The sequence below is a fragment of the Erinaceus europaeus genome, chromosome 3 (assembly GCF_950295315.1).
Source record: "Erinaceus europaeus chromosome 3, mEriEur2.1, whole genome shotgun sequence".
NCBI lineage: Eukaryota > Metazoa > Chordata > Mammalia > Eulipotyphla > Erinaceidae > Erinaceus > Erinaceus europaeus.
The window spans coordinates 132,652,040-132,724,128 of record NC_080164.1 but is presented as its reverse complement, the minus strand read 5'-3'; positions in this window follow the sequence as shown (position 1 = coordinate 132,724,128).

Below are 72,089 nucleotides of genomic sequence, written 5' to 3'. Positions count from 1 at the left end.
CATTCAGTAATTGCAGCCCAGCTCTAGGTTAAATGATCTCTTAAACACCTGAAGACACATGAGATGACAGTCATTATTTCACTACAGTTGCAAATGGTCTTATTACTGTACTGTAAGTAAAGATAATTCCAGAGCAGTTAAAACTACTACTATTTCTTCAGACACTATGCATATATCTACAAAAAGCCAGGCTAAAAATGGCAAATACAGCTACATGTGCCACCACACTTCTCTTTTACTCTGCACTAAGACATTGATAATATATCATGGCATTTGTTTCTTAGGGGTCCTTAGCTATTTTTTAGGGTGACATTATAGCAGTCACAGCCAAATGGCAGGCACTTTACTATTACTTAACACTTAGTTGCCATGCTTGACTTGGATAAATCACATATTTTTCCTATCTGCAACACTTTAGCATTTAGTACTTCTTTCGGTAGGAAAATAAAGTACACGGGCATCTCAAGGATATCTGTGATCACCAGTACTCCTGATTTTATCTGAACCAGCTGGGTTCCAAGAGTGCATCAATAGAGGATTGTTGATCTGCAGTTGTCATATGATTTTAAAAAAATGGGAAAGAGAAAAATAACCCTCATATCTAGCCAGATATCTATTTTCATTCAAAATTGAAGAAGCTCCTGGGAGATAATTCAGACCAAGAGGAAAAGATGTCAAGTGAAAAAACTAGATTAACCCATGAGAAAGGAGGGAAATCTGGTGTCTGTTGCGTATCTGATCCTGGAACAGCCCCCAAAAATCTCTCAGTTTAGGTGCTGATCAGTGAGGTTAAGAGGGTAGGAGTAGAGAAAGGGCCAGGTGTTAAGATAAGCACTAAGAGCCAAGCTCTTCATTAAAACCTATATGAAATAATAAGGTTTGGAAGCATTCATAGCAGTATAATTTGCAATTTTTCCAGGGGCGTCTGAAGTAGCATGAGCATCTTAGAGTCCTTCACACATCAGTCACATCAACATTCTGGTGGGAGAGGTTGCTGCCGCGACTAGAGAAAACCACAGTATTTGCAGCAAAACCCAGAGAGGTGTTCGGCAGGGGCCTAGAGACAGTCAGCCATTCAGAGGACTGATAGTGGCCAGCAACAACAAATGAACCCCAGCAAGCACTGCAACCATAAAGGCCTGGTTATCAGAGAGCATCATTGGTCTCTAAAAGCATTGATGAGAGACTCTTCCCACACACATACACACAAAAAGCAATTGAGGTAGTGAGGAAGCAGAGGGGATGGAGCCAAATATTTGTAGATTCTTGCCAGAAATACAGTATACTGCTATGGGAGCCAGGTAGTGTAACTGGTGAAGTACACACACTACCATTCACAAAGATCCGAGTTTGAGTGCCAGCTCCTCACCTGCAGGGAGGGCACTTCATGAGAGGTAAAGCAGGACTACAGGTGTCTTTCTTTCACTTGCCCTCTCTATCCTCATCTCCCTTCTCAATTTCTATCTGTCCTGAAAGAGAGAAAGAGAGAGAGATGACTATCAAGAGTGGTAGCTTCTTTGTGTAGGCACCAAGCCCTAATGACAACCCCAATGGCAAGTATATGTATATGTGTGTGTGTGTGTGTGTGTGTGTGTGTGTGTGTGTGTGTGTGTGTGTGTGTGTGTGTGTGTGTGTGTGTGAGGGTGTGTGTGTGTGTGTGTGTGTGTGTGTGTGTGTGCATATTATATAGTAGTAACCTGACTGTTAATCTATTTTAAACCTCAGTGTATTCTAAAGTGGTCCAATTCAAATCCTAGTGTACTGTGATTCAGAGATAGCAGCCTCCAGGAATGAAAGTGTAAGGACACTAGCAAATTCTATAGGAGGACTCCTTCACAAACTACCAAATTCTGAATCTCTTTCTTGGTATCATATACACAGGCACAAACTAGTTCAGGGAAATGAGAAATTATTCTAGTAGAAAAAGGACCAAAAGTAATTTGAATCATGATTCAGACAGCCCCAGGGAAAATATTCTTCACAACTCTTAAAGTAAATTTTGTACTAAAAATAACTGGGGGTGACAGTTTGTCTTAAAGTAATTCTCCATTCAGTGTATATGTTATCACAATTAATTAGTCAACTAGAAAGAGACCCACTCCATAAGCAAGTCAGTAAGCTAACCTAGCTTCCTCCATTGGCATGGAAATCAAATGAGAATTTCTAGCTTTTTTAAACAGGAAGAGAAATTATTCCATTTTTATTGTGGTTTTAGTTTTTATTTACTTGTTTACCAGAGCACTATTCAGCAATGGCTTATGAGGTACCTGGAGACTGAACCCAGAATCTTAGAGCCTCAAGTCTGAAAGTTGTTTGCATAACCATTATGCTATGCCTTCACCCACTCTCATTGGTTTTTTTCTAACATTTATTCATCCCAATATCTTCCCTGCATATGTGCTATCTCTCTCTCTCTCCCTCTCATAAATAAAAATTACTGCAACCTCACAACATACAATGAAATAATTATTATAATTACCATCATATTAGACTTCAGGAAAGTGGCATCTAATAATAGAAGTAACTAAATAATACATACAAAACTGGTTAGGAATAAGGTGTCAAGATTTGAAGTCAAGAAGTCAGACCCTGAAGACAAAGATATATTTCATTATAGCACACCAAATTTTCCTCTCTGAAAATCAAGTGAGATAATAGTAATGCTAAGTATGAGATTCTGTGCATAGGAAAAGCATTGCTGTTAAAGTATTATTTCTCCCTGGACTGACCTTAAAATTATGTATGCTGTGCTTCCAAAAAAGAATACATTAACTCCAAAATATAGATCATTCCCATTAACCTCCTTTTTGGTTATTTCTATGCACACAAATGACATGGTATAGGACTAGAAAATCATTTGTAGAGGGGCATACAGAACAATTCAATTAATAATTTCAATTTCATGTGGTACTAAAGGTGTTTTAAAAATAGATATCTTTATCTCAATGAAAGCAAGACCATAAAGGGGGGAGGAAGGTCCCTCTGAAGATTGAGAATTCAATGGCACTAAATTAGTCAATGGATTTAAAATTACACAGACTTAAAGCCCAGAGAAGATTTTACAGGATCTTTTATCCAGTAACTTTGGATAGCAGGCTTTGGGAAAAAGACAAAAATCCATTCTCAAGAGGAGGGAGAAGCTAGAACTTTAAGGAAAAAAAATGTTCTTACAACTGCACAAAGACAGATGACATTGAACAGCATAATATCATTTTTCAAGCTGAGTACATTGAGAACAGAGGGGAACAAAATAAATTTAGATTAAGCCAATCTAAAAGTTAGGTAAACAGAATTTATTAGAATTTAGGAATCTATCTTCTTGTTCTCGTTTCATTCTTAATGACTTCTACTGTTAGTCATACAAGCAAACTTTTAAAGAATGAGCATAATTCTTGTCTCAACAGTTTCCCTTTAATGAAGTCTCTGGTCTAATGTCAGCCAATTGTTTTCAAATGGTGATTAACTTCTGCTCCACTGTGTGAACAGTGACCAAGCTGTGTCTCTATAGCAGCTGCCATTTCATACCTGAGGAGTCAAGAGGAGATGACTGCCTGCTGAATTGGTATAATAATTGAGGAACATAAAAATGAAAATGCCCTTGAAATCTTCAGCAGACAATGTTAATAATTTCTACTTAATCACCCAGATGATGCACCCATCTCTAACAGGAAATGATAAAAGATTATCAATATAATCCTATGCATTCAACTGAACACCTAATATTAAGCAACCAAGGTGATACAAACTACTATACAGACTACTCTTACAACAAACAAAAACAATTCAGTTCATTTCAGATACTTGAGAGTTAAGTGGAGAAATAAAAATTGCCTGAAGTATAAATTTATCATTTATAGTAAGCACCTTCATTTGTCCAAGCACTGGATGAGGACACAGTCCACTCCTACCTACTATACTAATGTACCTTGATGTCAAGTTAACTGTACTGTATGACCCACCAAAAAGTAACAAACCAGAAAGCCACCTATCCCCTAAAATGGATAAAAATGTTGACCCAAACTCATCCATGAATGTCACTTGCAATGCATACATAACCCTTCCTTTTTAGTTTTTCTTGAGCATGAAAGTTATTCCTGACATCTATAATTTCAAAATATTTTAAAGATTACTGAAATCATCTCTTTGACCTTTTAGCAGAAATGACCGAGCAAGATGTATTTATTTATTCTTCTAATTCACTGATTGTACTCAACACTAATAGACTCAGATAAGGTTGGAAAAATAGCTAAATTGTGTTTTTGACTTATCATGCACATGGCCTATGTTCAACCCCCAGCACCACATGGGGAATGCTATGATGACACTAGACAAGCTCCAGTACTGTGGTGTCTCTTCCTATTCTCTCTCTCTCTCCCCCTCTCTCCCTCAGGAATATATTATAGATTATATATATTAGGAATATATATAGAGATAGAGAAGGAGAGAGAGAGAGACAGTCTATATATATATATATATATATATATACATATATATGTATGTATGTGTATGTGTATGTGTATGTGTATGTGTATGTGTATATGTATATGTATATGTATATGTATATGTATATGTATATGTATATGTATATGTATATGGAACAGCTGGGAGTATATGAGGTCTGGCCACATACACACAATTAGCCCATGAATCAAATCAATTACTTGAATGTCAATGGGACAGTATTTCTAGTACCAGGTTGTTTCCAGCTCCCTAGAAGTAGCCAAATGCTGATCACTGAAATATTCAAATGACTGACCAGCTCTCAGCTGTCATTCCAAAATTCTAAGGTAGAAGCTAAATACTAAGAAATACTCCAGGGCAGGCAAAACACTCACCTGCATAATGCACCTGCCTTACTAAGTGTGTAACCCACCTCTATCAACTTCTTATCTTTAATTCTTACTGTTCATTATGGCAAGCATCACTCTCTAGTCCTTTTTCCAACTATGACACCATCTCCCCAGACAATAACCTGGGTCCACCTACATATTAGATGTCAGGCTCAGGCAAAAAATGCTAAGGACCCTTAGAATATGCCTAAAATAGACCTACTAGCTTTTTTCCAAAACAGAGGCCCCAAATCTTCATCTGCAATATTCTTTCCTTTAGAGTCATGATTAGTCGACAATTTGTTCTGCTTTCTGTCTTAACTCCTTTTCATCCACCAGGTTCTAGATGCTACCATGATGCCACTGGACTTCCCTGAGCAGATGACCTCATCAATGTGTCCAGGAGCCTCCCCAGACCCTTGTCCCACTAGGGAAAGAGAGATACTGGGTGGGAATATGGATCGACCTGCCAACACACATATTCAGTGGGAAAGCAATTACAGAAGCCAGACCTTCCACCTTCTGCACCCCATAAGGACCCTAGGTCCATACTCCCAGAGGGATAAAGAATTGGAAGGCTATCAGGGAAGGGGATGGGATACGGAGTTCTGGTGGTGGGAAATGTGTGGAAAAATTACCCCTCTTATCCTATAGTCCTGTCATTATTTCCATTTTATAAATAATTTTTTTAAAAAAATAAATAAATGAGCTCCATACACTTGAACATGAAAAAAAATTATGGTAAGCATCAGCAGCTATAACATACACACTAAAAATGCCTTCTTGAAATAAATCCTCAATGAATTTTTAAATAGCAAATGTAAAGGATTCTGGAACCAAAACAGTTTAAAAATTGTTAATATGAAGAAGTCAAAAAAAAAGAGGTTGATTGAGACAGAGAAGGTAATAAAATAAAATCCCCACTAAGTGCTCAAGTTGAGGGTGAGAGTGCCTTGCAGACACATACCACGGGAAACGAGAAATTATGCCCAAGTGTCAAAAACTGTACTGTAAACCAATAACCCCCTCCCAATAAAGTGATTTGGAAAAAATTAAAATGAGAAGATGATGCTTCTATTTTTCCCCTTTTCCTGTTCCTGTCTCACCAGTATCCTGCTTATTATCTTTCAGTTTAAAAAAAAAAATTTACCTTATATATTCACATGTATATGTACATGAAATAAAGAAAATGAACAAGGCTTCTTTAGTTCCTGAAATCACAAACACATACCTTGCATGATCCAGTACAAAATTTAAAAAGTGATGGACACTCTTATTTAGAAAGCAGAAAAGACAAACTGCTAGTATACTAAAATACAACTTTTTCCTTACTTCGGTGACCTGTTTCTCACCTTATATTATTCTTTACTATGCAATATCATTCTAAAATTTTAATTTTCAATTATTAGCATGATTTTTACAATGCATTTTTACAGTGAAGTATCAGTTTTAAATGTAAATACAAAAGCATTTGACTCACATATAAAACTATACAATGTATTCCATTAATTTGTGCATGAATAAGTATTTCAATCTACCAGAATAGTAGAAAGACTGTCACTATTTCTGTTTCAGTTGCGATACACACACATTCTACCCAACACTACTACCTTTAGTTTATTGATAAGTAAGGAAAGATAAAATAAATGAAACTGTAGGTTTCTTTTTTTTTTAATTAATTCATTTATTTTAAAAAGGAGAAACTGTAGGTTTCTTAGCCTTTTCTTCTGTGGCATCATTTTCAGCATAAGTTGACTAGTACATGAGTACCATGAGTAAGAAGTTATACAACTGGGAATTTGTGTCTCTTAGAAATTCCATTGACTATTTTCTTTATTTGAAAAAAATTCTGGCTCAAGTGGAAAGCATGGCACCCCTTCTTAGTATGGTGGGCTAAGTGATACCCTTCAAGATATCTACCTCCTAGGCCCCAAAATAATGAATACGCTACTTTTTTTAATGTTTTTTTTATTTATTTATTCCCTTTTCTTTCCCTTGTTGTTTTATTGTTGTAGTTATTGATGTCGTCGTTGTTGGATAGGACAGAGAGAAATGGAGAGAGGAGGGGAAGACAGAGAGGGGGAGAGAAAGATAGACACCTGCAGACCTGCTTCACCACCTGTGAAGTGAACCCCCTGCAGGTGGGGAGCTGGGGCTCCAACAAGGATCTTTACCCAGGTCCTTGCGCTTTGCACCATGTGCACTTAACCCACTGCGCTACTGCCCAACTCCCATGAATATGTTACTTAACCTGGCAAAAAAAAAAAAAAAATGTTGCAGAAGTTAAAGAGCTTGCTATGGGGAAATCATCTTGGATTACCTGGGTTAATCTGATGTATATTCTTTCCCCACTAATGCAACTTCACTGTTCCAGGGTGGCTTTTTTCAGATAGAAAAACAGACAGAGATACAGAGAGTAACACTGAAGCTTCCTTCAGTGTGAAGAGGATGTGGCTTCCATAGGGTCATGTGAACAACAAAGCAGCACACTATGCTGGTGAGCTATCTTGCTGATCTCAGTATAATCCTTATACAAGGAAAGCAGGAAAATAAGAATCAGAAAGACAATATGGCAGCTGAAGCAGAGAAAGGGATTAGAAACTGTTACACAGATGACTTTTAAAATAGCAGATAGGACCAGGAGCCAAAGAATGCAGGCAACCTTTAAAATGCTAAAAAGATCAAGGAACTAGATTCTCCCCTACAGCTACTGGAAATGAATGCAGTGTTTCATTTCAGTCTCCTAAAAGAGGTTTCAGTCTTCTGATTCTAAAATGTCAAAAATAATCATTGAGAGAAGAGATATGAAAGGTAGCAAATATTCAGCAAAGAATGGTTAGATCTCAGATATTAACATTGATGAGGATGACAGCTTTCAATTGCTATAAAATGTAAAAATAGTCCTTCTATAAGACCAAGCAAATACCACGCAAAACAAAAGATGAAAGACAGAGATAAAATACTTAAGTATATAACAGAAAGTTCATATTTCCTTATTACATTACATGGATTCTCAGACAGAATTAAAAGATAAAACCAAAACCTGGCTCTTTCTAATAGGCAGTAATCAATCAGTGAGAAGACAGCATAAGGATTGTGCAAAAAAAGACTGCCATTCCTGAGTCTCTGAGGTCCCACGTCCACTCCTACTATATACCAGAGTCAAGTAATGCTCTAAGGTCCCCCTCATTCTGTCCCTTCCTCTCACTTTAAAAAAAATAAAGATATTTTTTTAAGACCATGCTGAAAATAAAGTGGCATTAAAGCATTTTTTAAAATAGGGAAAACTACCTGGAATGAAACATTTAGCAGCAACAAGACTTGACTGTCCTACATTAATATGACTTTTTTTTCCCACTATGTTCCTATGCTCAAGAAAAGAAAACTTCAAACAATGTCACCGTTTGTTTCATAATCTCCTTAAAACTCATATATGCAAATAACAGACATCCCAACCTGTCTCCTCCTTGGGCATTATTATGACTAGCCCCTTCTAAGGAAAGTAAGTTTCTTAAATAGACAACGTTTTCTGCCATCAAACAATGGTTCATTCATCAAGACCTGTTTCATAAATATCACTTTGCTTTGTCTACCAAACAAACCATCTAATCAAAAACTTCACATCATACAACTCAGATCCCTGCACTGGAAACCCCCAATAAACTAAACCATAAAAGCCACCTAATAGCCAACCCAAGAAGGTTTTCTTGCTTAGGATAGCAAGTGTCAAACCCAAACCCATCTTCACTTGAACAGTATATTATTTGAGTACTTTTTTTTAGACCATTTTTATTTGTAATTAATAGTAGTTTATAAAGAATACAGATTATAGTTCCATACTGCAGCCACCACCAGAGTTCTGTGCCCCTACCCCGTCATCTGTAACCAACATAGCTTTGAGCACTTATTTCTGAGTTGACAGTTAACAAAACAATTTCAAAAAAGCTAAAAATCACTTTCCAGATACACTGAATAATAACCAAAACCAAAATTGAACGATGTCATATACCGATAAAAAGAAATAATCCACAACAAAGATATAACAGTTATAAATGTCTAAGTGCTAAATAACATATTATCAAATATAAATACAGTTCAAGCTATTTAAATTTGGGAAACAACTGACAAAAACTAACTGCAGGTAGTGAACTGAAGATTTGACAGATCGAGTAGACAGAAAATAACGGAAAAGTAACATCATACAAATGCAAATAAAAAGAAAGTCAAAGTTCTGGTGGTGAAAATTATGTGGAATTGTAACCTTCTTATCCCATGGTCTTGTTAATATTTCTATTTTATAAATAAACAAAGTCATAAGGATAATTTCAGACAAAATCAGTAAAAGACAAAAAAACTCAGAAGTATCACTTACTAAGAATTAGTATCAATCAACTAATAATTTTAAATCCATAAATATAGATTATATATGTAGCCTACAAAAGAAAATATCTAACTATATTAGGAAAAATTATTTTCAAAGCAAAAATAAACAGAGACCAGACTGTAGCACACCCAGCAGAGTGCACATTACCATGTGTGTGAGAACCCTGGTTCAAACTTCTGGTCCTCATTTGAAAGAGAAAAACTTCACAAGTGATGGAGCAGTGCTACAGGTGACCCTCTTTCTTTCTCTCTCCTCCCTACTTCTATTCTTCTTTGCCTCTACCCACATAAAGGAAAAGAAAAGGGAGAGGAGAGAAAAGGGGGAGGGAGAGGGAGAGGGGAGAGAAGGAAGGAGGGGAGAGAGGGAAGGAGAGGCAGAGAGGAGGGAAATTGAAGGAGTGAGGTAGGAGGGGGAAGGAGAAAGGGAGGAGAGGGGAAGGAAAGGGGAGGGGAGAACATAAAGGGGGAGGAGAGAAGAGGGAGAATAGGGGGAGGAGAGAAGAGGGAGTATAGGGGGAGGAGAGAGAAGGGAGAGGGAAGGGAGGAGAGAAGGGGGAGAAGAGGGAGAGAGGAGAAGAAAGGGAGGGGAGGAAAGGAGAGGGGGGAAGGAAGGAGAGGGGGAGAGGAGGGAAGAAGAAGGGGAGAGGAGGAGAGGGGGAAGGAGAGGGGGAGGGGAGGAGAAGGGGAGGGGAGGAGAAGGGGAGGGGAGGAGAAGGGGAGGGGAGGAGAAGGGGAGGGGAGGAGAAGGGGAGGGGAGGAGAAGGGGAGGGGAGGAGAAGGGGAGGGGAGGAGAAGGGGAGGGGAGAGAGGGAAGGGGAGGAGAGGAGGAGGGGAGAGGGAAGGGAAAGGGCAGGGAAGAGAAAGATGATTGCTGAGAGTAGTGGATTTGTGATGCAGGCATCTAGGCCCAGTAATAACATTGGTAGGGGGAAAAAATAATATATACATATCTCAATAATTGATGACTATCCTCTATCACAGAGAAATTTCAAAGCCTTAAAAGCAAGTGTTATTCACCCCACAATCACTGGTCTCAGTGCCATTAAGCATAAAAATAATTTATTTTAACTAATCAAGAGGAAAATGTAAAAAAAAAAAATGGGGCTAAGCACACACACTATAATAAACAAGGACCAGGGTTCAAGCCCCTGGTCCCCATCTGCCAGGGAAAAGTTTCACAAGTGGTGAAGTAGAGCTGCAGGTGTCTCTCTGTCTCCCTCTCTCTCTCTCCCTCCCCTCTCAATTTCTCACTGTCTCTATCCAATAATAAATAAATAAATAAATAAATAAATAAATTTAGGGAGGGAAAAGGGATTTTTAAAAAAAGAGGAAATTGTAAAACACTTACCTACATAGCTGTTGGTTTAAAGAGCAAATTACATATCATGTAGGGGAAAAAAAGTATAATGAAAGAGCTACTTATCAAAATTGTAACCAAGGCAATGTTCATAATAATATGCAATTTCTTATTTAATTTTAACAACTTTGGGTGAAAAGATCATTATTACCTTTACATACACTCAATCTGAGAGACAGAAAACATAAATCTAGGAAAATAAAATCAGACGCATATTCAGAGATCAGTTGCCACATATAAAGTAGCAAAACTGTATGTGTAACATTTGCGATCATTGCCCCCTCTAAATTCACTTAATAAATTTAACATTCATTCCAGATTGTTCAATTTAAAGCAACTCCATGAAGTAGAAATAGTATTATTAGTCATATGGAATATGATAGCTATCTAAAACCAAGAACAACATCATACTTAGTAGGAAACCTAAGATAACTATTTCCCAAAGTATATTTCATAAAGCAATCTTTTGAAAAATATGAAGAATTCTGCACTCACTAAGTCAGGAAAACTTGAATGCTGTACATCCTCCTTCTGCTTGTCACAATAAATGTTCATATTAAAGGCTGTGGGAATTCCTACAGTTAAAGAAGGGAAAGAAAAACTGTTTAACCTTGTGTTTCTCCAGTTTACTTGACCACAAAACACTTGTCACAAATATCACTTATAAATATTCTGCTGAGTTCTATGGGAAGATATTCCCATTGAAGTAAGAAGCCAACAATGCCTATAATCATCACATTTAATAATTTCTAGATATACAGCCCCCAAAATGAAACAAAATAGAAATGAGTAAAGTCAGGCTCTTTGAGTATTTGAGTATCTTGTTTAATATACAAACAAGTATTACTGGAGGAAAACAGGCCAAAATGATATTAGCAAAGTTATCCCTGTGCAATGTGGTCAAATCACAGATGATCTTATCTCCATATTCTCTAAAAATAATCAGGCATCATTTATAATAAGAGATATCATCTTATTAAGAAATGTTGAGACTTTGTCCAAAGAATTTAGACCGAAATTTTTTTCCAAAACAAATTAGGAGAACTAAAATTAGTTTTAGACTGCAAAATACAAACAAAATCATATCAAAAACATCTAAGGCTCTCAATTAAGACCAAATATATATATTACTGAAAGAAAGAGAGATGAGTGTGAGAGACATCACATCAAAAGTTCCTCCATTGCCATAACAGCTCCAATTTCATGGTTAGGCTCTAATCTGGGCCCTTCAGATTGCAATGAAGGCACCCTATAAAGTAAGCTCCCCAATTTGTCTCCTTTTCTAAGCTCATTATGTGTAAAGATGAGAACAAAGAAACAGCAAAGAAAAGTTAACTCCAGATAGTTGAAAAAAAATAATTTGACACAAATAATTAAAAACCAAGCCAAGTAGACAAAAAAATAATAATAATGTCAGAAGACAATCGACTATTATATTAGCAAAGTACAATTCTAGATTAGTCAAATAATTTGTTTTAAATTTTCCCAATAATGAAATAAAAACAGTACAAAATATTGGCTGAGAAAATAGTTCTGTAATAGAGCACAAGACTTGCACATATATGTTCCAGATTTCATCCTTGGCCCTGCATATGCCAGGAATTCAATGTTCTTTGGTGTGAACAAGAAAGCTATCCTCTTTCATCCTCTATGACAATTTCTGGCTGTCACCTTGCTTATCCACCCAATAAATATTGGATTTGTTTTCTCTCATTGAAGAGCTGATATCATGGATAGTTATCACATATCCATCTAACTGATACAAATGGTCTCTCCCATTGGGAGATGAGAGTATTTTCCCATACAAAATATAAATTTTCTCTGATGTCAGATTGCCTTCATTGACTACTTCTCCATTTACTTATAGTTTTAATAAGACTTGATTATCTTAGTGAAAAGTACCTTATACTACCTTCTTTCTTCATTTCTGTCTCAAGTTATCTTATCTGTAAAGTCACTGCATATCACTCAGAAGAGTATTAATAAAGGTTATCAAAATTCTGGATCAAATAAAAACATCTTATTACCTCTCTTGTTTTATTGTGTTTGATATAAAGGAATAAGTATCTAACAACTTTTACTTCAATTAAGTTTGCCTTGTGGTTCTATTGGTAAAATGAAGAACCAGTGAGAACTGAGGTGAGATCCATTAGAATAATAAATGTAGATTAAGTATATATTTGGTCCACCCCACCCCTCAAAAAAAAGATTGAAATAATACATAGGATTAGTAGTAGTAGTAGTATTGCCACCAAGGTTATCACTGCAGCTCAGTACCTACACTACAAACCCATGACTCCTGGTAGCCATTTTCTCCCTATTTTTCCTTTCTAATTTTATTTTTACTTGACAGAACAGAGACAAATTGAGAGGGGAAAAGGGAGAGAGAAAGACTCCAGCAGACCTGCTTAACCACTCCTAAAGTATCCTTCCTGCAGGTGGGAAGTGGGGTCTCCAAACAGGATCCTTGTGCTTGGTGCTACGTGCACTTAACTCAGGTGTATCACTACCCAACACCGAGTGGGATTTTTTACTGCTGCCTTTTGGGGAGGATTTTGTTATTGTTTTTCATCATGAAATTCTCACAGCCCAAATTTTATCTGCCAAAGCAGAACAGAACTGCCAGAAGAAACCTTTCACAAATAAATTTTGGCGTTACACAGATTATCACATTAAGACAATTGAAGCTTCAGAAACTTCTGTTTGTCCATAAACCTATGGACTGTTCCATTCTTCAAAATAAGTTCAGACAACATGAGTTTGAACCATAAACCATTCCAAAAACATGAACACCACACTTCAAAGGAGTATATGCCGAAGCATGTAAACATTTAGCATATTTTAACAAAACTTCCAACAATATTCCTTGGCAAGAGTTTAGACTACTTTAAAGATTATCTACGTTTTCTAGAACAAATGAAATTTTTGGTTTGTTTGTTTTAAATTTAGTTTTTCCTATTAGTGGAGGTTTTTATAATTATTTTTCTTTATTGGGGGAATTAGTGGTTTATAGTCAACAGTAAAATACAGTAGTTTGTACATGTGTAACATTTCTCAGTTTTCCACATAACAATCTAATCCCTTCTAGGTCCTCCTCTGCCATCATGTTCCAGGACCTGAACGCTCTCCACACTACTCCCCCTGCCCCAAAGTCTTTTACTTTGGTGCAATACACCAGTTCCAGTCCAAGTTCTGCTTTGTGTTTCTCTTCAAACAGAAAGAATTTTATAAAAATCTTTCAAATCAGTTTTATGCTGGCAGTAAATTTAAAGGGGCAAGTTCATTCCAAACAACAAATAATTTTTTTCAATGTTTTAGGAGACACAACAAACTTTTAAAGGAGGACCAGGAAGCTCATGAATGAACAAAGTAACAGTTTTGGACATAAGAGTGTAAAATGCCAGGGAGACATGAATATCTCATAGAAAGGACAACTTTAAGGGCTTGGCCATTGGTACCACCAAAATTCTTGACTCAAGTTAGTACTAATCAAAGTGTAAAGGAGTCTAACAGTTGAATCCTTACCCATAGGAGAAAGAAACTCAGTCTCAGGAGCATAGCATTACTTCCTGTTCTGAGAAGGTCTTAGTTTCCATATAAAGCATCAAATTGCCACTTCCAACAATGACTTAATCCAATTCTTTGAACTAAAATATCTCTATGCATCTTTCTCTATGTCTAGTATCTAGGTAGTATCTATCTTTAGCTTTCCATCAATCCATTCTATTGTTCCTATTTCTCTGAAGAACCTAACTGATAAAGAGACTCTGATTGCCTTCAAAATCCTAGGCTACTACAATAGATTCACTACACAGAATCATCTCCTACAATTTAGAAGCCTAGACCGATAAATCACAACATTAAGTATAAGAGACTCTGAGAAGTCTGATTACATTATATCCTGGAACAGATCAAGGGCCTTTTTTTGCTTTGGACCAGACTCAAACTAGCAACTTAATGTGATTGTAAAGTAATAACAAAAGAAAGAGCATGATACGTACTGTCTCCAAAGCTTAAAAGTTCGCCTGAGTGTGTATGTGCGTGTGTGTGAGTGAGTGTGTGTGTGTGTGTGTGTGTGTGTGTGTGTGTGTGTGTGTGTGTATGTTAGGAATTATAAAATTTAGAATGGAAGAAATAAGATGCGCTGTTCATGTCCACTTAAGAGTAAATTATTGTAGTGTTCTCTATACTTAAACTATTTTCTGGGAGTCGGGAGGTAGCACAGCGGGTTAAGCGCACGTGGCGGAAGCACAAGGACCGGCTTGAATATCCCAGTTCGAGCCCCCGGCTCTCCACCTGCAGGGGAGTCTCCACCTGCAGGGGAGTCACTTCACAGGCAGTGAAGCAGGTCTGCAGGTGTCTATCTTTCTCTCCCCCTCTCTGTCTTCCCCATCTCTCTCCATTTCTCTCTGTCCTATCCAACAACAATGACAACAACAACAATAATAACTACAACAACAATGAAAAACAAGGGCAACAAAAGGGAAAATAAATATATATATAAACTATTTTCTAGAACTATAGTTGCCTAGAACTATCGTTGCTGGCACATGCCAGAACTATGTTGTTTTGCTCTAGCAAACAGTTTAGTTGGTATTATCACTTAATTAAAATAATCTTTATATTCCTTAAAAGCAATCCATATTTATCTTGTATTTTGGTGGTAGCATTAATCGCTGTGAATCTCTCCCCCAGAGAAATAGTAGTGCTTTTGATTTACTAATCTCATGAAGGAGCAATTCTGATAGACTGCACTTAGCTTTCAATACAAAATAGTTCTTATTCCAACCACTAAGTGGTTGATATTCACTAAGTACTTTCTCTCTCCCTCTTTATCTTCCCCTCCCCTCTCAGTTTCTGTCTGTTGTATCCCCCACCAAAAAAAAATAAATGAATGAACAAATGGCCACAGAAGCAGTGGATTCATAGTACAGGCGCCAAGACTTAGCGATGACCCTGGAGGCATAAATAAATGAATAAATAAATAAATAAATAAATCACTGATCAATAATCCTTAAAAGAGCTCAGGACTTGGTCTTGGTTTTGGTTTTCAGTTTTTTAGTTTCAAGTGTCAGGAAAATCATTTGGGAAATAGAAAGAAATATACTGAAACACAAAAGTATTATAGATACCATTTTAAAATATTTTTCCCATACTTTACAGGACAGAGAGAACCTAAGTGGAGAGGAGATGATAGAGAGTGAATGAGAGAGACACTTACAACATTGCTTTGCCACTCATTAAGTTTTATCCCTGAAATCTGATATGCAGGTGGGTCCTAATTATTGTCTGGGGAGGTGATGCCATGGCTGTAAAGGGCTAGAAAGCTGGATCAGGGAAGAGAGTAACTCCCAAATAGGGGAATGGGGTATAAATATTGTTCATTGTAAACCCCATCGATTTGATGTGATCTGAGGCCCATTTTCAGCTTAGGAGCCTATGTGACCTCTGCATCCCTTTAGATCTGAGCTCACATTCTGTGGTTATGAGTAGGAACATTCCATGCTGCCCTAGTACTGACCCATCTTCCTCAGGTGTAGCATAGAGTATGTTGTCCATCCTCCCTTTGGAGGACGGAACATTCTCTACCATTATTGATCCAAGTTGAGGGCAAGGTCCTATGGGGGCCCACAAAGGGGTCTGTTCTGTTGTTCCTGACAGAGATGACTGGTAACAATGGAGAGAGGGATTTATTTGAGGTCTAGGCCCATCATGTCTGTCTGGGAATCTCAGGACTCCCTGAATAGGGCCCTAGCTGATGGGGTGGCCTGATAGTGACTAGAGAGAGAGTCATCATTAAAGTATGCCAGTCTCTTGCCCTTATTCAGCTTTTGCAGTCCTTGTTTGATAAGCTTAGCTTTTGGAGTGAGTGAGTGAACTGTAATAGGAAGTAGGTGAGGAGTGTATCTAAGTCTAAGTAGACACTATTTCATTATGAACTTTATACTGACTCAGTGCAGACTATTGTGTAGTTTTGTTTTCAGGTATGTATTTTGCCCTAATGTATGGATACATGTGAACATATGCTCTATCTTACTGGACCTGGCCTATATCTAGGTTTTGGGACTTTGTTAAGAAGTGAACCACCTGGAATGGAATTAGAGAATACTATGAAAGGAAAGGTATCACCTGAGTGATGAGGGTGAAGGGTTGACATTCCACGCCTGAAGTCTCTGTACACAGTCTGAAGTGAAGCATGCTGAGGTGGTACTCCTTGTGTTGATTAGGTTGGGATCAGTGGATGGAATACCATTTGGTATGAATTGAGAGAAGCATGCAGGAAAGTGGGCCCCACCCTAGAGGTTCTAGGACTGGGAGAAATATAGGCTCTAAAGAGGAAGCAGGAGGATCCTGCTGTCTTACAGTTTAAGAAGACAATAGACAGTTATTACTATAATCACATTATTTGGCAATTGGGTTAACTTTGAAATATCCCTTTGTTAGGATTTGCTGTATCATACACAACATCACCATAATTTATGACCTTTGATATTATTTGCATATAGCTGTGCCACCGGTTGCTTCTGTTCTCCCTGGTCTAAGCTTTTAAGAAAGTCAACATATCAAAGACTCATCCTATGTATTAAAAAGACTCAGTCTGTAATTTAAAAAGTTTGAGACATTCTATCAGTTTTCCCCTCTCATATTAATCAAATATTGATTTATATGACTACAAATTGATAGGAGTGTACATAAACACCATTCCCACCACCAAAAGACTGTGTTCTATCCCCCCTCCCTGCACCCCATGAAGCTGATGTCATGGCTGCTCCTTCTGCCAGTCATGACATCACCTCCCCAGACAATAATTAGGACCCACCTGCATATCAGATTTCAGGCTCAAGCAAAAAAAAAAAAAAAAAGCACTAGTATAGCCACAGGCCCTTTGGAATATAACTAAAATATGCCTACTAGCTATCTACAAAATGGATGACCCCCCCCCCCCAACACCTCATCTACACTATTCCAACCTTTAGGTCCATGATTAGTCAACAATTTGCTTGGTTTTGTATATTAACTCTCTTGTCAACCACCAGGTTCCAGATGCTAGCAGGATGCCAACCAGACTTCCCTGGACAGACAACCCACCAATGTGGCCTAAAGCTCTGCTTCCCCAGAGCCCTGCCCCACTAGGGAAAGAGAGAGGCAGGCTAGGAGTATGGATCGACCTGTCAATGTCCATGTTCAGCAGGGAAGCAATTACAGAAAGCAGACCTTCCACCTTCTGCATCCCACAATGACCTTGGGTCGATACTCCCAGAGGGTTAAAGAATAGGAAAGCTTGGAGTCAGGTGGTAGTGCAAAGGGTTAAGCGCATGTGGCTTAAGGATTCTGGTTTGAGCCCCTGGCTCCCCACCTGCAGGGCTTCACAAGCAGTGAAACAGGTCTGCAGGTGTCTCTCTTTCTCTCCCCCTCTCTGTCTTCCCCGCCTCTCTCCATTTCTCTCTGTCCTATATAACAACTATGACAGCAATAATAACTAAAACAACAATAAAAAAATAAAATAAAAAGAATAGGAAAGCTATCAGGGGAGGATATGGGATACAGAGTTCTGGTGGTGGGAACTGTGTGGAGTTGTACCCCTCTTGTCCTATGGTTTAGTCAATGTTTCCTTTTTATAAATAAAAAATTAAATAAAAATATCTCAAAAAAAAAAGTTTAGTAGAGACTGTGGGCTTTAGTCTGGATCCTCATGCACGGTAATGTATGTACTCAGCCAGGCCCCATAGATAATTTTTCAAAAGGACTCATTAGTCATGCAACTATGGGTATAAGGATGCCTTGAATCTGCAATATGTCAGCTCACCCAGTTTTCATATGCCAGACCTTTTGTTTTTTGTTTTTCCATTATAAAAATAAAATAGTGCCCTAGCAGTCTGATCACTTGATGCAATATAGGAACTATGATTGGTTAGGCCCCATAAAGTTCCTAGATGATTTTAATGATTTTCTTCAGTCTCTTCCATACTGAACTGACTGAAGTGTGTGTCCCCAACCAGTCTCACAAATTGTCTTTGTAAAACTTAACCCCTAACACCTCAGAAAAAGTTGTCTTTAGAAATGAGGCACTTAACAAGTGATTGAGATAAAACAAGACCACTTAAGTAGACCAAAGCAGAAACTGTCCAAACCATTCCTTGGGTTTTATGAAGGTTTCATTACATATGTAATATTGATTAATTCAGTATTCACTGGCAATGGATTCAACATCCAGCCCCTGTTCCTCCAGTCAAAAAACTAGTAGTAAAGATTTCAACTCCTCCCATGTTCATCAAAGAAGCAATTACAGAAGCCAGACCTTCCACCTTCTGCACCCCATAATGATCCTGGCTCCATGCTCCCAGAGAGATAAAGAATAGGGAAGCTTCCAATAAAGAAGATGGGATATGGAACTCTGGTGGTGGGAAATGTGTGGAATTTTATCCCTCTTATCCTATGGTTTGGTCGATATCTTCTATTTTTTTATTTTATAAATAAATATTTTCAACTGGAGAATAAATATATTCATTATAAGTTATAATATCATACACAAACAGAGGAAAGGTGATGGCAAACGCAGGTGGCAAAGGGGTCATCTGCAAGCCAAGACAGAGACCTTAGAAGAATCCAAACCAGCTGGCACCTTGCTCTTAGTCATCTAACCTCCTGAACTGTGAGAAAAATAAAAGAATTTTGTTTGGCAACTCAATTTGAGGTATTTTGCTATGGAGTTTCTAAAAAACTAACATTAACATCTGCTAATACACACTTTAAAATAATACTACCATTCCCTTTAACAATATGCTGTTTGATGTCACTATGAAAAGAAATTCCTTTGAGCTCATTCAGAAGATATGATTAGAAAAAAAGGAGATGTGTCATATAATAATTTTTAATATTCTGATCACCCTAAGTCTTTAAATTCATTTTCCCACAGAATATCTGACAAAGCAATTTTCATTGGTTTTAGCCAGCACCAAGTTCAAGTTTTAATCAATCAGCCAAATAAAAGATGAGGGTTAACTTGACCGAAGTAAATTCACTGTAGCAGTATGATCCCTTACAAAGTTCCACATAAAATGTCTACAGTCAGGCAAAGAAGACTGTGAACACAGGTAAAATATGAAGTTAGAACTGAAGACCATTGATCACCCCAATACACTGCTGTGCTTGTGAGGTTTGGACCGCCAATCCTCAATCACACTAAGGAAGGAGTTAGCATATCTGAATAGTGAATTTACAGATGACAGACGTCTCAAGTTATTATCCCCTTGAGCCGCTACAATGAATTCAGAAGCTCTTATAAAACTTCTAGGAGGGGGGGGCTGGACGGTAGCACACCAGGTTAAAAATGCACATAGTACAAAGTGTAAGGATACTGGTTCAAGCCCCCAGCTCCCCACCTACAGAGGGGGTCACTTCACAAGTGATGAAGTGTCTCTCTTTCTCTCTTCATCTCTATCTGCCCCTTCCCTCTCAATTTCTCTCTGTCCCATCCAATAAAATGAAAAAAAAAAAAAAAAGACTTCTAGGAGTTCCTTACCTATATCCTAAACTTAGCCCAGTGCACAAATAAATTTCCTTCTCCTTAATTTAACATACTTAAATATATTACAACATGTTTTCCAACTTTGTATTGATAGTTAGCAATCCTTTCCTTATGTATCATATTTTATACATGCTCCTGGGATATGCTGAGATTAATTTTTGTCAAGGTATCAAGGACTATTAAGGATGAAGCAGGAGAGATCTGACAAGACCCTAAACTATGGTTACTTGAGTGGAGTTCATTACAAGTGGCCCCAAAATGTAAAAGTCAAACCTGAAGACTGAAAGTAATTACTGCTTCTGATGGTAGGGAGGCTAAGAGGATTTGGGGTTACTCAAGCTCATCGTGACACACTCAAATTATCTCATCTCAATTCTTAAAGTCCCAGTATTTCCCAGTAAATCGGTGCCAAACATTGATGACAGAAAAGGACCTCAGAAATCTGTGAACTCAACTTTTTTGTAATTTAGAAATTCAGAAGATCACTCCCAACACTTTAAAAGGGTAATGGAATTTTTCGAACAGTCACAGGACGTCGTGATTACAACCATATACCCACAGTATGTTTACTTCTTGTTTCTTTCCTCATAATGTCTCATAAGAGCTCCTCAGCCTTCTACAGCCCACATGCCATAGGAATTTTACTCCTGGGAACCTAGAAGTTGGCTTAAGAAATGCCTTTACCAGACTGACAGGGATGCAGAGGTTACACTGGTTCCTGTGCTAAATATGAATAGACATGGGCCCTAGGTCCAATCAATGAGGTTTATAGTTAATGGTATTTATATGCTTTTCCTATATGTGGGAGCTATTCTCTGCCCTGATTCTGCTTTCTAGTCCTATCTCCAACACTGACACCATCTCCTCAGACAATAATTTTAGCCCATTTGCATGTTAGCTGTCAGGCCCAAGCAAAAAATGGTAAAGTCATGGAGCCCTTGAAATATGTCTAAAACAGACTTCCTCGCTTCTTCCAAAATAAAGACTCCAAATCTCATCTGCTATCTTCTTACCTTTAGGTTCCTGATTATTAAACAATTTTTTTTGCTTTATATAATAATGATTTTCAGCCACCAAGTTGCAGATACTACCATAACATCAACCTGACTTCCCTAAGCAGATGAACTCACCAATGTGTCCTGGAATCCCACCTTTCCAGAGCCCTACCAGTAGAGAAAGATAGAAACAGGTTGGGGTATGGGTCGACCTACCAGTGCCCATGTCCAGCAGAGAAGCAATTACAGAAACTAAAGCTCCCGCCTTCCGCACCCCATAATGATGCTGGGTCCATACCCCCAGAGGGATAAAGAATAGGAAAGCTTCTGATGGAGGGGATAGGATGCAGAGCTCTGGTAGTGGGAATTGTATGGAATTGTAGCCATCTTATCTCACAATATTAAATCACTAATAAAAACTAATTGACTAATGTTGAGTGCTCACATTACAGTGCATAAGGACCCAGGTTCAAGACCTTGGTCCCCACCTGCAGGGGGAAAGCTTCATGAGTTGTGAAGCAGAGCTGCAGGTGTCTCTCTGTCTCTCTCACTCTCTCCATCCCTCCCAATTTCTCTCTGTCTCTATCCAATAATAAAGAAAAAATACGAAAAAAAACTAATTGACTAATTAAAAAGAAATGTTTTTTTTAAAACTGGATGTCACTGCCAACCTGTATCCGTTTCCAGTAGTTTTAGAAATGACGCTGCCTTCAAATTCAACCAAGTCAAATAATCAACCCAAATTCCAAGTCATAACTCCATTCTAGGAGTATACAGTATTTTTAACATATTGGAAACTTTTTTATTAGTGACTTATTTCAAAAAGAATAAAACATTAGGAGTATAATTCCTCATTATTTCTACCATTAAGGTTATGTGAGTCCATGTCACCAACAGTGATCACCATAATTCTCCCAATGTCTTAGAGATAGATTCGCTAGTTTATTTATTTATTTACTTACTTATTTATTAACTGCAAATTCGTGTGTTTCAATTCTATATATTCTACATATGAATGAAGCCATCCATCTTTTTCTTCCTTCCTTACTTCACTAAGCATAATCATTTCCAGTTTCATCCATTTTGTCCTAGTGGATGAAATACTGCCTTTTATAATTGCCAGGTAGTACTCCATTGACTATATACCCCACATTTCTTTATCCAGTCATCTGTTGATGGATATTTAGACTGCTTCCACGTTTTAGCTAAGCTGAGAAAGAAAGGCAGAAGCTGTCTTATAGCTGCATAGCTTGCCAGTGTTGACAGGAATATGACCTTGGCCTTCACTTACACCTTTCAAATATTTCTTATGTATACACTACTGTCAGAATATAATTTTCTTCCAGCTACAGTGGATTATTGAAAAAAATCTACTGTTAACTTTCCAGCCTGTATAATGTAGGAAAGCTTATTAAAAAAAAAATGAGCATGAGACTTGAGTGTCACTTGACTAAATCTAGCAAAAGTGCAACCACTGAGTACTATTAGCCTCTTTAATCCAGCAAAAGGATTCCTGCCTTCTCAGTCTGTCCTTTTTCAGTGTTACACTGACAAGAACAGTAGTCTCAGATTCAAGCGTGTTTTTTTTTTAATTAAGGGGTCACTTTGCTGTCTTTCTTCTGTTTTCAAACATTTCATCCTCAGATTATTTGCAATAGTCTCTTTAGAAGAGAAAAGAAAAAAAAGTATAATCAACTCATCACTGACTCATAAAGCTGCTTTGTCTTTGCAGTCTAGCTTGCAAATCTGGGCTTCCATACTAACATATTCTCTTTGTGTATTACAAAAGAAATAGTAGTTTTAAAAGGATATCCATTTTCAATGGGTGCCACAACAAAATATCACAAGTAGTCACCTCAAAACAATAGAAATGAAAGTGAAATCACAAAGTAAACTTTGACTGGGAGTGGTATATTGCACCAAAGCAAAGGCAGGGGAGAAGAGAAAGGATGGAGGGAGTTTGAGATTCTTGGTGTTTGACAGTGAAAAAAATGACCTTAGTTGGAGGTGGGAGTGCTTTACAAATACCTAACAGTGTATTCATGTGTCAACAACTACACTTTTAATCACCAACCCCTAATCAAGTGATAGAAAAGTAATAAATTAGTTTCTTACAATTTTAGATACTAAAAGTCTGAAATCTAGGTGCCTCTAGTACCACAATAAGGTCTGAAACACTGGACAGAATAATTTTTTGCCTTTTACTAGCTTCTGATAAAGTCATCAGTCTTGCCCCCATACCTATGGACATCCAATCTTTGACAAAGGTGTCCAGAGTATTAAATGGGGAAAGATGAATCACTTCAACAAATGGTGTTGGAAAAAAATGGGTTGAAACATGCAGAAGAATGAAACTGAAACACTATATTTCACCAAACACAAAAGTAAATTCCAAGTGGATCAAGGACTTGGACATTAGACCAGAAACTATCAGATACTTAGAGGAAAATATTGGCAGAACTCTTTTCCACACAAATTTTAAAGACATTTCAATGAATTGAATCCAATAACAAAGAAGACTAAGGCAAGTATAAACCTATGGGACTACATCAAATTAAAAAGCTTCTGCACAGCAAAACAAACCACCACCCAAAGAGACCCTTCACAGAATGGGAGAAGACCTTCACAGGACATACATCAAACAAGAGTTTCACAACTGGGAGTTGGGCGGTAGCGCAGCAGATTAAGCGCAGCGGGCGCAAAGCACAAGGACCAGTGTAGGATCCTGGTACCAGCCCTGGCTCCCCACCTGCAGGGGAGTTCCTCCACAGGTGGTGAAGCAGGTCTGCAGGTGTCTATCATTCTCTCTCCCTCTCTGTCCTCCCCTCCTCTCTCCATTTCTCTCTATTCTATCCAACAACGACAACATCAACAACAATAATAATAACCACAACAATAAAACAATAAGGGCAACAAAAGGGAATACATAAACATTTTAAAAAGGAGTTTAATAACCAAAGTATATAAAGAGCTTGCCAAACTCAACAAGAAAATAAATAACCCCTAGGGAGTCGGGCTGTAGCGCAGCGGGTTAAGCGCAGGTGGCGCAAAGCACAAGGACCGGCATAAGGATCCCGGTTCGAACCCCGGCTCCCCACCTGCAGGGGAGTCGCTTCACAGGTGGTGAAGCAGGTCTGCAGGTGTCTATCTTTCTCTCCTCCTCTCTGTCTTCCCCTCCTCTCTCCATTTCTCTCTGTCCTATCCAACAATGACAACAACAATAATAACTACAACAATAAAACAACAAGGGCAACAAAAGGGAATAAATAAATAAAATGAATATTTAAAAAAAAATGAAAAGAAATAACCCCATCCAAAAATGGGGAGAGGACATGGATAGAATATTCACCACAGAAGAGATCCAAAAGGCCGACAAACACATGAAAAAAAAAAAGGTTCCAAGTCTCTGATTGTCAGAGAAATGCAAATAAAGACAACAATGAGATATTACTTCACTCCTGTGAGAATGTCATACATCAGAAAAGGTAGCAGCAGCAAATGCTGGAGAGGTTGTAGGAACAAAGGAACCCTCCTGCACTGCTACTGGGAATGTAAATTGGTCTAACCTCTGTGGAGAGCAGTCTGAAGAACTCTCAGGAGGCTAGAAATGGACCTACCCTATGATCTTGCAATTCCTCTCCTGGGGATATATCCTAAGGAACTCAACACATCCATCCAAAAAGATCTGTGTACACATATGTTCTTAGCAGCACAATTTTATAGCCAAAAACCTAGAAGCAACCCAGGTGTCCAACAACAGATGAATGGCTGAGCAAATTGTGGTCTATATATACAATGAAATACCACTCAGCTATAAAAAATGGTAACTTCACTGTTTTCAGCCAATCTTGGATGGACCTTGAAAAATTCACGTTAAGTGAAATAAGTCAGAAACAGAAGGATGAATATGGGATGGTCTCACTCTCAGGCAGAAGTTGAAAAACAAGATCAGAAGAGAAAACACAAGTAGAACCTGAACTGGAAATGGTGTATTGCACCAAAGTAAAAGACTCTGGGATGGTGTGGGGAGGGGATACAGGTCCAAAAAGGATGACAGAGGACCTAGTGGGGGTTGTACTGTTATATGGAAAACTGGGAAATGTTATGCATGTACAAACTATTGTATTGGGAGTCGGGTTGTAACACAGCAGGTTAAGCGCAGGTGGCGCAAAGCACAGGGACTGATGTAAGGATCTCGGTTGGAGACCTGGCTCCCCACTTGCAGGAGAGTCGCTTCACAAGCAGTGAAGCAGTTCTGCACGTGTCTGTCTTTCTCTCTCCCTCTCTGTCTTCCCCTCCTCTCTCCATTTCTCTCTGTCCTATCCAACAACAATGACAACAATAATAGTAACTACAACAATAAAACAAGGGCAACAAAAGGGAATGAATAAATAAATAAATATTTTTTAAAACTATTGTATTTACTGTCAAATGTAAAACATCAATTCCCCAATAAAGAAATTAAGAAAAAAAAGTGCTAGGATCCCTGCAGGGGGGCTGCTTCACAAGGGGTAGAGCATGTCCGCAGGTGTCTGTCTTTCTCTCTCCTTCTCTATCCCCTCTCCTCTCTCAACTTCTCTCTGTTCTTCCAATAAAATGGGAAAAAATGGCCTCCAGGAGCAGTAGATTTGTAGTGCTGGCACCAAGCCCCAGCAATAATCCTGGAGGCAAAAAAAAAAAATTCAAGTAAAATGGCAGGTGGTATGGCATGGTTTCAAGTGTGATCATAGACTTGTATAGCTTACATTCATAGGTGCAAACGGAAAACATAGGTGCAAAGTATGTCAAAATTATAAATTGATTTAAAGGATAACTACTTAAGGACAAAGGAAATTCACATCTAAGTGATATAATCTTTACATAGCACTATATCTAAGATAGATATTAAAATTCATCTCAAAAGAAACTGATAACTGTGTAAATGTGGACACCAAGAAGATGTTAATTATCATATTTTGTTCAATTTTTTATTTAATTTCCCAACCGCTAAGTCTAAGTTCTACTCTGACCTAGTAACATTGGTGAGAAGCCTGTAATTAATATAGTCATATGACTTATTTTTCACTTTTTATCAGTGACTTAACAGTGTCTTAAAAACCATGCAACAGATTTTTCATAAACCTTGTATTAAGTGCCAAGTGTTAATTCGGGGGGCGGGGGGTTCAAAGGTAAGTAATGGATAATCTCTCCTCCCCAAACTCTTAGCAACTTAGTAGGAAAAATAAGTGAGTCCATACACAATTAAAGTGCCCTGATGTAAAAGCTACACAGGGGATCAGACAGTGACATACTTGATAGAGCGCACATGTTCAAGCCCCAGTCCCCACCTGCAAAAAGAAAGCTTCACAAGTGGTGAAGCAGTGGTATAGGTGAATCTTTTTCTCTTTTCCCTCTTGACTTCTCTCTGTCTGTATTGCAAAAACACATAAATAAAAATAATACATTTGTAAATATAGTTAAATCTACATAAATATTAAGAACAAAGTGGAATTAAGAGAATAGCTATCTAAATCATACTGGGCCAGGGTAGTTAAGATAATCTTTGTGTTCAGAGAAATCAATTCTAGTAATGAATTATAAATAGTTCATAAAAGATGGAAAAGGTGTTCACCTATTAGGTGAAGAAAACAGTATATATAGATATAAAGATACGAGACAGAACAGCACATTCTGAGAACTTTCAAAAGTTCACTATGTATCAAAGTAAGGACTGCAGAAGCTGAATAAGGGCAAGAGACTGGCATACTTTAATGATGACTCTTTAGTCACTATTAGGCCACCCCATCAGCTGGGGCCCTATTCGGGGAGTCCTGAGATTCCCAAGCAGACATGATGGACCTAGACCTCGAATAAATCCCTTTCTCCATTGTTATTGGTCACACCTATCAGGAACAACAGAATAGACCCCTTTGTGGGCCCCCATAGGACCTTGCCCTCAACCTGGATCAACAACGGTAGAGAATGTTGCATCTTCTGAAGGGAGACTGGACAACATACTTTATCTTCCATGTGAGGAAGATGGGTTCTGAAATTGGGGAAGCTTGGAACGTTCCTATTCATGACCACAGACTGTGAGCTCAGATCTACAGAGACGCAGAGGTCACACAGGCTCCTAAGAGACCACATCAAATCGATGGGGTTTACAGTCAACAATATTTATACCCCTTTCTCATATTTGGGAGCTATTCTCTTACCTGACCAAGCTTTCTGGTCCTTTTCCCAACCATGACATCATCTCCCAGACAATAACTTGGATCCACCTGCATATCAGATGTCAGATACAGGGGGGAAATAAACTAGTATAGTCATGGGCCCTTTGGAATATAACTAAAATAAGCCTACTATCTACAAAACAGAGACCCCACACCCACCTCCAACTCTTCATCTGCACTATTCCAGCCTTTAGGTTCATGATTAGTCAACAATTTGTTTGGCTTTATATGTTTTTTTTCTTTTTTTTAATTTCTTTATTGGGGAATTAATGTTTTACATTCAACAGTGAATACAATAGTTTGTACATGCATAACATTCCCCAGTTTCCCATATAATACAACCCCCACTAGGTCCTCTGTCATCCTTCTTGGACCTGTATTCTCCCTACCCACCCAACCCCACCCCAGAGTCGTTTACTTTGGTGCGATACTTGGCTTTATATGTTAACTCTTCTTTTAACCTCCAGGTTCCAGATGCCACCATGATGCCAACTAGACTTTGCTGGGCAGAAGACCCCACCAATATGTCCTAGAGCCCCACTTCCTCAGAACGCCGCTCCACAAGGGAAAGTAAGAGACAGGCTGGGAGTATGGATCAACTTGTCAATGCCCATGTTCAGCAGAGAAGCAATTACAGAAGCCAGGCCTTCCACTTTCTGCATCTCACAATGACCTTGGGTTCATACTCCCAGAGAGTTAAAGAATAGGAAAGCTATCAGGAGAGGGGATGGGATATGGAGTTCTGGTGGTGGGAATTATGTGGAGTTGTACCCCTCTTATCCTATGGTTTTTGTCAGTGTTTCCGTTTTATAAATAAATTTTTTTTAAAAAAATTTCACTATCATCTCCCCACACAATAACTTGGATCAGATTTCAGGCTCAGAGGAAAAAAGGGGGGAAAAGCTAGTATAGCCACAGGCCCTTTGGAATATAGCTAAAATATGCCTGCTAGTTATCTACTGTCGGGCTAGCAATGTGAGGGAAAGAAATGACCCAGGAACCAAGCTCGTGGCAGCAAGGCCATACAAATCTTTATTCATCTGAGCGCCTCAGAGTCGGGTGGTAGCACACCTGGTTAAGCCACAAAATCGCAATGGCTGGTGTCAGCCTCCTGGTCTGCCCGTGGACACTCCTCCAGGTTGGAACATGGAAGAGACAAGTCAGAAACAGAAGTGGCTTGACAATACCATACATGGTTAGGAAAGGGACGAAGAAGGGTGAAAGTCTCCGGGAATGGTATGGACCTCCTCAGCAATTGTTGCTAGGGGTTCAACTGGTAGGATTAGCAATACCCTGTGGGGAATTAGGAAGGAGACCTTTAGTCATTTGTAAGACAAAGCAGAAGATTGATATGTAGATAATAAAAGGAATGCAGGGTGAAGCAGGCTTAATGTTTTAAGGAATGCCGGGCTCCTGGAAGCAGGAAAATGCAGGGTGTTTTGTAAGGCAGGGAAGTCTGATATTGTGGGCAACCTTTTGAGGTTCCTGTGTCACCCCACCCCCCTTACTCAACCTCTCTGTAGAGAGAGAGACTAACAGGACAGACTCACCTCTCAGGTCAAGCCCTGCTAGGCTCCACCACACCCCCACAATTTCCCTATGAAAAATAGTATAGCCACAGGCCCTTTGTCATATTAACTAGAATATGACTACAGTTATCTACAAAATGGAGAACCCCCAAACTCTTCTTCTGCACTATTCCATCCTTTAGGTCCATGATTGGTCAACAATTTGTTTGGCTTTATATGTTAACTCTCTTGTCAACCACCAGGTTCCAAATGCTAGCATGATACCAACCAGATTTTCCTGGACAGACAAACCACCAATGTGGTCTGGAGCTCTGCTTCCCCAGAGCCCTGCCCCACTAGGGAAAAAGAGAAGTAGGCTGGGAGTATGGATTGACCCCATGTTCAGTGGGGAAGCAATTACAGAAGCCAGACCTTCCACCTTCTGCATTCCATAATGACCTTGGGTCCATACTCCCAGAGAGATAAAGAATAGGAAAGCTATTGGGAGGGGATGAGATACAGAGTTCTGGTGGTGGGAACCTATGATATAGTAATGTTATCCTATGATATAGTAATGTTACCTTTTTATAAACAAAAATTTTTTTTTTTAAAGTCCACTATGACTGGGTTTAAATGAGAACTAGAGATGGTAGAGGGTGATGATCTGGGGGGTGGGTAGAGAACAATTATACCTACAAGATAACTTCACAAAGTCAATGAAGTCCGCGGTTCAACTTACCCAATGCTCACCAATATCTGTTCTCTCCGTCTAAGCATTTGAATGACACATTACTCATACCTTGGAGTTATAGGAGAATAAGGAGAGTGCTATGTGCTATGGTATATTTTGCCTCTGGTTCAAAGCACAAAAAAGTGGAACAGTAATATCCAGATGGCACAGTTCTGCCAACCTGGGCCACTGAGAAAGTACATGAAGCAGAGTGTTCACTCTGCACTCCTAAACCACAGGAAAAATAAAGACTAAGCAGGACTTGTATTTTTCCTGAGTCACTGAAATTGTCAGTCAAATTGCTACCACAAAATAACCTAACATCAGCCCAACACAGAATATGACAGCACCTAGAATGTTCCTACATATGACCACAGAATGTAAGCTCAAACTTATAGGGATGCAGAGGTTACACAGGCTCCTGTCCTAAATATAGGCCCCAGATCAGATAGATGAGGTTTATAGTTAGCAGTATGTATATAATTTTCACATATTTGGGAGCTAGCCTCTGCCCAGATCCAGCTTTCTAGTCCTATATCCAGCACTGACACCATCTTCCCAGATAATACTTTTAGCCTACCTGCATGTTAGCTGTCAGGCTTAAGCAAAAATTGGTAAATTCATGGGGCCCTTGGAATATATCTAAAATAGACTTCCTATCTTCTTCCAAAATAAAGAACCTTTTTATTGCAACAAAGAAAGACACTGGGGTGGGGGGTGGGGGAGGTAAGGGTTTAGGTCCTGGAACATGATGGCAGAGGAAGACGTAGTGGGGGTTGAATTATTATGTGGAAACTGGGAAATGTTATGCTTGTACAAACTATTGTGTTTTGCTGTCAACTATAAACCATTAATCCCCAAATATATATAAAGACCCTAAATTTCATCTGCTATATTCTTACTTTTAGGTTCCTGATTATTTAACAATTTTTTCTGCTTTATATCTTAATGCTTTTCAGCCATCAAGTTGCACACACTACCATGATATCAACCTGACTTCCCTGGGCAGATGACCTCACCAATGTGTCCTGGAATGCCACCGCTCCATAGCTCTGCCCCACTAGGGAAAGATAGAGAAAAGCTAGAGTATGGATTAACCTGCCAATGTCCATGTCCAGAGGAGAAGCAATTACAGAAGCCAGACCTTCCACCTTTTTCACCCCATAATCATCCTGGGTCCATGCCCCCAAATCAATGGGGTTTACAGTAACCAATATTTATACCCCTTTCCCATATTAGAGAGCTACTCTCTTCCCTGATCCAGCTTCTGGTCCTTTTTCCAGCCACGACATCATCTCCTCAGACAATAACTTGGATCCACCTGCATATCAGATGTCAGGCTCAGGGGAAAAAAAAGAAAAGAAAAAAAAAAAAACTAGTATAGCCACAGGCCCTTTGGAATATAATTAAAATATGCCATTTACAAAAATGGATGACCCCCCCCCCAACACTTCATCTGCACTATTCCAGCCTTTAGGTCCATGACTGGTCAACAATTTGCTTGGCTTTGTATGTTAACTCTCTTGTCAACTACCAGGTTCCAGATGCTAGCATGATGCCAACCAGACTTCCCTGGACAGATAACCCCACCAATGTGGCTTGGAGCTCTGCTTCCCCAGAACCCTGCCCCACTAGGGAAAGACAGAGGCAGGCTGGGAGTATGGATCCACCTGTCAACGCCCATGTTCAACGGGGAAGCAATTACAGAAGCCAGACCTTCCACCTTCTGCATCCCACAATGACCTGGGTCCATACTCCCATAGGGTTAAAGAATAGGAAAGCTATCTTTAGGGATGGGATATGGAGTTCTGGTGATAGGAATTGTGTGGAGTTTTACCCTTCTTATCCTATGGTTTAGTCAATGTTTCCTTTTTATAAATAAAAAAAAAAAAAAGAATAGGAAAGCTTCCAATGGAGGGGATGAGATGCAGAGCTCTGGTGGTGGGAACTGTATGGAGTTGCACCCCTCTTACCTAATAGACTTGTCAATCATTATTAAATCAGTTAAAAAAAAAGAATATGACTGCAAAAAAATTTTATCAATAGAATCATTTAATAAGACTTGTGTTTTAGAAAGATCACACTGACAATAAAACAGAAGAATGTAGACTTATAAGGCCAAGGATGAATTCAGGGAGATAAATCAAAGGTTATACAATGGCTCCTGTCTTCCACATTAACCATGCTTACTTACTTCCAACTAAACCTCACAATATCAAATACCTGTAATCAAGGACCATAGGATAGCAGGTAAGACTTCCTCAGTCCAGACTTCTTCCAGATGTACTGCATGTAGAGATTCCCTGATGAGCCTTTGTATTCATGCAGAGCCTAAAACCAATTTAATAAGCCTGCATCTTCAGTAAGGATAAAAATTTTCAACTTAGTATAAAAAGTGCATATAACAATTTTCCCTAAATTACTCTGAAAATCCCTTCTTTTGTTAAGCACCTACTCTAAATATGTAGCATTTTGAAATTCAGAACAGAAGAATCAAAGGGAAGCAAGCCTTCAGGTGCCATTCTCCGTCTGTGTAACTCATAAATTGTTTAAATAACTGGCCACGATTTCCCTGAGTATCACATGAAACAATAAAGAAGTTACTGAGTTGAAGGTACTGTAGAAAGCAATATAAAATGATCAGTATGTTTGGGTGATGGTGCTAACAAATGATAAAAATGTACCACAGTGGCATCCTACCTAGTTACTAAACCAGTTGGAAATAGAACATATTGAAAATAATACAAGTCTAGCACTTAGATCTCCAGACTATGTAGCATATGTAATGGTGAGTGACCTTGGGCAAACCAACCACCTTTAATGTCTCTGTTTCCTTTCTCTCACTTAACTATGAGAAGATTACTTTTCCCCCTCTGAGAGATCATGTGAGAAGTTATAACAGAAGCGATTATTAAGCATTTTGCATCTCTTTCATGAACAGAGCCCGAAATTCAAAGCAGTTCTATAGATGCACAGACAGGGACCCATAAATGCATTTGGTCTATACCAAGGGATGATTCTGCCATGTGTTACTGCTGAGAAATGAAGGACTAGTATTAAAAATGCATAATCTAATCAAGAGAAAGCTACTAATGAGTAGGAAATATGCGACCTTGATGTTATGGGATTTTTTTTAATGTTCATCCTATTAGAGCTGCCACAATTTCTCATGGATATGTTGAAATGAAAATTAATGTAAAGAAGAAGTTTTGAAAGATGAAATGAGACCAAACCACAAGTTCCTCGAGAGGGACTGGCATGCCTCTGGGGCAAACACAGAGTTGTAACAGCAGCAGGACAACCACAAAGGCAGACATCCTCCAGTTAAAAATTACATCCTCCAGTTTCATCCTCCAGTTTCATCCTCCAGTTAAAATTTCATCCTCCAGTTAAAAATTACAAATTTTCAGGCTATTTTTCACTCCTTTAGAGTTTGGTTAACTCCATTTAGTCATTCTACTGACCAAGAGCCCAAACTTTTGACCAAATTTATAGACCATTAATAGTATAGTATCAGTTTGTCAAATACTCTTTGACTTATGCACAGAACTGGCAAAATCCTTGACAAAATTAAGTGATCTCAGACTTTCCCATGGGTAAATAAATCTAGTCTTCAGGTGCCAGGTGGTGGCACACTCAGGTGAGCACAGCTGTTACAGTGTGTAAGGACCTAGGTTCAAGCCCCCAGTCACCACCTGTAGTGGGGAAACTTTACAAATGATGAAGCAAGTACTATAGGTGTCTCTTTTTCTTTCCCTATTTATCTACCCCTTCCAGCTTGGTTTCTCTCTATATCTATCCAATAAATGAATAAATAAATCAATTAATTATTTAATTATTTTTATATCCATTCTTAGAGACAAGACCTTATAAGATACAGCAAAGTGTTCCTCTTGGATTCCTGTTCATTCATGAATAAGCACATTGACCCTAGGTCAGATTGATACGGTAAGCAGTTAATGGTGTTTAGATATTTTCCTCATGTTTGAGAGCTACTCTCTACCCTTATCCAATTTTCTAGTCCTATTCTCAACTCTGACACCATCTTGCCAGACAATATTTTTAGTTCACCTGTATGTTAGCTATCAAGCTCAGGCAAAAAATTACTAAAGTCATGGGCCTCTTGGATCATACCTAAAACAGACTTCCTTCCTTCTTCACACACAAAGACCCCTAATTTCATCTGCTCTATTTCTACCTTTGGATTCCTGTTTACTAAACATATATGTGATAAACATATCATGCTTCATATCTTAACTGCCTTTCAGCCATGAAGTTTCAGACACTACTATGATGCTGTCCCAACTTCCCTGGGCAGATGACCTCACCAATGTGTCCCGAAGTCTCACCTCTCCATAGCCCTACACCACTACGGAAATATAGAAAGAGGTTGGGGGTATGGATAGACCTGCCCACATCCATGTCCAACAGAAAAACAAGTACAGAAGCCAGATCTTCCATCTTTTGCACCCCTATAAAGAATGCTGGTCCATACTTCCAGAGGGGTAAAGAATAGGGAAGTTTCCAATGGGACAAGGGTCTCTGATGGTTGGAACTGTATGGAATTGTACCTATTAACTTAAAATCATACTAATTATTTTTTTAATTATTTTATTAAATCATTAACTGTTCTGAGATTACTGGCTAGAGCAAAGGGATGTATGCTGTGTGCATTTGAGTTTGCGTGTATATGATTCTTTTTTAACGAGTTTTAATATTTTCCTTTGTTTCTGTATTTTGTTTATATTCTGTTGCAACATTTTCATGAGAGACAATCTATAACAAGAGAAAGACAGAAAATAGGAAAAAAATGATGTTTACTTCATTCCTACTAACTTATGGCTTAAATGTACTTAAAGAGAAACACTTGAACAGTTAGTGAAGAAATAGTATTTTATATCTTTCTTTAATTTGTTCATTCTTTATTCTTTGTCATATGACAGGTGTCAACAAGCAGCATCAATGTGTTCACAGTTGCTTCCACAGAAGAGGGAAAACAGGACTGCATTCCAGTTTCTTTCTTTCTTTTTTTGCTCCCAGAGTTATTGTTGGGGCTCGGTGCCTGCACCACGAATCCACTGCTCCTGGAGGCTATTTTTTTCCCTTTTGTTGCCCTTGTCATTTTATCATTGTTGTGGTTATTATTATTGTTATTGCTGTCCTTGTTGTTAGGCAGGACAGAAAGAAATGGAAAGAGGAGGGGAAGACAGAGAGGGGGAGAGAAAGATAGACACCTGCAGACCTGCATCACTGCTAGTGAGGTGACACCTGCAGGTGGGGAGCCAGGGCCTCGAACCAGGATTCTTAAGCCGGTCCTTGCACTTTGCGCCACATGTGCTTAACCCACTACGCTACCATCCTACCCCCATTCCAGTTTCTTCATGGAACATAACTTGGCTCAACCAAGATAAAAAGTTGGACTACCTACAGTTGACTGCAAAATATTAATCCCCCAATAAGGAAATTTTAAAAAGGGTTGGGTGGTAGCACACCTGGATAAGCACACATGTTACAATGTGCAAGGACCCAGGTTTGAGCCCCAGGGGCAAAGTTTTGCAAGTGGTGAAGCAGTGTTGCAGGTGTCTCTCTGTCTCTTTTGCTCTCTATCCCCCCTTCCCTCTCCATTTCTGGCTGTCTCTATCCAATAAATAAATAAAGGTGGGATGATCCCACTCATCAACAGAAGTTGAGTAAGAAGATCTGAAAGGGAAACTAAAAACAGGACCTGATCAAATTGTAAGTAGGGCACCAAAGTAAAAACCCAGTGGTGAGGGGTAGACATGCAGCTTCCTGGGCCAGTGGGGGGTGGGAGTGGGCGGGAGGGATGGGTCACAGTCTTTTGGTGGTGGGAATGGTGTTTATGTACACTCCTAGCAAAATGTAGACATATAAATCAGTCGTTAATTAATATGAGAGGGGGAAAATCAATTGTATGTCTCAAAGTTTTTCAAAACACAAACTGAATCTTTTTAATATATAGGTTGTGTATTTGATATGCGGACTCTCTCAAAAGCCTAGACCAAGTAGATTAGAAGCATCCAATAGCACAGCTATATACAAGATACTGGATACTGTACAGCAAACCCTAACAAAAGGACTTTTCAAAGTTAACCCAATTACCAAATAATGTGATGATAACATTAATTATCGATTGCCTTTTGGAACCCTAAGACAGCAGGAACCTCACATCTCCACTATAGAGCCCCTACTTCCCCCAGTCCTGGAACCCTTGGATAGGGCCCACTTTCCCGTATGCATCTCCCAATCCATACCAAATAATATTGCATCCGCCGATCACAACCTAACCAACGCAACGATTGCCACCTCAACATGCTTCACCTCAGACTATGTCCAGAAACTTCACGTGTGGAATGACAAACCTTCAGCTTCATTACTCGGGTGAGACCTTTCCTTTTATAGTACACTCTAATTTCATCTCAGGTGGTTCACTTTCTAACAAAGTCCCATAACCTAGATATACACCAGTTTCTGTGAGAGAGAGCTTATGTTCACACGTATCCATAAACTACTGCAAAATATATACCTGAAAGCAGAAGTACACTAGAGTTTGCAGTGAGTACCTCCCTAACACTTCCTCTCCACTATTCCAAGCTTTGGGCCCATGATTGCTCAACAATTTGTTTGGCCTCATATATTAACTCTCTTTTCAATCACCAGGTTCCAGATGCCACCAGGATGCTGGCCAAGCTTCCCTGGATTGAAGACCCCACCAATGTGTCCTGGAGCTCAGCCTCCCCAGAGACACACCCTACTAGGGAAAGAGAGAAGCAGACTGGGAGTATGGACCGACCAGTCAACGCCCATGTTCAGCAGGGAAGCAATTACAGAAGCCAGACTTCTACCTTCTGCAACCCTCAGTGACCCTGGGTCCATGCTCCCAGAGGGATAGAGAATGGGAAAGCTATCAGGGGAGGGGGTGGTTATGGAGATTGGGTGGTGGGAATTGTGTGGAGTTGTACCCCTCCTACCTTATGGTTTTGTTAATTAATCCTTTCTTAAATATATAAAAATAAATAAATAAAATAAAATTTTAAAAAATAAAATAAATAAATAAAGATAATAAAAAAATTTTAAAGAAATAAAAAAAAAATTGTACTACCATATATAAGATCTTCTTAAACAGTCTCAGTTTCCCTGTGTAGTTCCTACATATTTATCAATAGCATTCTCTCAAAAAAAAAGAGCAGATATTGAGAGGTAGCTCTTTAGCAGCATAGAAATGGAACTGCTCACATCATAAGCATGAGTGTTCTCAGTCACAGGAGGGAATGGGATATGGAGATGTGGCCGTGGGAACTGTATGGAGTTGTACTCCTCTTTTCCTATGGTTTAGTCAATGTTTCCTTTTTATAAATAAATAAATAAATAATTTTTTTAAAGAAATTTTATAAAAACCTAAGATCGCCATGATACAGTGAGTGAATGAATGTGGGATGAGGATTACTCCCAATGAATGATAAAGGCTGAAAAAAATAACTTATGAATGTATCTAAGACATAACTCTTTTAAAGGAAAAAAAGAAAGACGACTGTGTTTTGTGCTCAAAATGAAATAATCTCATGTTAGTGTATTCAAAAATACATATCACCATCTAGTTGACCAATATACTACTGTTTTGTCTAATTTTAATGTAATTAGTAAAACACTTAAATAATTAATAGGTGTATTAATTTACTGGGGCTGCCATAATAAAGTATAAACTGAGAAGCTTAAATAACAGAAATCCATTGTCTCATAGTTATGGGAGCTAGAAGACTAAATTCTTGATGGGAGCCAAGAGTTAGGAAGAAAGGATCTTTTCTAGGCCCATGTCCTTGACTTGCAACCATCTTCAAGTTCATATGTATATGTCCCTCTATATGTGACTCTGTTCTATGTCTAAATGTTCCTTTTTTTTTTTTAAGGGTGCCAGGCAGGGCCCACCCAAGTGACCTCATCTTAGGTAACCATTAGAATTATACCTGGAATGAAGCTATTTCTAAATAAGTAGCTAGAAAGAGTAGATAACATAATGGTTATGCAAATAGACACTCATGCCTGAGGCTCCAAAGTCCCAAATTCAATCCCCTGCACCACCATAAACCAGAGCTGAGCAGTGCTCTGACAAAAAAAAAAAAAAAAAATTGCTTCAAATAAATAACTAGGATTAGGATTTCAATATATGAATTGATGTGAGGATCACAATTCAACCTATAACAGTTGTCACAGCTCTCTTTCCCATTTTCCCATTGGGCTTCCCATCCTTTTTGTTTGTTTGTTTTTGTTTTTGTTTTTGTTAATTCTGTAGCAACTATTCGGTAGAAATATCTTCACTTGGTAGTATTCAAACAGCCTTTCGGATTCTGAGTCCAGAGAAATGACACTAGAAAAATGTCATGTCATGTTCATAACTGTCAATCAGGATCTACTTGATAAGATTGAAGACATTACAAGAAAGCAAGTATGAATTCATTATCCTAATAAAGGGTTGAGGAATAGAGAAGTAGCTTACCACATCATTGGCAAGAAAGTGAAAGGGACAGGTCATTTCCAAGAAAAGTAATATGATAAGATATGTCTTTTGTTAAATAAGAATAAGGAAGGACAAGAACATAGTTCAGTGGATGAGCTCAAGACTTGCATGTTTGAGGCCCTAATTTCAATTCCAGGCACTGTTATATGCCAGAGTTAAGTGGTATTCTGTGTGTGTGTGTGTGTGTGTTGTGTGTTGAGAAAAATCACACATGTGCAAGCCACAGAACCACAAAAAAAGTTAGAGATATTTTTTTTGTTCTAATTATTTGAAATTTGAAGTGTACTAAATATTTACATGACCTTTCTATTCAGACTAACCACATTTTAGACACTGAATAGTCACATTTGCCTAGGACTAAGGCACTAAAATAATACTAAAAGATAGTTGATTTCAATACTGAAATATATAATTTTATCAGATATCTTTTTTAAACTAATGTTCCCTTAAAGCATTCCAAGTACTAAAATCTATTTTTTAAGATCAGCTACTTACAGGTTATATAAAAATGTTGAATTTTTATTATACATTTACTGAGAATATATATAAAAAATATCTGCAATTATTCAATAATACTTTATGTTATTTAAATGGAAGAAGGAAGCTCTCTTCAATAAATGGTACTGGGAAAACTGGGTTGAAACATGCAGAAGAATGAAACTGAACTACTTTATCTCACCAGAAACAAAATCAACTCCAAATGGATTAAAGACCTGGATGTTAGACCAGAAACAATCAAATACTTAGAGGAAAACACTGGTGGAAAACACTCCCACCTAAACCTCAAGGACACCTTTGATGAAACAAGCCCAATTGCAAGGAAGACTAAAGCAGAAACAAACCAATGGGACTATATCAAATTGAAAAGCTTCTCCACAGCCAAAGAAACTATCACACAAACAAAGAGAACCCTCACAGAATGGGAGAAGATCTTTACATGCCATACATCAGATTAGAGAGTAATCACCAAAATGTACAAAAAGCTCAGCAAACTTAGCACCAAAAAAGCATATGACCCCCATCCAAAAATGGGCAGGGGATATGAACAGAACATTCACTTCAGAGGAATCCAAAAGACTAACAAACATATGAAAAACTGCTCCAGGTCGCTGATCGTCAGAGAAATGCAAATTAATACAACATTGAGATACCACCTCACTCCTGTAAGAATGGTACACATCAAAAAAGACAGCAGCAACAAATGCTGGAGAGGCTGTGGGGACAGAGGAACCCTTTTGCACTGCTGGTGGGAATGTAAATTGGTCCAGCCTCTGTGGAGAGCAGTCTGGAGAACTCACAAGGCTAGACATGGACCTTCCATATGACCCAGTAATTCCTCTCCTGGGGATATACCCCAAGGGCTCCCTAATACCCAACCAAAAATATGTGTACAGCAGCACAATTCATAATAGCTAAAACCTGGAAGCAACCCAGGTTCCCAACAACAGGTGAGTGGCTGAGAAAGCTGTGGTATATATACACAATGGAATACTATGCAGCTACTAAGAACAATGAACTCAACTTCTCTGACCCATCTTGGTCAGAGCTAGAAGGAATTATGTTAAGTGAGCTAAGTCAGAAAGATAAAGATGAGTATGGGATGATCCCACTCATAAACAGAAGTTGAGAAAGAAGATTAGAAAGGGAAAATAAAAGCAAGATCTGACTAAATTGAAAGTAGAGCACCAAAGTAAAAACCCAGTGGTGAGGGGGAGGGTGGACATGTGGCTTCCTAGTCCGGTGGGGGGGATGTGTGGGTGGGATGGGACACAGTCCTTTGGTGATGGGAATGGTGTTTATGTACACACCTATTAAACTGTAGTCATATAATTCACTATTTAATTAATATGAGAGGGGGAAAAATTGATTGTATGTCTAACAAAGGGACTTTTCAAAGTTAACCCAATTACCAAAAAATGTGATGATAACAATAACTATCCATTGTCTTCTTGAACCCTAAGACAGCAGGAACCTCACATTTCCACTATAGAGCCTAAACATCCCCCATGCCTGGGACCCTAGGGTAGGGCCCACTTTCCCGTATGTTTCTCCCAATTCTTATCAAATAATATTGCATCCACTGATTACAACCTAATCAACGCAATGAGTGCCACCCCAGCATGCTCCACTTCAGACTATGTCCAGAGACTTCAGGTGTGGAACGACAACCCTTCAGCTTCATCACTCGGGTGAGACCTTTCCTTTCATAGTAGTCTCTAATTCCATCCCAGGTGGTTCACTTCCTAACAAAGTCCCAAAACCTAGATATAGACCAGGTTCCAGGAGACAGAGCATATGTTCACACGTATCCATAAACTAGGGCAAATATATACCTGAAAGCAGTAGTACACTAGAGTTTGCAGTGAGTACCCCCCCAACACTTCATCTCCACTACTGCAACCTTTGGGTCCATGATTCTTCAACAATTTGTTTGGCTTTGTATGTTAACTCTCCTTTCAGCCACCAGGTTCCAGATGCCATCAGGATGCCGGCCAGGCTTCCCTGGACTGAAGACCCCACCAATGTGTCCTGGAGTTCAGCTTCCCCAGAGACTCACCCTACTAGGGAAAGAGAGAGGCAGACTGGGATCGACCAGTGAACGCCCATGTTCAGCAGGGAAGCAATTACAGAAGCCAGACCTTCCACCTTCTGCAACCCACAATGACCCTGGGTCCATGCTCCCAGAGGGATAGAGAATGGGAAAGCTATTGGGGAGGGGTTGGGATATGGAGAGTGGGTGGCAGGAATTGTGTGGAGTTGTACTTCCCCCAATCTTATGGTTTTTTTTTTAATGTCTCCTTGCTTAAATAAAAAAAAATATATATATATATATATATATATATTCTTACAAATTATAAGGTGCTGCAATGCCTATATAAATATGAAAAAATAGAATACATAATGTGCCAAAATAATATTAACCTTTTATCCTCTACACTCCCTCTCAAAAAAAAAAAGAACTGTAAAATTTGGAATATATATATGAATTTATAGATCTCCTGAAATAAACATCAAATCTTTGCTCAAAACCCTCAAGTGTTTCCCATCAGTCAGTATAAAGCTTCTGTAGAGACCCCAACACCAACATAATCTGACACCCACCACTTCTCTGGCTTCAGTTCATGCTCCACTCCGCCATCATTAAACTGGTCTTACTATTATTCCTCAAAGATTTCATGCACATTCTCCTTGGCTTATTCTCCTTGGCTTATTCTCCTTGCTAAAAATTCTCCCCACAGAAATTTGCGTAAGTTGCTTTCTCTTTCGGTTTTTTTTTTCTGTCTTATTCAAAAATCTTTAAATATCTTTATTTTTATGCTTATGAGACAGAGAAGCGAAAGAGAGACAGACCAACAGACAGGCAGAAACTGAGATCAAAAACACTCATCAGACTGGTGCAGCCTGGGATGTGGTTTTCCTGGTTTTTGTTTGTTTGTTTGTTTTTAATGGAAACACTGACAAGACCATAGGATAAGAGGGGTACAATTCCCACCACTAGAACTCCATGTCCCATCCCCTCTCTTGATAGATTTCCTATTCTTTATCCCTCTGGGAGCACAGACCCAGGTCATTATGGGGTGCAGAATACAGACGATCTGGCTTCTGTAACTGCTTCCCCGCTGAACATGGGTGTTGGCAGGTCGATCCATACTCCCAGCCTTTCTCTCTCTTTCCCTAGTGCATCAGGGATCTGGGGAAGTGGAGCTCCAGGCCACATTGGTGGGATCATCTGCCCAGGGAAGTCTGATCGGCATCATGGTGGCATCTAGAACCTGGTGAATGAAAAGGTGTTAAGATAGAAAGCAGAGCAAATTATTGACTAATGACGAACCTAAAGGCAAGAATATTGCGGATGGAGATTTGGGGTCTCCATTTTGGAAAAAGCTAGCAGGTCTATTTCAGTATATTCCAAGGGGCCCATGACCCAACTAGTTTTTGCCTGCGCCTGACATCTAATATACAGGTGACGTAAGCTATTGTCTGGGAGGATGGTGTCATGGTTGAAAAAAGGACCAGAAAGCTGGATCAGGAAAGAGTGTAGCTCCCAAATATGGGGAAAGTATATAAATATTGTTAACTGTAAACCTGGTCTGGGGTCCATAGTCATCACAGGAGCCTATGTGACCTCTGCATCCCTGTAGGTCTAAGCTCACATTCCATGATCACAGCTAGGAACTTTCCAGGCTGCACCAATTTCAGGACCCATCATCCTCAGGTGATAGGCAGAGTATGCTAGCCAACGTCCCTTCAGAGAATGGAAGATTCCCTACCATTGTTATTGAGAGCCAGGTCCCAAATATCATTTTCTTACTGAAGGTTTACTGATCAAGCTACCAAAATTTACAGCCACATACACAGTCTCTTTCTTTTAGTTCAGTTTTCAACTTTGTGTTTGTCACTGACATAATATATCTTTTCAATTGTATCTTGTTAAAGCTCTGCATCCCTAGTTAGAATGTGTGTCTATTTTGTTCACTGCTCTGTCTCTAGCAGAAAGAATAAGGGCAGACACTCAGTGAATACTGTAACAGAAGGAATATAAGATAGAAGAAGGGACAAAGGAAGAAAAATTTGCGAGGATCATTAATGAACTAATCCCCTCTCACTGTAAAACCAGCAACCAATTCACAAGTGGCTAAAACTCATACCACTTCTTCCTGGGAAGATCTAAATAAATAGAACCCATCAACTGTTAAAGAACAAGTGGCATCCTATTAACTAAGTTCTCTTTTTAAATGCCCATGTGAACCAATTAAAATACGAAATGGTTCCAACTTCCAAAAGCTTTCTTCTTAGACAACAAACTAAAAGCCGAAACAAATGCCCAAGCTACCCTTTTACCTCAAGCCGAGTTAGGTGTGATACTGGCTCTGGATAAATGTTAAGTTGCAGTCATACTCATTTTATTTCCCAAAACTAGGTTTTGATTTATCTTAGTGCAGGCCTTGAACATCTGGAATTTTCCCAAGTGAGTTAAAATTCCTCCATCAGTAAAACTCTTGCTCATTACCTGTGTTAATTTCATATCTATCTCTCTCTCTCTGCATTCAGTAACCCCATCTGTTGCGATTCCAGCTGTGGAGAGAGAGAAGAGTTAGAGACTGAGCAGGTCCAATGCAGAGACTCTGTGAGTTAGCAATAATTCTCACAGAGAAAAAGGAAATTTTTAATTCATAATGTACAGAGCTAGATCCACCCGGAATGGCAAGACCTAGTCTTCTTGTTAACCACTCAGAATTTAAAAGTTCATACCTCATAAGTGAAAGAAGTAAAAAGTGAAAGGCAACTTTGAGATGATTTTGCTCATGTGCAGCATATAGGTAACTAAAGAAAGTGAACTTGGAAGAAGAAGTAGGGAGAAGAGGGGGAGATGGAAGAGGAGGACAAAGAGAAGCAGCAGCAGCCAAACTGTCTCTTAGACATTATGAAAGTTGTGGTGGTCACCAGAAGGAAAGAGGAGGGCATTAGAGCTTTGCTGTGTGGTATCTTACATACACATATGGTTATGGAACTAGACCTCTGTAATTTTGTAAACCAATGCTAAATCGCTAATAAAAAAATGATATTAAATTCTCTTCAAATAAGTTTGTACCTCATTATTTTTAAATTGTTATAAGTAAAAATTTTTTTTAAAGTTCTCCACCAAAAATAGTTGTAACTTATACAGCTTCAGTATATCCAGCATAATTTACCAATAAATTAGTTGTATAAATACATTTATTACATAATACCCTGTACTAAAATAGCAGATCCTAACTAAATTGAAAGTAGGGCACCAAAGTAAAAACCCTGTGGTGAGGGGGAGGGTGGACATGCTGTTTCCTGGGCCAGCGGAGGGGGGGGGGGGATTAGGGTGGGTGGGTGGGATGGGACACAATCTTCTGGTGATGGGAATGGTGTTTATGTGTACACCTATTAATTTTTAGTCATATAATTCACTATTTAATTAATATGAGAGGGGGGAAAATTGATTGTATGTCTAACAAAGGGACTTTTCAAAGTTAACCCAATTACCAAAAAATGTGATGATAACAGTAACTATCCAATTGTCTTCTTGAACCCTAAGACAGCAGGAACCTCACATTTCCACTATAGAGCCTAAACTTCCCCCATGCCTGGGACCCTAAGGTAGGGCCCACTTTCCCGTATGCTTCTCCCAATTCTTATCAAATAATATTGCATCCGCTGATCGCAACCTAATCAACACTACGAGTGTCACCCCAGCATGCTTCACTTCAGACTGTGTCCAGAGACTTCAGGTGTGGAATGACAACCCTTCAGCTTCATCACTCGGGTGAGACCTTTCCTTTCATAGTAGTCTCTAATTCCATCCCAGGTGGTTCACTTCCTAGCTAAGTCCCAAAACCTAGATATAGACCAGGTTCCAGGAGATAGAGCATATGTTCACATATGTATCCATAAACTAGGGCAAATATATACCTGAAAGCAGTAGTGCACTAGACTTTGCAGTGAGTAACCCCCCCCCCCCCCCCCGCAATACTTCCTCTCCACTATTCCAACCTTTGGGTCCATAATTCTTCAACAATTTGTTTGGCTTTGTATGTTAACTCTCTTTTCAGCCACCAGGTTCCAGATGCCATCAGGATGCCAGCCAGGCTTCCCTGGACTGAAGACCCCACCAATGTGTCCTGGAGTTCAGCTTCCCCAGAGACTCACCCTACTAGGGAAAGAGAGAGGCAGACTGGGAGTATGGACCGACCAGTCAACACCCATATTCAGTGGGGAAGCAATTACAGAAGCCAGACCTTCCACCTTCTGCAACCCACAATGACCCTGGGTCCATGCTCCCAGAGGGATAGAGAATGGGAAAGCTATTGGGGAGGGGAGGGGATATGGAGATTGGGTGGCGGGAATTGTGTGGAGTTGTACCCCCCCATCCTATGATTTTGTTAATGTCTCCTTGCTTAAATAAATAAAGAAATGAATAAAATAAAATAAAATAGCAGATCCTGCTTTGAAGTACTTGTGACTTAACTCTCAGCAGAGTTGCAAGATCCACATACTAAATATGGGTTTGCAAAACTTTAAGGAAATAGTAAACATCATATGGTATAAGGTAGATGCTCAAGAAGTGTTAATTTCTTCTCTGATCCTTTAAGAAAACAGCAAAGCCTGGTCAAGCTCTTTTGTACTCTGTGACAAAGTTTCTTGGCAATTCTGTTACTAGGAAAAACCACTCTTCCTTCCTGGTCCCTGTCTTCCTTCTGAAAATAGTTCCTGTGCCTTCTGAGAGTCTTCCTGAGGCACTGGGGAAATGCTAAAGCATTCTCTTGCTCTTAAGAATAGAGCACTGAATTTAAAAAAGAAGAATAGAGTACTGAGCACCTGGTTGAATGCACATGTTACAATGCTCAAGGACCCAGGTTTAAGCCCCTAGTCCCCTTTCCACCTGCAGGGGGAAAAATTTGACTAGTAAGGCCAGTGCTCTTTTTCTCTCTCTCTCCCTCTATATCTCCTCCCTTCCCTCTCGATTTCTGGCTGTCTCTATCCAATAAACAAATAAATAAAGATAATTTTTTTTAAAAAAATTTATTTAAAAATGTAGAACAGAGTACTAACCAGGGTGTAGTGATTCAGGCTGATACTTCAAATCAACTGCTCTCTAGTAGCAAAGATATAATTCCTCTCAAATTTACCCTTACACTAAACTTAAGAGCAGTGTTTGTAAAGGAAGTAAATACTCTTGTAAGATTTTCACTCTCTCAGAACAGAGTCAGAGCTATGAGCTGGCTCAGCCAATAGAGAGCGCACTCACCCATGTGAGAATACCTGGTTCTACCCAACCTGGGGAGAGTGGGGAGAGAAGTTTCACAGGGAGTGGGGCAATGTAGTGTCTCTCTTTGTCTGTGTCTTTTATTCTCTTTTTCCATTTTTCACTCTCTGTCTAACAATGGCTGCCAGAAATAATGGGAGTAGTGCAGGCACTGAGCCCCAGCAAAAACTACAGTTGCAAAATAAATGTGTCATACTCCTTCTTTCTTCCTTATTCTCCCCTCTGTCCATCCTTTTCCTCTTCTCTTCTCTCCTCTTCTCTTCTCTATCTCTCTATCTCTATCAGTCTCCTTTTGCAACACACATAAGATATCAGGGAGAAATTTAGCAAGCTGGACAGCATAACAGCATTTAGAATTCATCAGGTCTTTGCCCTTGATATTTTCATAAGTGACATCAGAAGGAGACCCAGGAAAAATTAATTAATATGATGTCTCTATTGAGAGAACTGAGAAAGTACATCGATAACAATACACTAATACTGGGAGATTTGAACACTCCACTCTCACAAATGGACAAATCAACCAGATCGAAAACTAATAAGAATAATTGAATAAAGAGATGGATAGTTTAGATTTACTGGACATCTTCAGTATTTTTCACCCCAAGAAAGTAGAATGCACATTCTTCTCCAGTTCACATGAAACTTTCTCACACACTGACAGCATATTAGGTCACAAAGACAGTATCAATAAATTTTAAAATGTTGAAATCATTCCAAGCATCCTCTCTGACCAAAATGGAGCTAAACTTCCTTTCCTAGTATCCTCAACACTAAATAGAAAATTAGAGAAAGTCCCAAAATATGGAGACTTCACAACATTCTTCTTAACAACTACTAGGTCAAAAAGGAAGTCAAAAAGAAAATTTAAATGTTCCTGGAAATAAATGAAAAAGAAGACAGGAACTACCAGAATATCTAGGACCCTGGTAAGGCAGTACTAAGAGGGAAACTTACAGGCACACATTAGGAAGCAAGAAAAAGCTCAAATAATCTAACTAAATATCTTAGGGAATTAGAAAGAGAAGAGCAAAGAAAACTCAAAGCCCAGGAGTGAAATAATTAAAATTAGACCAAAATTAATTATGTTAAAAACAAAAATATATACAGGGTTAAAGAATCTAGGGCTGGTTCTTTGAAAGTGTTAACAAAATTGATAAACCCTTGGCTATGAGATTTTTAAAGAGAGGGAATGGCATAAGCAAAGATATATAAGCATGAAAATTCAGGCATGTTATACAAAATACAAAGTACAGTGTTACTGAAGTTTGAAATATGGAAAGTAGCAGTGATAAAAATCAAAAGATAAGTAGAAGCAGATGGTGCCCCTGTGTACCAAGATCAGATGGGCCTGTTTTTATGGAGTTCTGGGAATGTTTTAAGCAGGAGATTTATGTGATCCAATTTATCCTTTTACATATCCTTTTTGAAACCATGAAAAAGATATTTGTGAGGAGGATAGATGTGAAGGCATATTTACTTCTCACGTAGCTTGGACAGGGCACAGATAATGAAAAGCTGAATTGGGGTTATATGAAAAGGATAGAGAGTTGAAGAGTAAACTTCTTTAAAATATTTTTGAGGGGAATAAAGCAATAAGAGGATCTGGCAAGTGATTGGATGTGATGGGTGTGGCCTCCTTGGATAAGGAGACAAAATTCCAAACAAAATGGGGGCAGGTTAGGAGGGGAAAAGAAGGACATTCTAAGTTCATACTGGAGAAAATGATTTTGACTTATTTAGAGACCATCCTAAGGAATGTTTAATAATTATTTCAACATATGAATCTAAGAGTCAGGGGAATAAGTTCGGAGATAAAGATGGGGTAGTCATCAACATAAACATTTATACTTACCAATTAAAGTTTAATTGAACATAATGTGGTTTTAATAGAATAAAAATCAATTTCTCTAGAAATAGAAGTGAGGAATCTACGGTTGACATGGTGGCTATAATTTGTCATAAGGAAGTCAGGCTCAGCTTTATATATTACTACTTTCAGTGCATGGCTTTCACTCACAAGACCACTTCCTGGTCCACTGTGACTTCTTAAATTTTGTTTATCTAGTCAGCATTCCAAGAAATGTGGAGGAGGAGGGCAGGTAAAGTTCTTTTTCCAGTGCTTTTTAGGAACTTTCCCTACACACACACACACACACACACACACACACACACACACACACACACGCACACGAAATTGGGAAATTCAATCTTCGAGCTGAGCCCATTAATCCCCTGTATAAAGTCTGAGTTCTACTAATAAGGCAGTGGAATGAGTAGATATTGATTCAACAAAGAATCATCTCTGTCACATCATGAGAATAGATAAGATGAAGGAATAACTTGAAGAGCAAAAAGATAACAGCTTAAGAGAAAGCCATGGGAAACAATTTAAAGAACAGGCAAAGGGAAGGGACTGAGAAGGAACAACCGTAAAGGGAAGAGAGGAACCTAGGGATCTTAACCACAGTCAAAAAATAAATTTAAAAAAAAAAATATATATATATATATGATTCATTCAACTTTCCACTTTCCACAGTAAAATCCATATTCTATCCTTAATATTTAAACTGATGTTACTATTTTATATTGATTATTCATATTTCTATGAAATATGAATAATCAGTTTTGTATTATAGGCTAGCTTCTGCCTAATATTTGCAGTAATTTAGTCTCTTTCAAGCAAGCACCTTTGGAAATGGCATTAGTTCCTTCAAACCATCTGAATATGCTGGAGTAGCAACTTATTGTTAAACAGATAATATTTTAACCTTCAGATACTAAAATAATTCAACTCTATGGCTCATTCAAAAATTTTAGGTTAATGAGAATATGAAAAGTAACAAACAATAGATGTCAAATTAAAACACTTAGCACAGAATAGAGACAAAGTTACACTTAGATCTTACAATAAAACAGAGTTCATTATTGAAAGTTGTTGTTAAAGCAAAATTCTGATACTGAAACCATATTTCCCCCATTTATTTGTAGTTCTTATGGAAATATATATATTTAAAATTATATAGGTATGTATATATCAGACCTAAGACATCAAACAAGAGTGTCCTTCACAGCCATGCCCCACCATTGATGACAATGACAAAATGAAACAGGAGAAAAGGAAAGAAATCACTAGTCATTGCTCACTCTAGTAAAAAAAAAAAAAAAAAGAAATTACAAAGCTTATCAATGAAAAAGCAAAAGTTAGGCAAATGTAGATCAGAAAAGAAAAACAGGCTCACTATCATGGTTGCCAACCAAAAGCCAGCCTGAGTGAATGTTTGAAGTATGGGAAGATAACGTACTAAGTCACATCTTAGGATCTAACACACAAGAAGTTTGCCTTCTAGTTCAACTAAGTAACCTGGTTGTAAAATTTACAATATATGTAGGGCTACTGGATTGGCAGTGTATTTGACAAGCAATAAGACATTTTAAGTCCCTGAACTTCATAGAAAAAAAAAATAGCATTGCACAGATAGAAAGTCAGAAGAGGTGGCTCTCTTCAATGTGGAACAACAATGGTGGGGACTGCTCCACTTGCTGAAGGGTGGCTGAGTCAACATACTCTGCCACAAAGAAGATGGGTCCTAAAATAAGTGCAGCCTAGAATGCTCCTAGCTATGACCATGAGATGTGAGCTCAGATCTACAAGGATGCAGGGGTTTCCCAGGCTCCTGTGCTGAATATGACTAGACATGGGGCTTAGGTCAGACCGATAGGGTTTACAGTTAACAGTATTTATATACTTTTCCCATATTTGGGAGCTACTCTCTGCCCTGCTCCAGCTTTCCAGTCCTATTTCCAACTCTGACATCTCCCTGCCTGAATGTTAGCTGTTGGACTCAGGTAAAAATTGGTAAAGTCACGGGCCCCTTGGAATATACCTAAAACAGATTTTCTAGTTTTTTCCAAACTAGAGACCCCAAATCTCACCTACTACATTGTTACCTTTAGGTTCCTAATTACTAAACAATTTGTTCTGCTTTATATATTAATGCTTTTCAGCCACAAAGTTGCAGAAGCTACCATGACATCAACCTGACTTCCCTAGGCAGATGAACTTACCAATGTGTCCGGGAAGCCCACCTCTGCAGAGCCCTACCCCACTAGGGATAGACAGAAACAGGCTGGGAGTATGGCTCAACCTGCCAATGCCCATGTCCAGTAGGGAAGCAATTATAGAAGCCAGACCTTCCACCTTCTGCACCCCATAATGATCCTGGGTCCAGACTCCCAGAGAGATAAAGAATAGGGAAACTTCCAAAGAGGGGAATGGGGAAAGACTTATGGAGGCAGAGCTACGAGCAGCAACAGATCACTTTCTCTCCTCTCCTCTCCCGGATCAACTAGGAATACCAAAGGAGACCACCCGGGACCGAAACAAGACAGGACTAGAATGACCACAGGAACCCACTAAATCACCCACCGGTGAGTACAAACATCTGTGGCTGGTGACAGAGAGGAGAGAGGAGCTGAAGGAGAGATTAAGTGACTGCTAACAGTCCAGCAGTTTATCAGTTGAGACACCACCTCCACTCAGCTCCACCAACAAGGGGACAGCTGAAGGAAGGAGAGGACTCCCCAGAGACTCACCAAGTGCAACTCTGAGTCTCCATTGCTACTGCCCTCAGAATCTGGAGCAGCGACAGGGAGGAACAACAGGGGACAGAGATCTAACCAGAAAACTCAGGAGAAGACCTATACCTCGGTGGCATAGCTGAAGGTCTGTGAAAGTGTTTTGCATAGCCACTGGATTATCTCTGCCACACCCTGCTTTATCTCTTGGTCAGGAGTCTGTGATTAAGCTAAGAAGCCTATTGATAGTTTAAAAGCCCTCAGGCTCCCATAGCCTACAGGGGGAAAAAAAAGAGGCTTTTAAACCACTGAGCTCCAACTCAGGGATTAAAATACTATTGAAACAACTGTTAACTTCCACCACTGTAAACCCTTTAATTAACTTACTTAGCCACAAGTCAATCCAGGCAATAGTGATCAGTAATTTGAAAAGTACTGATAAAGGGAACTCATAACATAATATATAAAATGGTTAAAAGAACAAGAAGAAATATTGGAGAATCGAACCAGGACAAGAGTCCAGCTAAAAGTCCTCCAGAGGGTGAAGCACAAAATAACGAGTTCAACATCCAAACATTAGCTAAGGAAATAATAACAGGAGTGAGTAAAGAATTTGAAAAAATTGTAATCAGAAATACAGGAACAACAAATGAGACTATGGAAGAAAATACTAATTATCTCATGGTTATTAGAGAGCTGAAAGCTGAAATCGCTGAGCTAAGAATGCAGCTAGCTGAACAAGCTAAATCAGTATCAAAACAGGGCAACAAAATAGCTGAACTCCAGAAAACAGTAGAGGGCAGAGAGAATAGAATCAATGAGGCTGAAGAGAGAACTAGCAAGATTGAGGATGAATTAGAGACAACTAAAAAAGACATAAGAGATCTCAAAAAGAGATTAATTGATGCTGAAAACAACAACAGAGTCCTATGCGATGACTTCAAAAGAAACAATATACGCATTATTGGCTTACCAGAGGAAGAAAGAGAAGGAGAGGAAGAAAGCATTTTCCAGGCCATAATAGCTGAAAACTTCTCTAGTCTAGACAACATCAAAGACATAAAGATTCAAGAAGCCCAGAGGGTCCCAAACAGAATTAACCCAGACCTAAAGACACCAAGACATATCATACTTAGAATGGAAAGGAATAAGGATAAAGAAAGGATACTCAAGGCTGCAAGAGAAAAACAAAGAGTTACCTACAAAGGAAAACCCATAAGATTAGCAGCAGACTTCTCCACACAAACAATACAGGCCAGAAGAGAATGGCAAGATATCTATCAAGTGCTCAATGAGAAAGGCTTTCAACCTAGAATACTATATCCTGCTAGACTGTCATTCAGACTAGATGGAGGTATCAAAACCTTCTCAGACAAGCAACAGTTGAAGGAATCAACTATCACCAAGCCTGCCCTGAAAGAAGTTCTGAAAGGTCTCCTATAAACAATCAGACCACCACAAATAGGACATATATCAAAACACTCTAAAACTCTACAAGAATGGCATTAAAATATCTTCAGTCTTTGATATCAATAAATGTCAGTGGCCTGAATTCACCTATTAAAAGACACAGAGTAGGAAGATGGATCAGAAAACACAACCCAACAATATGCTGTCTACAGGAAACCCACCTAACTCAACAAGACAAACACAGACTTAAAGTGAAAGGATGGAAAACTATCATACAAGCCAATATACATACAAGCCAACAAAAAAGGGCAGGAACAGCTATTCTCATATCTGACATGATAGACTTTAAAATAGATAAGATTAAAAAAAGATAGGAGTGGATACTACTTAATGCTCAGTGGATCAGTCAATCAAGAGGACTTAATAATTATTAACATCTATGCAACCAATGAGAAGCCATCTAAATACATCAAACTTCTACTGAAAGAGCTACAGCAATATATTAACAGCAACACAATCATAGTAAGGGACTTCAACACCCCACTCTCTCAACTTGATAGATCATCCAGGCAGAAAATCAATAAAGACATAAGGGAGCTAAATGAAGAGATAGATAAACTAGAACTATTGGACATTTTCAGAGTCATTCATCCCAAGAAACTGGAATACACATTTTACTCAAATCCACATGGATAGACCATATATTAGGCCACAAAGACAGTATCAGCCAATTCAAGAGCATTGAAATCATCCCAGGCATCTTCTCAGACCACAGTGGAATTAAATTAACACTTAACAATCAACAAAAGATTAGTAACAGTCCCAAAATGTGGAAGCTCAACAGTACACTTCTTAACAACTTCTGGGTCAAAGAGGAAATCAAGGAAGAAATCAAAATGTTTTGAGACTTCAATGAAAATGAAGACACAAGCTATCAAAATATTTGGGACACAGCTAAAGCAGTACTAAGAGAGAAGTTCATAGCTATACAAGCACACATTAGGAAACAAGAAAAAGCACAAATAAACAGCCTGATTGCACATCTTAAAGACCTAGAAGATATTTTCTCTTACACTGAAATTAAGAAAAAGGTGAAAGTGTGTGAATTTATTACCATACCTAAGAAAAATAAAAATCAGTGCTACTTAACACTTGAGTGTAGAGAACATCCCAGTCTCCTTTCTCTGTAGCAGACTACCACACAGTACGCGTCACATCAGATCTGCATAGACTTTCCCTATAGAAGCAGTTCTCTATGACATCTAGCTGGATGTTTTATAATGTAACTCTGTTCTGCCATTATCATCTTGGAGATAGTATCAGATTCCAGAGGTTAAGGGTTCACACAATAATACTGTCAAGCCCTCTCCCACTCTAAATGCCAATCACAACTGCCACCTGTGCTTCTGATCAATTGCCTATATATCATATGTCCTCATAACTCCCTTCATTAGTTTGCTAAAGTAGCTCAAAAAGTTCAGAAAAAAAATGTACTTGATATTTGACAGTGTGTTGTAAAAAGGAACAACTGAGTATACAGATGAGCAACTAGTGGAGATGCATAGGGCCAGGAAGCTGGGAAGAGGCACACACAGCTCCCATTCCCTCTCCCCAGAGTCTCCCAGCTTCTTCGTGTGTGCTTTAGCAACCTGGAATTTCTCCAAAAACAATCCCTCAGGGGGTTGTATAGTGCCTTAGTATGTGGGCATGGTCAACTCTGAGGAGGTGGAAATGAAAATTTCAAACTTCTAGCCATGGCTTGGTGTTTTTAGTGACTAGTTTCCATACAGAAGTTCATTATGAGGTCACCTTATTAGTGCAAAAGACTGCTATTAATGAGGAAATCTCAGAACTGTGTGGCAGGAACCAGACTCAAAGACCAAATATCAGAACAAAATATATTCCTTGTATCTTTATACTAAGGAAATTGCAAAGGCTTTTTTTTTTTAAGAGCTCTGTATCAGACTTCAGGAAGATATATTACTTCTCACATGCAGTAACAAAGGAGTCTAAGCCTGTTTCAGGTAACAGAAAATCTATTTGCTAATTTTCACATTTAGGCATTATTATATAACTAGGGATCATAGAAATTTTATATCTTAAAATTTACATCATCCATCTAAATTTTTTAATAAATTATTAAGTACTTCACTAATCTTAAGTTTAATTGATCTTCCAAAATACAATCTCTACAGCATGTTTTTTTCTTTTTCTTTCCCCTCCTCATTTGGTTCCTTCAGTATTTTATTATGACATAATTGTACAAACCACCTCTCCAGCTAATTTACCAACCTCGCATCTTTTATGCAGAGACAGATGCAAGAGCATAAGAGCACTTAATTTAATATATTTCAAGTTGACATCTCTCACTTCAGCACCAACAGGATAATTCATATGCATTAGACTACTTACAGGTACCCTATTTTTGTGCTGATTCCAAAGTTATAGGTTTTATGACTATTTTCTAGCCATGATGTACTATACTACATAGAGAGTACTAACCTAATGGGTTTTTTTTTCAAGTCCTATTTGACACCGTCAAGACATTTTTTTCTCAATATATATTTAATAATGTAAAACAACTATGATCCTATAATTCTAAGGTGAGGTGTCTACATCTCACTGGTGGTGGTGCACCTGATTGAGCGCACACATTACAGTGTATAAGGACTTGGGTTCAAGCCCCTGATCTCCTGTAAGAGGAAAGCTTCACAAGTGGTGAAGCAGAACTACAGGTATCTATCTCTTTCCCTCTCTATCTCCCTGTCCCCTCTCAATTTCTCTCTGTCTCTATCCAATAATAAATAAATAAATAATTTTTTAAAAAAGGAAGAAAGAATCTAAGTCTCACTGGGCTGTTATAACAAAGCAGCAGAAATGGGGCAGCTTATAAATAGCAGAATTTTACTTCTCCCAGTTCTAGAGGGTGAGGTCAAATATTAGGATGCCAGTATGGCCAGACAAGAATAGGGCTGCAGACTCATTGCATTCTTACCTAAAAAGGAGCAGGGAAAGTCGGTAGGGTTTTTTTAACATGAGCACCAATCCCACCCATGGGAGTTCACCCTTCCTAAAACCAGTAGAGTAGACATTAAGATTCTATGTATAAGTTTGGGATGGGTCAAGGGGAAGTGGATATAAACATCCAGACCAGAGCAATGAATTAAAATCGAGATATTGGCAGAACTGCACTCTAGGAGCAAGGTGATGGCACATCCAGTTGAATGCACACGTTACCATGAGCAAGTACCTGGGTTCAAGCCCTCAGTCCCCACCTATAGGGGGAAGCTTCACAAGTGATGAAGCAGTGCTGCAAGTGTCTCCTTTCCGCTCTTCTTATCTATCTCTCCCTCCTCTCTCAATTCTTCTGTCTTTATCCAATAAATAAACTACATATATGATTTTAAAACAACTGCACTCAGTTGAAAAACTAGATCAGAAGAGAAAACACAAGTAGAACCTGAACTGGAGTTGGTGTATTGCACCAAAAAGACTCTGGGGTGGGTAGCGGGGAGAGTACAGGTCCAAAAAGGATGACAGAGGACCTGCAAGGGATTGTATTGTTATATGGAAAACTATGAAATGTTATGCATGTATAAACTATTGTATTTACTGTCAAATGTAAAACATTAATCCCCCAATAAAAAATTTAAAAAAAAATACCTGCACTGTTTTTGAGTACTTTAAAGGAAAAGTCCATTTCCTTACCTTCTCTACTTTCCTTGATTCCTTAGCCCATGTTCCATTTATCTAGCTTCAGACCCAGTGATATCTTACCTCTAAATCTCCCTGACTCTAATCTTCACTCTCCTGCCTCCTTCTTTCACCACAGCACCTAAGTTTTCCCCAATTTGGTGGGGTCCAGGTTCAAGTCTGGGTTATGTGCATGGAACAGCAGTCCACTATGCTGGCCTTTGTAGCATTACAGTCTTTAGTAAAGACACTGCTTCATATTTCCCCAGTCACTTCAAATAGTTAATCTTCTAAGAAGTTTGACCTTATTCTGAAAGAACTTGCATGAACCATGTAGAGAGCATGGATTTGTGTGGTTTTTAAAACATGCAGCCTTAACCTAGCAAACCTAAACTTCTGGCTAAATTTTTTTAAAGTCAAAGGCATAGCTAAAAATCACTGTTCTGCCCTATCAAAGATCTTAGAACAGAAACTAGAGATTTTTTTTTTTACTGTGAGTCTATGAATTGCCAACAGATTTGGTCAGTAACCCCTACAGAAGAAAAATATCAGAGTTAGAAAGAACAAAGATGATCTGCTTCGCTTTCCACAATCAGGCAGGTGAGAGGATTATTCTGACCTGAAAGTTCTCATGAAGCTTATAAATTTTCTGAAATTGTGTGTGTGTGTGTGTGTGTGTAGTAGTAGTAGTAGTAGTAGTAGTAGTAGTAGTCATAGTAGAGGTGTTTAAAAGATCTACAGAGGAGAAAAGATAGTAATTTACCTCAGAAACCTTTTTAAATAGAAAATACCTTTGATTTTCTCCTTACACTGACTAATCCCAATAGCATTACTGTCAGAGGATACTATTTAAGTAGAAGTCAAGAAAAGAGGTCAGAAACCCATCTCACTCTTCCTCAGAATAGCAATAGAAAAAGAAAATGCCAAAAAAAAAGAAAAGAAATGTTCTGCCTAGTCTTCTCTTCTTTCAGATACAGCAAAAAAAAAAATATATATATATATATATATATCTTTGTTTAAGGAAGAATGAACTTTATTTCTTTTGTCAATTTCTTTTTTTTTCTCTTTTGTCAATTTCATCCAAGTACAAAAAAAAAAAAAAATCAACAAGATCATGAAAAGATACCTTTTCACACGGGGTTATCATGAAGTACTTATTTCAATGCCTTGCACCTACTAAGAGCTCAATGAATATTAGCCATTATTTTTACCTAAAAGTTACTCCAGAATTGGGAAGAGATATACAAAACATATAGACATCTGAATCCTAAACTCAATCCTTGGATGTAAAAGAATAATAGAGAGGGCCAGGCAGTAGCACACTGGGTTAAGCACACATAGTGGTAGGCACAAGGATCTGGGTTCAAACCCTGGCTCCCCACCTGCAGGGGGTCACCTCACAAGTGGTGAAGCAGGTCCGAAAGTGTCTCTCTTTCTCTCCCTATCTCTGTCTTCCTCTCCTCTCTCAATTTCTCTCTGTCCTATCCAACAACAGGAATTAATACAACAGCAACAATGAGAAAAAGACGGCTGCCAGGAGCAATTGAGTATGATCATAGTGCAGTCACCAAGCCCCAGCAATAACCCTGGAGGCAAAAAAAAAGAATAGAAAACTCTGTGGTTAATTACTCGTATTTTAGTTCAAGTCCTATTTGACACCGTCAAGACATTTTTTTCTCAATTTACTCTTCTTGTTGAGAAATCTACTGAGAACTTTCACTAAAATTTTGCTGCTTTGATGCTGTGAGTAGAAAGAATTGATAAGACATAAAAGAGGTGAGAGTATTGGCCTATCAAGAAATAACCCTTAAGGATTGCATGATCATAAGCAAGCAGTGAGCACTGATTAATTGGATAAAATCAACTGTTTGGGGTCTTACTTATTCACAATTTAGTGTGGCCTCAGGGAAAAAAAGTAGCATTCAAATGCAACAAAACTATAAGAAAGAGGTCACACAAATAGAAGTTAACAAATAAATATTTATATATGAAAAGAAGAGAGGGAGGAGAAAAGAGAACATAGTGGGGGGAGAGGGAGGTGAGATGGGATGGAAGGAGGGTCGCCAGTTCTCCAAAGACAGCATGACTCATAGCAGTATTATCCCATCTTGCTCATTCCAAACTTTGCCTTTCATAGGTTCACCTTTCTCTTTCTCTCAATCTCTCTCTATTACATACACCCCAATTCAGATGGCATCTACATTTAATTCCACAAGGTTCACTCAGAAGTTGACCATAGATGTGTAAACAACCCCTACATAGACCATCTAAGTTTCTACATTTTTAAAGTTTTTTTAATATTTATATTCCCTTTTGTTGCCTTTGTTTTATCATTGTAGTTATTGTTGTTGTTGTTGATATCGTTGTTGGACAGGACAGAGAGAAATGGAGAGAAGAGGGGAAGACAGAGAGCGGCAGAGAAAGACACCTACAGACCTGCTTCACCGCTTGTGAGGCAAACCACCTGCAGATGGGGAGCCCAGGACTCGAACCTGGATCCTTATGCTGGTCCTTGTACTTTGCGCCACGTGTGCTTAACCCGCTGCGCTACCGCCCGACTCCCAGTTTCTCCATTTTAATCCACTCAATCTCTCCAGAAATTACTGCCCTCTACTGATCATGAAAGAAGTCCAGAAAACATGCACAGGCTCTTGGAAACTTGATTGGTTGAGAAGAGAGAATAGAAGTTAAATAAAGCCGGAGGGTGCGTTTAGTAAAGCTCACCTGGAAACAGAATTGCAAAGATTCCCAAGCAAAGTTAGCCTTCCCAGCCAGCCCTCTTTGGCCCAGAAGCATTACTAAAGATGCCTCTTTGTAGTTTCATCTTGTTTCTTTACCTAACGTTCGTTCTAGGTATTAAATGATAATTTAGGCTAGTGGTATTCTCTTTAGCATTGCAAATGCTTCCCCAAAAGGCTAATGGGCTTTGAATCCCGGAACATACTCATTTACAAGGATTCATTCAGATTGCCTTCTTCCTAACTAAAAAAAAAAAAAAAAAAAACATTCAAATTAGAGTCCTGGTTCTGAAATTAATTTAGGTACAATGGGAATTTTTTTAACTTATCTGTTTAGTTATTCAGACACGTTGAGTGTTTCTAGAGTCCAGCCCTTGCTCCAGACATTGGAGCACTAAGTGGGTAAGTGTGGTGGAGGAGGGGCTGAAAGGTGGGGACAAAAGGGGAGGGGTTTTGTGCTTTGGCGGGACCTTACGGAAAGTTGAACAATAAGGGCAAAAGACTCTGTAATGAGGATTCCTGGAAGGTCAGAAAGTATTTAACTGAGGTAAGGGAAGGAAACTGAGGGTGGAAAGCAAATGTTATCCATTTGAAAGCGTTTCTGGAGAGTCGGGCGGTAGCGCATTGGGTTAAGCGCTAAGTGCAAGGACCTGCATAAGGATCCCGGTTAGAGTCCCCCGCCCCGTTCCCCCCCCCCCCCCCCCCGCCTCCCCCGGCTCCCCACCTGCAGGGGAGTCGCTTCACAGGCGGGGAAGCAGGTCTACAGGTGTCTTTCTCTCCCCCTCTCTGTCTTCCCTTCCTCTCTCCATTTCTCTCTGTCCTATCTAACAAAGACGGCATCAATAACAACAATAATAACTACAACAACAATGAAAAACAACAAAGGCAACAAAAAGGAAAATAAATAAATATTAAAAAAATGAAAGTGTTTCTGGCTGGCGGTGGTGCATCCGGCTAAGCGCACATATTACCAAGAACAAACGCCCAGTTCAAACCCCCTGTGTGTGGGGGCGGGATGCTTCAAGAGCAACGGTCTGTAGGTGTCTTTTTCTCTCCCTCTCTATCTCCATCTCCTTTCTCTATTTCATCCAATAAAACAGAACAAGAAAAATATATAGCCGCCGGGAGTGGGAGTGTTGGATGAGCCCCAACAATAACCCTAGTGGCAAAAGAAAGAAGGGAAGGAGGAAGGAAGGGAAGGGGAGGAGGGCTGGGGAGGAGGGGACAAGGGGGGAGGGAGGATGGGAAGGAAAGGAAGAAAAGGAGAAAGAAGAAGAAATAGAGGCAAAGAGAGAAAGAAAGAAATTGGGCCAGGCAGTAGCACAGCGGGTTAAGCACGCATGGCACGAAGCACAAGGATCAGTGATGTTAGAGCCCCCGGCTCCTCGCCTGCAGGGGGGTCGCTTCACAAGCGGTGAAGCAAGTCTGTAGGTGTTTATCTTTCTCTCCCCCTTTCTGTCTTGCACCTACTCTCTCGATTTTTGTCTTATCCAGCAACAACAATAGCAATAACAACAATAACAGGGGGAACAAAATGGGGGGGAAATGGCCTCCAGAAGCAGTGGATTCCTGGTGCAGGCACCAAGTCCCAGCAATAACCTTGGAGAAAAAGGAGAGAATGAATGAATGAATGAAAGAAGAGGGAGCCGGACAGTATCGCTGCAGGTTAAATGCATTTGGCACAAAGCACAAGGGCCGGCATAAGGATCCCAATTCGAGCCCCCAACTCACCACCTGTGGGGGGTTCGCTTCACAGGCGGTGAAGCAGGTCTGCAGGTGTCTATCTTTCTCTGCCCCCTCTGTCTTCCCCTCTTCTCTCGATTTCTCTCTGTCCTATCCAACACAACAATAACAATGACAACAATAACAACTACAACAAGCACAACAACAAAGGCAACAAAATGGGAAAAATGGCCTCCATGAGCAGTGGATTCATAGTGCAGGCACCCAGCCCCAGTCTAACACTGGAGGCAAAAAAAAAAAAATGAAGGAAGGAAGGAAGGAAGGAAGGAAATCAGCACCAAAACTCCCTTCAATACAGTAAGACCAGACTCAAAGCTGGATTGCACTAACCAAGTGAGCTTCATTGCCAACCCTGGTATTTATTTTTATCTCAGTGAACTCTGAAGGAATATATCAGTCTTTCACCAATTTTATCTTCATATGTCAAATATATAAATCAAATACACTATTGGGAGGGGCTGTGAAGACAGACTGAGAGACATATTTTCAGAGTTCATTTCAGAAACAAAAGTAATGCTAAAATATCAATTATTTCTGAAGAAAATATTAATTCAGCTAAGGAGAGGTTGGGTGCCTAAGTCTCTATGGTAGAATAAAATGATGGTTTAAGGGGCCAGCGGTGGTGCACCTAGTTGAGTGCACATGTTACAGTGCTCAAGGACCTGGGTTCGAGCCTCCAGTCCCCACCTGCAGTGGTAAAGCTTTGTGAGCAGTGAAGCAGTGTTGCTGGTGCCTCTCTGTCTCTCTCCCTCTCTATCACTCCCTTCCCTATCGATCTCTGGCTGTCTCTATTCAATAAATAAATAAAGATAATTTTTTAAAAAATTTTAGAAGATGATTGTTGCTGAGGAATTATTCTGATGCAGTCTCTGCCCCCAGGTTTTACCATGCCCCGCAAAATCCTAGCAGTGCCCCCTTCAACCAATCCTGGCCCCACATGTCACCCCTGGTTGTCGCCCAATAAAAAGCCCCCTCACCTCCCCCCTTCTCTCTGGGCTCTCAGCTCCCCCTCTCTCAGATCTCGCTCCCTTCTCTCGCCCAGTGGTCAGGTAGTGGGGACGGCCATTGTCGGCTGACTCCACGTGGCCTGAGCCACCCCCCCCATCCTATAATAAAGATTTATGTACCCCTTTGCTCCGGACGTCCACTCTCTTCTCCGCAGTGCAGCCCGACACCTGACCGCTACAACAACAGATGATGGTTTAATTGAAGGTGAAATGTATTGATACTTATCTTAGGGAAATGTAGAGATATACCCTTATGATAACAAAAATCCTATAATCAACATTTGTTCAAGAAAGTGGTGTTGTTACCCATCCAAAAAGATCTGTGTACACATATGTTCTTGGCAGCACAATTTGTAATAGCCAAAACCTGGAAGCAACCCAAGTGTCCAACAATAGATGAGTGGCTGAGCAAGTTGTGGCATATATATACAGTGGAATACTACTCAGCTGTAAAAAATGGTGACTTCACCATTTTCAGCCGATCTTGGGTGGACCTTGAAAAATTCATGTTAAGTGAAATAAATCAGAGACAGAAGGATGAATATGGGATGATCTCACTCTCAGGCAGAAGTTGAAAAACAAGATCAGAAGATAAAACACGAATAGAACCTGAACTGGAATTGGTGTATTGCACCAAAGTAAAAGACTCTGGGGTGGGTGGGTGGGGAGAATACAGGTCCAAGAAGGATGACAGAGGATCTAGTGGGGGTTGTACTGTTATATGGAAAACTGGGAAATGCTATGCATGTACAAACTATTGTATTTACTGTCGAATATAAAACATTAATTCCCCAATAAAGAAAAAAATTTAAATAAGAAAGAAGGAAGGCAAGAAAGTAAAGGCAGAAAGAAAGAAAGAAAGACCCAGGAGACAGGTGGGTTCATCATGGCACTGATCCCCAAGAATAACCCTGGAAGGAATACAAAATAAGAATAAGAAGAGAAAAGAATAAGAATTTTAAAAGAAGTTATACTTGGAATAAGAAGCTAGGGATACTGTGTCCAGTGGAGAAGCAATTACAGAAGCCAAAACTCCCACTTTCTGCACCCTAAAAAGAACTTAGATCCATATTTCTAGAGGGAGAGAAATGTTAGAGGAAGATAAACAGAGGCTCTGAATCCCACCCAATTCCATCAGGACCTTGGAAAATAAGAGGAAAAAGAAAGCAGTAATAGGTATTGGTGTAACTTAGAAAGGAAGAGAAGGCAGGACCATAGAAAAAAATGAACAAATATAGATAGATGATAAATAGATAGACTGATTGACTGATAGATTGATTGATTGATTAGATAGATGACAATCAACCCATATCTGTGACCTTGGGAGAACTATTACTGTTTCCAATGGAGGGGATGGAGAAACAGAACTCTAGTGGTGGGAACAGTGTGGGATTATGCCCCTATTATCTTATGGTTTTGTAAATCAATATTAAATCACTAATAAAAAATTTTTAATTAAGAGGCTAGGGACGCAATGTGATAAAATGAATTCTGACAAAGTTACCTACAGCTAGCATGTTGACAGTATTGTTAGATTATGGCTAAGAGGGTAAAACTGAAAAGGATAAAGGATGTCAAGAAGCATACTATTTCATACTATTTCATAATTTAACTAAGTCTGGAGAGAAACTGCCTTTGAAATTGTTCTGTTCTCTACAAAACAAAGATCTCCTCACAAATAAGCACAATCATCTTTCAGAAGTTTAGAACTTGATTACTAGAGTCACTGTGGAATTTGGATGCAATTAGAAACAATATAAGACTTCGATACAGCAGTACTAATCTAGACAATGTAACAAAAGTTACTTATCCAACTTCATGAAAAGCAATCAGCCTTCCCTGTTCCTAATCCAAGTCACTAGAACCATCAGTGGCTAAGGCAAGTCAGTATAACAAAAACAAACAAGCAAAAAAAATCATAATATACCTTCAGGAATCTCAGAAACAAGTGATTTTTCTTTTTCTTTTTCTTTTTTTTTTTTTTTTGCCTTCAGGGTTATCGCTGGGGCTCAGTGCTACCACCCGCTGCTCCTGGAGGTCATTTTTTTCCATTTTATAGGATAGGCCAGAGAGAAATTGAGAGAGGAGGGGAAAATATAGCTGGGGAAAGAAAGATAAGATGCCTGCAGACCTGCTTCACTACTTGTAAAGTCACACACACACACACACACACACACACACACACACACACACACTGCAGGTGGGGAGCAGGGGGCTCAAACCACCATCCTTGAGTGGGTCCTTGCATTTATCTTCATTGTCCAAGCAGTGGCAGAAAGAGAACTAAAACAAGCTGATGGGAAAAGGGGACTTGGTTAATCTAAATAGTTCTTCTAGGGCTTCTGGGGAAAATCCTGGGTGGGTCCAGAACCTCCAATGTTATTCTTAGGAAGGGTATACTTGCTCTTCTCTCTTCCATGCTTGCTCTAGTCAGTCTCTCTTAAAAGCTTCCCTCTTTTTAATTTTATGCAAAATTTCCAGGTGATGAGGAAGGTGGTGCAAGGAAATGAGCTCTTTAAATCAAATGTAGTATATGTCACATATTACAAAAGCCATAAATCGCAACTAATAAAAAATGGCCTTATTTTCATCCCCTTGAATAAACACTAACTCCTTAGTAGTTCATAAATGTTTCACCAGGTACTGTGACTTTTTTCAAATTACAGATATTCCTTTCAAATAACCTTGGTATGGCTTGCTAACTCATAATAGTGGACTTCCCCTCCCCTGCTGAGAAACAGAATGCTTTGTCTTTCTTACTTAGTTGCTATGAGAGCTCTTATCCTACCAATAAGACTACAAAGCAAACATTTTGGGTTTCTTGGATTATAATAAATTATATATCATATGCCTAGAACTTTTACATGCTATGGAACTCGGGCATGGTAGTTCCCACCTCTAAATACCCATTCCACTCTTTTTTGTTATTAGTGATTTAATATTAATTTACAAAATTATCAGAGAAGTGATCAGGTGGTGGTGCACCTGGTTGAGCACACATTACAACACACAAGGACCAGGGTTCAAGCTCCCAGTCCCCACCTGCAGGAGAAAAACCTTATGAGTGGTGAAGCAAGGCTGCAGGTGTCTCTCTATCTCTCTCCCTCTCTATCATCCCCTTCCCTCTCAATTTCTGGCTGTCTCTATCCAACAAATAAAAGATTAAAAAACAATTTTAATTATGAGATAATGGGCATAAAGCCACATCATTCCCACCACCAGAGTTCTGTATCCCCATCCCCTTCATTGGGAAATGCAATAGTTCTCCCAAGGTCACAGATAAAGGTTGACTATTACTTCTATAACTATATTATGTATATTTCCCCATTTTTTTTCTATAGTTCTGTCTTCTCTTCCTTTCTAAGTCACACCTACAATTGTTACTACTTCCAAATGCCCTTCCTTTTTTCCTCATCTCTCCATGGGTCCAGATGGAATTGGAGTTCAGAGTCTCTGATCATCTTCCTCTAACATTTCTCCCCCTCTAGGAGTATGGACCAAAATTCTCTTTAGGGAACCTAAAGTGGAAGTTCTGGCTTCTGTAGTTGTTTCTCCACTGGACATGCATTCCTCTCTGTTTTCTTCTTTCGACCAATAGTTTTTTTGTTGTCTTTTTTTTATGAAAGTCAATGTCTTTAAATTCTGAATCTGTAAATGTGTTTCTATAGGAATGGTTACAAGAAGCTTTAAATTTACTTCCTTTTTCTAATTTTTTTTTCTAGATTGGCAGCTCCAAATGAAAGTAATATCTCTTATCCTCTATGTGTTGATCCTACAAAATAAATTAATTGGCCAGAATCAACCCTGGACCAGTTACTGTCTAGAAGATGGAAGCGGTCTGGACTAGGTGCCGACAAAGTAGTAGAACATCAGAACACCATGGCTGACAGCTTTTCCACAAACACACATGATGTTCAGCAGATATAAACCTAGACACACTCACCATAATCTCACATTATCTATGGATGAACAGGACACTGGACAGCATGCTTCTTACAATTAAAAAAAAACTAGCATTTTTGGTATATATTTGGTATTTCCATGGGGGAAAAAAAAACCTTAAATATCATAAGCAAAAAACCTATTTTTCTTTTTAGTAGAAGGAATAAAAAGGATAAAAGGAATCTTGGGGGAGGCGGGGCTATGGAGTAGCAGCAGCTGTGTTTCTCTCCTTTCCCAGGTCAGCTAGGAATACCAAAGGAGACCACCTGGGACCGCAACAAGACAGGACTAGAACGACTTCAGGAACCCAGCAAATCACCGGTGAGTGCAAACACGTGTGGCTCATGGACAAAGAGAAGCCTAGGGAGATTAAGTGGCTAGTAACAGTCCAGCAGTTTACCAGTTGAGATACCATCTCCAGTCTGTTTCACCAACAAAAAGACAGCTGAAGGGAGGAGAGGACTCCCCTAAGACTCACCAAATACAACTGTGAGTCTCCATTGCTACTGTCCTCAGAATCTGGAGCAGTGGTGGAGAGGCCCTGTGCTGACACCAGGGGACAGGGAACTAACCAGGAAACTCAGGAGAAGACCTATACCTTGGTGGCCTAGCAGTGGGGCTGTGAGAGTCTTTTTGCATAACCACTGGATTATCTCTGCCCCACTGGATTTATCTCTTGGTCAGGAGTCAGTGATTAAGCTAAGAAGCCTACTTATAGTTTAAAAGCCCTCAGGCTCCCATAGCCTACAGGGAGGAAAAAAAAACAAAAGAGGCTTTTAAGCCACTGAGCTCCAATGCAGGGATTAAAATACTATTGAAACAATTGTCAATTTCCACAACTGTGAACCCTTTAATTAACTTACTTAGACACAAGTCAATCCAGGTAAGAGTAATCAGTAATTTGAAAAGTACTGAGAAAAGGACCTTATAACATACTATATAAAATGTTTAAACCAACAAGAAGAAATATTGGAGAAATGAACCAGGACAAGAGTCCATCTAAAAGCCCCCCAAAGGGTGAAGCACAAAATAATGAGGTCAACATCCAAACACTAGCTAAGGAAATAATCACAGGAGTAAAGAGTCAGAAAGGATTGTCATCAGAATTGCAGAAACAACAAATGAGACTCTGGAAGAAAACACTCATTATCTCAAAGTTATTAGAGAGCTGAAAGCTGAAATAGCTGAGTTAAGAACACAACTAGTTGAACAAGCTAAAAGGTATAAGAACACGGTAACAAAATAGATGAACTCCAGAAAACAGTAGAAGGGAAAGAGAACAGAATCAATGAGGCTGAAGACAGAATTAGCAAGATCGAGGACAAATTAGAGACAACTGAAAAAGAAGTAAGAGATCTCAAAAAGAGATTAAGAGATACTGAAAACAACAACATAAACCTATGGGATGATCTCAAAAGAAATACGAGGGAGTTGGGCGGTAGCACAGTGGGTTAAGCACATGTGGTGCAAAGTGCAAGTACTGGCGTAAGATCCAAGTTCGAGCTCCCAGCTCCCCACCTGCAGGGGAGTCGCTTCACAGATGGTGAAGCAGGTCTGTGGGTGTCTATCTTTGTCTCCCCTTCTCTCTCCATTTCTCTCTATCCTATCCAACAATTATGACATCAATAACAACAACAACTACAACAACAATTAAAAAAATTTAAAAGAATAATAATATACACACTATTGGCTTACCAGAGGAAGAAAGAGAGGGAAGGGAAGAAAGCATTCTTCAGGACATAATAGCTGAGAACTTCTCTAGTCTAGACAACATAAAAGACATAAAGGTTCAAGAAGCCCAGAGGGTCCCAAACAGAATTAACCCAGACTTAAAGACACCAAGACACATCATATTTACAATGGAAAGTAGTAAAGATAAAGAAAGGATCCTGAAAGCTGCAAGAGAAAAAACAGAGTCGCCTACAGAAGAAAACCCGTAAGATTAGCAGCAGCCTTCTCCACACAAACACTAAAGACCAGATAAGAATGGCGAGATATCTATCAAGTGCCCAGTGAAAAAGGCTTTCAACCAAGAATACTGTATCCTTCTAGACTGTCATTCAGACTATATGGAGACATAAAAACCTTCTCAGACAAGCAACAGTTGAAAGAATCAACTATCACCAAGTCTGCCCTGAAAGAAGTTCTAAAAGGTCTCATAAACAATCACATCATCATAAACATGCCATATATCAGAACACTCTAAAATTTTTAGAATAATGGCATTAAACTATCTTCATTCAATAATATCAATAAATGTCAATGGCCTGAATTCACCTATTAAAAGGCACAGAGTAAGAAGATGGATCAGAAAAGACAACTCAACCATATGTTGTCTGCAGGAATCCTACAAGACAAACACAGACTTAAGTGAAAGGATGGAAAACTATCATACAAGCCAATGGCCCACAAAAAAGGGCGGGAACAGCTATTCTCATATCTGACACGATAAAAGAAATCTTAGAAAACTGTCTAGTACAATGAATTAAACTATACATGAGAAAATAGTGAACCAGAGATGGAATTGACATGATTCAGAGTGAAGGATACTTGATTCCCAGACCACTGAGCTTTCTCTGGTGAAGATAATAATTAAATCATCAATGCAGGACCACATAAAGTGTCATATGACATGGTTTATTATGATTAACAATACATTGTAATAGTTCAGTTTAATGGGTACTCAAGCACATGAATAGTTAGTCATGGTGACTACCACCTAAACTAGGAATTGATTGCCTGTTCTTCTTTCCCCATAGGCCTCCTCACTGTTCCTTCTTTCACTCTGTAAGCGTGAGCTCTCTTCACCTCTATCACCTCTACCTCCACTAAAAACTGTAACAGACAAAAATCTGAAGTTTACCCAGAATAAGGCATAAACAACTTGAAGATATTAGTATCTCATTCCTTCCAGAATATTCTAATTCTAAGCCTACTCAAAATAATAGCTGCAGTAAACTATTTATTGACTGAAAGCATCTCAGATGAAACAATCTACTGAGTAGAAGAATATTCAATATTTCATGGAGAAAATAGTTTGGAAGAGTAATCTATCTTTCTAGTGCCCTTAAAATTCAACACATAATAGCGATCTATTCAATCTATACAAAAGACAGTTTCAGCCAAAGTCTCTTCTCAGACTCTATGAGGATAGGACAAAATGAAAAAACTAAACTCCTGTCTAATTTCCTTCATAAGGTGCCAGATGATGACACATATAGTTTAGCACACATGTTAGTGAGCAAGAACCAAGGGTTCAAGCCCCCAGTCCCCACGTACACGGGGAAAGCTTTGCAGATGGTGAAGTAGTGTTGCATGTGATTTCCTCTCTCTCTCTCTCTCTTTCTCTCTCTCTCCCCCATCACCCTCTCTATCATACCATTCTCTCCCAATTTCTGGCTGTCTCTATCCAATAAATAAATAAAGATAATTTTTTTTCTTGGGGAGGGGATGGGATATGGAGTTCTGATGGTGGGAAATTGTGTGAAGTTGTACCCCTCTTATCCTATGGTTTTGTTAATGTTTCCTTTTTATTAAAAAAAAGGACCAGTCTTTTTCAAGTGGCAGGGTAGGATACCCCCAGCCTCCCTTCAAAGACTTGGGGCTATCCCTATCGTCATTGCTTTATGCTAAAGCCAAGATCCTGGAAGGGCACACAAGATGCTGCTCCTTATGGAGTGCTTTCTAAAGATTGGTTGCATAACCAAATAAAGATAATTTTTTTAAAATAAAAAACAATTTCCTTCATAGTTTCTCTGGCTATAAAACTATACTAGGAAAACATGAACACAAAAGAAAGCCATTTGTCTCTCCATCTTGAGAATGTTCTTCAATGATATAACCAGAATAATCATGGATTTCATTCTGTTCTTTTTATAGAAGATTTTTCAACCAGGTTCTCAGCCTAGTTCACCCACTGTTTGAGTTAAATAGCAATCTCTAAGGTTTGCATCACAAACAAGCAAAAGTAGGTCAGTACTATTTTCACTGTATCAGGGATATATAAGAGCAGAAACCATGTCCATTTCAGAGTGTAGTGGAAGAGAAGGGAGCCTACAAGGCAGGACTCAGAAATGACATCCAGGTTTAGAACTCAACTGGTACAAGCTGAGACAGTGGTCCATAGAGGCAACAGGCTTTTTCTATATACAAAGACAGACTCTTCTCCAGAGGAAAGAATAAGCATTTCCCCCCAACAGCTTGGAAACATTTGAAAAGTCCCCATTATAGTATAGTGGTCAGAACATTCTACTAGAAAAATCACCCTATCCTAGACTGAGGGAATAGCATAGTGGTTAAGCAAAAATCCTTTCATGCCTGAGGCTCTGAGGTTCCAGGTTTAATTCTCAGTACTACTGTTGGGTAGTATGCCAGCTCCCCTGGCTTAAAGCTTCTGTCTCTAATCCTGCTTAACTAAGCACCGGCATGCCTGCAGGGCATTGGTTTGATCCCACTCAAAGCTGCAGTCTATTTACATAAACCACTGTTAACTAAGCACCACCCTCCCTCCAGGGCATTGGTGGTTTAGTGGTAGAATTCTCGCCTGCTCCACCCCCTCTCCTTGTCACACCCTGATTTTCACCAATCTCTTTTTTAGCTCCACCCTCTCTACGTCACACCCTGTTTCCACCCTACTTGGCTAGTATATATACAAGCTGTTTTTCTGAGTAAAATCACTTGGAATTGCTTTCCGGCTCTGAGAGTTCCAGAGTTTATCTCCTGCGACGTTAGCTCGGCACGAGTTCCTGATCCCTCTCCCACGCAGCAGCCTAGGTTGGCTCCAGTTGAGTTCTCTCCAACCCAGAGAGCACTTGCTCAGGCAGAAGCACCATCAGGCTATCCCAGCATACTGCCACAAGACAAAGCTGATAGTGGTCTGGTAAAAGTAAATAATATTTACTTAAAAAATCACACATACAGGCCCAAAAAATACCTTTGTGGGTGGAGTATAAGCATAATGGTTATGCAAAACAACTCTAGCACCACCATAAACTAGAGCTGAGCAAACTCTGATTAAAAAAATAAATATATATATAAGAGAAACAAATAAATAATCATACTACCAAACACCACCACCCTTAATCCCCTTAGTCCTCTTTAAAATATTTCTTGGTCAGTATGTCTCATCTGCTAGTCATTATGTGAGCACATAACAGACAGTTGACAAATGCTTTCTGAGTTAAAATGAACAGAAAGTTCATTACCTATAGCACTGATATAGTACCTGTATTCTTGGATAAGATGACACTTTCCATCAAAATAAAACAATCTTTTATTTTTTTTACTATCACCAAAATATTTTAACTTTACTTAACTATCCTACTACTACTTTTAATATTCTTCCCAGGAGAAGTTTTAAGGTAGGAGATTTTGTCCAGTAGCTCATCATTATTCATTATGTCACTATAGTCAATATATACTCTAAAACCAAATATTGTTTTTACATTTCATTCTTCCTTTCCCATGTTTCCTTCTATGACTAGAGAAGAAAAACCAGAGAAGATGGCTTTAATCAAAAGGTGTTATTTCACTCTACTCATCATGCCTACCTTGTTATTTATTCTCTGTTACCAAGATGGTGTGATTTTTATGATAGAATCAGAAACTACCCATGTCACATTCAATTATTACAGCTAGACTTAGTTAATTAAACTGTTTCAGGAAACTTGCCAAGGATGATATTTGGACCACCCCATCTCTAGAGTTATTTCAGTTATTCCAGGAGCCTTAACATTTTTACCTCTGAAATAAAGACAGAACTTTATCACACAGTCTCTGAGGGGCTATACAGCTCTAATGCATTAGTAGTGCATGTACAGGACTGGCTCTATAAAGAAAAAACTAAGCCTTGTCTTAGTAATAGAAAGCTTAACATGTTCTGGATATCATAATGGGATCCATCCTATTATAACCTAATACTTGCTTTAAATGCATACTTTCTGCCTAAGTCAAATGTCACCCTATAGCTAATTTGTGAAACTTGATAAAGTTTGGGCATTAAGATCTTCAAAAATATTATTTCAATGGAATCATTTTATATGTTAACTTTGAAAATGTCAACAGCAGGGGCCAAGTGGAGGTACTCAGGAGGTCTATGCATTTGCCATTTCAAAGGCTAAGCTGTCAGTACAAGGGTGGGGAGCAGCCTGCTGTGCTCCATGTTCTGTATAAACATTTCCAGAAATATTTAGCAGATAATAGGGCTCCCACAGGGGCCCTGTGTTCAAAGGCGTCATATTGAGCTACCTACCATGAAAGACTTGGATGCCAAAGCTGAGAGTTTTCTGGTTTTCAGATTGGGTACCTGCTTCCTCTTCAAGACTCTTAAACACACAAAGCCAGGGGGAAAATAGCTGAAGCCCATCTTAAAAGGAAAGTGCTTGGTGTCTGCCAGAAGAAAATAACTTAATCGTCAATGTCTGCATAATATTCAATAGCTCTTCATCATGCAGCAGATTTGTGAAATAGCCTGACAACGTGAGAATTGAGGGCCAGAATTCACTGCTTGCCAGACTAACACCCATCAGTTTGAAAGGCCCCGAAATCCTGTTTGACTTTATGTAAGAAAATTGGCTATGTTTAAATTGACAGTATTTTTTCATGCTGCTGCATATTACATTTTAAAACATTAGTTTTTAATTCTGAATTGGACCATAAAGTTCAAAGTGAACATGTAAAACTGATGTCCTCATTTTGATAAGGGTTTATCCACTCTCTAAAGAATGAACACACAGAGAAACAAATATTTTTGCATTTTATAAATAATAATGAAAATATTATGCATTGATTCATATATGACCCAAAGCTTTTTTGACTGATGATAATATACTATTCTAACAATTTCAAAGTACTAAATATTCCCAAATGCCTAAGATGATATTCCTGTCATTAATGAGCATAAGAAAAAGGCAGGCACATAAAAAATATTAATGAACAATGCAATAAATGCCACCACAGTAAGAAAAATTGTACTGAAGGAATCAAAGGAAGGATTCACCTTCCAATCGTACAGGATGACAGTAGAGGTGTGCAGTCAGCGTGATTATACCAGTTAAACCCCACACCCAAAAGATTAGTAAAGGCAAATATTCCTGTTCACTCAGATAA